The following is a 72,089-nucleotide window of genomic DNA, read 5'->3' as shown; positions in this document are numbered from 1 at the left end:
CTTCCCTTGGGCTTAGAGAGTTAGTGCCGATATATGACGGAGTTTTAGAATTTCTACATATTTACAGAGAACGACATAACAAATATAGACTATTAATGTGATAAACTGGATGTGGGAGAGATCTGGCTGCGATATCTGTCACCACATTTATTGCTGGAACGAATTTAGTTGATCTGATTTGCCAGGTGGATCTACCACTTCTCCCTTACAGATCCAGCTCCGTCTCTCAAGATGTTGGGTACTTGGTTACAGGGGTTGCTCATTATGGATAACCCCTAATAGGATGAGTATCCCCTCCCCCTCCCAATTTATCACCCATTAAAGTCAAGGATCCATCTATGAACTCCCAAAGAAGAGCAGCTCTTTGTACATAGTAACAGAAGGGGATCCTGTTTTGGGGACCCCCCCTCTGTTACCTTCCCTTCCCCCCGGGGTGTCTAAGAAGACAACCCCTTTCCCTGCTAGAACCTCCAAATTACACCAACATTGGCACATTACGTGGGGTGGTCAAGCTCAAGGTCCTCAGGCGCATCATCAGTAATGGCGCTGATCATGGCAGCGCGGCATTCTTTTATGGAATCTTCTTTATGACACTTGTTTATGCCCTCACAATAGTTGTCATGGTTACTACAAGGGCTATTACTGATGCAGGGTCCAAGTATTAACCCTTTCATCATTGGTAATTCACTTTCATTATGGAGGCAAATAACTGCACTTGTTACCAAGCAGGAGTCTTATCATTACGGCTTCCCTTAGGCACCATAAGAAATAAAGATTATAGAACATACGTACAAGTGTTTCAGGAGTGTTTTGCACTTTTTAGATCCATAGATTGGGCTTATAACTAGCACTTTACAAAGCGGAAAATTAAGAGGAAATTACTTGTAAAATAATATTATAGGGAATTGCATTTCAAGCATTTTCCTAATGTGCATTCTGCATACTTGCATAGTTACATAGGTTGAAAAAGTTTTAACTTTAATGTCCTTGGTCTATCTCCAAAGTTATACATTTTCTATTACTAGATTATTTATAACCCACAATGTCATGTTTTGTTAAAAAAGTATCCAGCCCTTCTATAAATGCTGTTATACTATCTGCCATTACTATATCTTGTGGTTGGCATTCCACAGTCTGACTGCTCTAACTGTAAAGAATCCTTTCCTATTAAGTTGCCAGAATCGCTTCACCTCCGCTTGTTATGAATGTTCCTGGTGCTTTGTAAGGTCCTGGAAAGTGATAAGTCATGTGCCAGTACTATGCATTGACCACATATGTATTTATACATATAAATGTATATTTATGAAGGAGATGATAATTACCCTTCATAGAGGTGTTACGATCATTCATAAATTGCTTTCATAGGTTTGATCTCCAGGATTAGGAGAGATTTGGGGTGTAAACGTAATAAACAATGAGTAAAACATCAAAGCAAACGAAAAAGGGTTTGTGACCCAAACTGGTAGGCGAGACCGGCTAGCCCCATATTATACAAGGTCACAACCAGGTTTCGCCTGAGGAGGGCAGCACTAATGAGTCCTCAGGAGCGCATAACCCTGAAATATGCAGCGATTCTACACTACCCATTATAAAAGGGTTTAATATGCTACTTACTACCATGTTTTAATTAAGATACAAGGCATACTTGTAAGGAGAGATGAAAAAGGTGATGGGGGACAACATATAAATATACTGAGGAACTCTATACACTAGTGGCCAAAATTGAGGCAACACCCCCAAGATTTATGAATTTTTAGCATTTTGCCAATACAAATACAAATTTCATGAATGTTTTTGATTTCACAGTAAAGTTTTTAAGTAGAAATAAAATCTCATATAGAAACACAATATTAGCTGGAAATTTGTTCATTTGTCAACAAATTGGACACTATTGTCACTCAGATGACTGTGGGAGAAAAGCCATTGATTTGTCCTATTTTCATATCTAACACTAAATGTTAATACTCAGTTGGATAGCCCTCGGCCTTGATGACTGCCTGGCGTCTACTTGGCATGCTATCTACCAGTTTGTGTAAATCAGATGGTGTGATGATATGAAGCCATGATTTGATGATGGCTGCAATGAGTTCCTGCTTGTGTGAAGCCCGCTGTTTTGACACCGCTCTTTTGAGCCGAGCCCAGAGATTCTCAATAGGATTGAGATCTGGGCTGTTTCCTGGCCAATTCAATAGCTGGACATTTTTGTCCTTGAACCAAGAGAGCCATTTTTTAGCTGTATGGCATGGGGCTCCATCTTAAAATAAACGGTGTCCCTTCACCAAATACATCACGTGCCGAAGGAATGAGTTTAGGCTGAAGGACTTCCTTGATGTACTTTTCAGCATTAACTGTTCCTTCAATTACCTGCAGCCGACCACCTGCATCTCTGGACACGCAGCCCCCTACCATAACACTCAGAGGAGGCTTCATGGTGGGTATTGTACCCTCTGGCAACCAGTCCTCTCCAGGTCGTCGTCGAACGTAGCGGACACCGTCGCTGCCAAAGATGGATATGCGTGTCTCATTGCTCCATATAACATTTCTCCATTGTTCAATGGTCCATTTACAATGTTCTTTGGCCCCTGCAGACGTTTCTGACGCTGTGAGGCATTCAGAAATGGCTTTTTACCTGGTATTCTGGCTCTTAACCCTGCATTTACCAATCGTCGTCGAACCGTCCGATCAGACACTGTCACTCCGGTGTTGACAAGCTCCTTGTTGATGTTAACAGCAGTTTATTTCCTGTTATTTAGGGCGATTCTAACAATTCTTCTATCAGTCTGAGGAGTTGTAGCCTTCTTCCTTTCTCTACCTGGTTTATTCTTTATCGAACCAGTCTCTTGAAACCGCTTACACACTTTGAGAACGGAAACATGTAATTGCTTACCTTCTGATGACAAACTGGCTTTAAAATATAAAAACCGCATTTTAATCGCACAATATCTGTCTTACAACCCACACCCAGGTCACTATAAACCAACATAGAATACATATGGCAGAAGAGGGCGTGTGTACAAGTAAGTAGGTCAGTGAAAACCTCCATTAAATATTGGTGATGGTGAAAAACTGAAAGTGTTGCCTCAATTTTGGCCACTAGTGTATAACACAAAATATAAACAAAAAAGAAAGGAAAGAACATTTCAGCACAAAAAACTTGTCGCTCGGCAGGAAAATCCCGTTGATGCTGCGTTTTTTGAGATTTTTTTTTCCCTTTCTTTAGAAACGCTGCAAAAATACTGAAAGAATAGACATGAAACTGCTTCAAATCTGCAAGGATTCACTTTTCCTGCTTTTCCTGGTACTATCAAACATAGCATTTTTGGGAACTTGGAGCTCTATATTACAAATATGTCCGTCCCTCCAGTTGAAAGAAATTAACATTTTCCTGGAGGGAAGTTTATATTTTACATTATGTCAGTTTTTGTCTATTGATGATAAAGTGCAGTTTGCTGCAATTTTTATTGTGACATATACCCAAATCATTCTCGAAAATATTTCACATTCAACGCGCGTCGGGCGGGCCTGCGTGCTCTCACATGCCAGGCCTGAGTTTCAGTTCCAGTCCGACCCTGTTAATCATCTATGGTTTCCCTTCAGAGTGGAAAATGCTGAAAAATCGGAAGTTCCTGGGATCCATTTTTGAACAGAATATCAGAACCAAATCAAAACCGATGATTCAGGAAATGGACATAATGGGGTAAGTCCCAACTCTAAGGTACAAGTCTATGGCATACAGTCTGTAAAAGATGACAGAGTAGGCTGCTGTTGAGCATCAGCGGCTTCTTCTCTGATGTTCCTCGCTCATCCATGCAGTACATGGTCGGCCATTCAATTGATTGGATGTCTTATAATACCACATTTCCCCTAGGGACACAAAGTATGACGAGCGCCACTCCTCCTGGTGATAGGTTATACCCAACAGATGGGGCAGCGCCACTCCTCGTGGTGATGGGTTACACCCAACAGATGGGGGAGCGCCACTCCTCCTGGTGATAGGTTATACCCAACAGATGGGGCAGTGCCACTCCTCGTGGTGATGGGTTACACCCAACAGATAGGGGAGCTCCACTCCTCGTGGTGATGGGTTACACCCAACAGATGGGGGAGTGCCACTACTCGTGGTGATGGGTTATACCCAACATATGGGGGAGCGCCACTCCTTGAGGTGATAGGTTATACCCAACAGATGGGGGAGCGCCACTCCTCATGGTGATGGGTTATACCCAACAGATGGGGGAGCGCCACTCCTCGTGGTGATGGGTTATACCCAACAGATGGGGGAGCACCACTCCTCGTGGTGATGGGTTATACCCAACAGATGGGGGAAGTTGCAGAATGGCTTGTTATGGTGCAAGAACAATGTGGACATTGTTTTGTTTTTTTGTTTTAACTATTATGCCTTTATGTTCTTTATTTTTTTCCTACAGACCCTCCCAGCTAACTCCAAGCAAGTCCCTCATCTCAGAAGTTGAAAGGTTTGGGTTACTTTGAGGTTTAATGCATGCATTTACTTTTTTTAGAATCCCATCTTACAAAAGATATAGGATATCCAACTTCTTGGACTCCAAGAATAAGGGGGCTGCAGCCTGGAAGTAACCCCGCTGCCCTTTTTAAAGAATATGCTGGTGTGGGTCAGCTACCCGGATTTTCACTGTGCAGGAGAACTGCAGCTAAGCCCATTCACTTTGCTGGATCTATGCTGTCGTTCCGCTGCACAGTGGAGGCCATGATGCCAATGTGCAGGGAATGACTGTGAAAGGGGCTGTTCCTCATTACCAGCATCAGTGCCCCTTTATTATATTAGAGATCGACCCCAACAGATCATAAATTGATGGTGTACCCTTGCAGTATACTGCTTCCTTCCTTTTTTTATCAGTTCACCCGTGAAACCAGATTACATGATTGTGGCGGAACCTCCTGTAGGACACCCAAGTTTTCTGGTGGCTGAAATCTCTTTACCTAAAGTGGTGAGACCCTCAGATGTGGTTTAGGATTGTGACCTTTTTGTATTTCATGTGATTTCCAATAGTCTTCCTAGTCTTCCCTTATTAAAAGTCTGTGCCAACCTCGTGCTACCGATCCTCCTCTGCCAACTTTTATCATCACAGCTTTGATGTGTCCACAGTAGCCAATTGCTGGCAGCTGTGACACATTTGCTGGATGATGATGATATAATTTTTTTTTCATACCATGGTGGGTTGTTTGCAAGCTGTTGGAATTGGAAAGAAGATCTCTGTAAACGACTCTGTCAGCGGAGAACGACTGTTCAAACCAAGCACAGACGCCCAGTGCTTCACGGCGGGACCAGTCATTTATATAAGCCTTCCCCCCTGCTTGTTTCCCCTCCATCTCCACCATCACCTCTTCTTTGACAGTTCTGGCTTCATAGATCCAGAGAGGGGATAGAGGGAAAACAAGCTGGTGGGAAGATGTATATATTATTATTATTATTTAATTATATAGTGCCATTGATTCCATGGTGCTGGTGCATATAAATGATGTTATAATGATGATATAAATGATGAAAGAGGCTTGTTGCAATAGTGTAGAACACGCCGCTCTTTATTTCTTCTATATTAATGCGACATTTGGAGGAATCGCACAGAAAATGCTTTAAATGTATTTATTTTTTAATTTGATTTTTCTCATGTCCATAATTCACATTGCGTTAAATGAGGCATAATGAAGATTAAGAATGTTTCAGCTAACGTAGCCTTCATCAGACAGGATAATGTAGCTTAAGGGGACCCACTTGGTTAAATATAGGGGTCAGTTCTGGTCTTCCCAAAAAGAAGATGAAGTAGTCACCACACGGGAATCTGGTGATTACTTGGTTTGCTTTTGGGGACCCCAGATTTCTTCATATAACCGAGTGGGCCTTCTGCCTAATGAAGGCTACATTATGTGAAATTCTGGTACCATTCATTATGCCTCACTTAAAGGGGTTGCCTGGCACTTTAATATTGATGACCTATCCTAAGGATATTCCATTAGTATTAAAGTGGTGGACAACCCCTTTTAATGCAGTGTGAATCCTAAAAAATATTTGAAGCCTTTTCTGTGAGCAGTTCCTCCACGTGTCAGATTTAATGTATGAGACGTGTGGAGCTACACAGTAACTTCTAGTTGGCCACGTATCAAGATAAAAGTTTAGATTTTTGTGCACTTGTTGGTTACAACTTTCTTTCCCGTACAGAAGCATTCAGCGACATAAGCGTTGTTACCACGCTGGTCTTCTCTTTACAGTCTTCTGCTAGATCTCTTGTGTTGGACTTGGGTGAAGACAGAATAGTCGGACGTCCCGATTTGTATCATCTAGACGTCTTCATTCCTTACAATATCATCCAAGAACAAAGTGGAGCTCAGTTCAACAAGGACAGTAAGGTGAGACAATTAAGCAAAGCTGGACATGTCTTACACCCCATTCTGAAATCTCCTTCTTAAAGAGGTTCTCTGAGAAAATATATAAAATAAAATTTTAAAAAATGTATACATTTATTTAGCAAAAATAAATTCTTTTAATTAGTGGATAATTCTATGTGAATACTTTTATGCCCAAAAATGGCAAAAGTATTCTTGGAGTGATACCTTTATTGGCTAACCAGAAAAAATATATATATATATGCAAGCTTTCAGAGCACAGAGGCTCCTTCTTCAGGCAATATTACAAATGAATTCTTAACATTTGTAATCCTGCCTGAAGAAGGAGCCTGTGTGCTCTGTAAGTTTGCATATATATTTTTTTTTTTCTGGTTAGCCAATAAAGGTATCACTCCAAGAATACTTTTGCCATTTTTGGGCATAAAATTATTTCCATCAAATTTTCTGGCTAACACGGTACCACAATATAAATTTGTACTGTACATCACAATTAGGGGATAATAATTGTGTATGGACATAATGGCCAACGATGTCAGCAGCCATCCATCCTAGATGGGTGAAGGTAAACTGATTGAGACGGACATCTCTGACCTACCTGGCACTCAGAAGACTCATGGGTTCTTTTAGTGATTTTTAATAAAGTAATGTAGTAAATAACAAATAAACAGACGTTTCGGTCACAATAGACCTTCATCGGTGTACTACAAAAGCAAAAAAATATAATAGTGAGTACCACATAGAAATATGCAATTCATATAACATAGGTTTGACAGAATGAGATCAAAATTCAATTGGCCATGGATAATGTACATACAGAAAATACAACATCGGGAAAAAATAATAATATAGTAGAGGATCTGGGGAAAGGGGATGGGAAGGAGAACTAGGTTAGGAGGGAAAGGGAAAAATAAAAAGTGACATACCGGTTTTATTAAAGGCGAGATGCATTTGGGCCGCTGTCTGTAGAAATTTGTAAACTAAGGGAACACATATAAAAAAAAATTTTTTTAAATAAAGAGGTCTAGAACAATGTAAGATGTGTGATGACACTTAGTGTAATCGGTGGCTATGAGGTTAGAAATACCCCGATAGGTGCTGTGGGATGAGGAACAATGAAGAGCACATAATGTGTGAGGGCAGGGGATGAAAAAACGTACCAGTTGCTTGCGGTAGGTACTTAAAGGTAATGGCCTGGTCGGTGCCGTAAGCTGTATAGAAAATGGAGTAAATAATAAAATATCTATGGGATATAGGGGCATTAAGTATAGTAGGAGCCAAAAAAGGAAAACATACCCGTAGAAGAAAATGAATAACCAGAGGCAGTAGCCCGGTAGGAAGTTGTATGCTAAGGGAAAAAATGGCACATTAAATGAAGCCCCAATAAGTATTAAGGATAAGGGGACCAGTGTAGGAAGCGTACCTGTATTGTAAAGGACGCAGGACGCGGTATCCACCGTTTGTCCAGAAGCATGTGGCAGGATAAGGCACCAGGGGTCTTTAAATAGGGGGTAGGAGGGGTGAAAGGTTGTAATAGGAGCCAATCATTGGTGGTAGTGGTGTGGGAACGCGCTTTACTAGATTCTGGGATAGGACCTGAAAACCGGAAGTAGCGTCAAATGACGCTATTCAGGTCCTGTAAGGAAAAAACCGGTCACGTGACCAGAAGTGACGTGTGTATGCGTTCCACACAGTGTTCTATGCGTTCCACTGAGCGAGGGGAGCGCTGTAATACTTGTAACAGCGCTGTAGAGCAGAGGAGACCCACTAATAGATGTGTGGCTGCATTCCACACAGGTTCCACAGAGCGGTGGGAGCGCTGTAATACTTGTGACGGCATAGTAGAACAAGGGAAAGCCAGGATGGGAGTCCAGGAAGGATGGGGATCAGGAGGAGGGATGCCATATTAGGATGGGATCTGGAGAAACAGATAATGATAGCATAAGTTATTAAGGCAGAAAACACGGTGTATATCATAAAAACCACAATAAAGTGTAGTCATATCATCACGACCCCCCAAGTAACAAATAAAAGAAAATAAAAGAGGTTCCAACAAATAATATACCTGTGGTCTTGGTAGTGAATACATGTATATATGCAATCCGTGTTGTGTGGCAAGAATCAGTCGAAGTGGAAGAACTTAATTGGTTAGGAGGCACACACACATAAACACACATATACATTTATTTATATATCCATATACACACATACACACCCATTCCGAGGTGGCTATAGTCGTTTAGGTAAAGGAGCTGAGATCGTATTCCTTATTTAAGCCCCTTGGGGATAACGATTGTAACTCGTGGATCCAAAAAGCCTCTCTATATTTAAGAAGGCGAATACGGTCGCCTCCCCGTCTGGGAGGGGGTACGTGTTCAATCACTTGAAATTTTAGCTGCGCCACTGAATGGCCAGCTGATGCAAAATGTGATGGAACCGGAAGAAGAAGGTTTTTACAACGTATGGTCGATTTGTGTTTTGAGATCCTATCTTTAACACACTGGGTGGTTTCCCCCACGTAAATGAGACCACAAGGACATTTAAGGATGTAAACAACATAGGAAGAGTTGCAGGTAAAGTAGTCCTTAATTTTGTACTGTTTCCCCGAGTGTGGGTGGTAAAAAGTGTCGCCTCGGATGATATTGTTGCATTGGTAGCATTGAAGACATGGGAATGTCCCGTTTTTGGGTGTGGACAGAAATCTTTGTCGAGGTTTAGTGATGGGGGTGCCTACGTCGGAATGGACGAGGCGGTCACGGATGTTAGTGGGTCTCTTGTAGCATGGTAAAAATGGAGCTTTGAACTCTTGAACTGTGGGATAGGCTGTTTGGAGTATGCTCCAATGTTGTCGTATTTTCTTGTGTATTATCGAGACTACAGGATGGTAGGTATGGACAAACGGTATACGGTTATTGGTGGAAAGTCTGGGTCTGTTGGTGGGTTCTAGGGCTCGAGATAATGTATCAGGTGGGTAACCTCTGTTGAGGAACTTCTCTTTCATCTCGGTGATCCTGATGTCCCGTGTGGTAGGATTGCTAACAATTCGTTCAACGCGGTGGAATTGGGACTTGGGCACCGAGGTGAAGATGGATTTGGGGTGGAGGCTGGTATAATGTAAGAGGCCGTTTCTGTCTGTGGGTTTAACATAAAGGTCCGATGAGAGGTGTCCTAGATTATCTTTTAAAATGGTAGTGTCGAGGAAGTTTATGGATTCCCTGCTAGAGGAAATGGTGAACCGTAGGCCCTCCCAGGATGAGTTGAGGGTCTCAAAGAATAGTGATAGGGTTTCTATGGGTCCCGCCCAGATGCAAAAAATGTCATCAATATAGCGTTTCCACATCCTGGAATAGGTTTGGAAGAGTGGGTTCATATATACCACCTCTTCTTCAAACGATGACATGAAGCAGTTTGTCACAGACAGAAACGGCCCCTTACATTATACCAGCCTCCACCCCAAATCCATCTTCACCTCGGTGCCCAAGTCCCAATTCCACCGCGTTGAACGAATTGTTAGCAATCCTACCACACGGGACATCAGGATCACCGAGATGAAAGAGAAGTTCCTCAACAGAGGTTACCCACCTGATACATTATCTCGAGCCCTAGAACCCACCAACAGACCCAGACTTTCCACCAATAACCGTATACCGTTTGTCCATACCTACCATCCTGTAGTCTCGATAATACACAAGAAAATACGACAACATTGGAGCATACTCCAAACAGCCTATCCCACAGTTCAAGAGTTCAAAGCTCCATTTTTACCATGCTACAAGAGACCCACTAACATCCGTGACCGCCTCGTCCATTTCGACGTAGGCACCCCCATCACTAAACCTTGACAAAGATTTCTGTCCACACCCAAAAACGGGACATTTCCATGTCTTCAATGCTACCAATGCAACAATATCATCCGAGGCGACACTTTTTACCACCCACACTCGGGGAAACAGTACAAAATTAAGGACTACTTTACCTGCAACTCTTCCTATGTTGTTTACATCCTTAAATGTCCTTGTGGTCTCATTTACGTGGGGGAAACCACCCAGTGTGTTAAAGATAGGATCTCAAAACACAAATCGACCATACGTTGTAAAAACCTTCTTCTTCCGGTTCCATCACATTTTGCATCAGCTGGCCATTCAGTGGCGCAGCTAAAATTTCAAGTGATTGAACACGTACCCCCTCCCAGACGGGGAGGCGACCGTATTCGCCTTCTTAAATATAGAGAGGCTTTTTGGATCCACGAGTTACAATCGTTATCCCCAAGGGGCTTAAATAAGGAATACGATCTCAGCTCCTTTACCTAAACGACTATAGCCACCTCGGAATGGGTGTGTATGTGTGTATATGGATATATAAATAAATGTATATGTGTGTTTATGTGTGTGTGCCTCCTAACCAATTAAGTTCTTCCACTTCGACTGATTCTTGCCACACAACACGGATTGCATATATACATGTATTCACTACCAAGACCACAGGTATATTATTTGTTGGAACCTCTTTTATTTTCTTTTATTTGTTACTTGGGGGGTCGTGATGATATGACTACACTTTATTGTGGTTTTTATGATATACACCGTGTTTTCTGCCTTAATAACTTATGCTATCATTATCTGTTTCTCCAGATCCCATCCTAATATGGCATCCTCCTCCTGATCCCCATCCTTCCTGGACTCCCATCCTGGCTTTCCCTTGTTCTACTATGCCGTCACAAGTATTACAGCGCTCCCACCGCTCTGTGGAACGCATGGTACCTGTGTGGAACGCAGCCACATATCTATTAGTGGGTCTCCTCTGCTCTACAGCGCTGTTACAAGTATTACAGCGCTCCCACCGCTCTGTGGAACCTGTGTGGAACGCAGCCACACATCTATTAGTGGGTCTCCTCTGCTCTACAGCGCTGTTACAAGTATTACAGCGCTCCCCTCGCTCAGTGGAAAGCATAGAACACTGTGTGGAACGCATACACACGTCACTTCCGGTCACGTGACCGGTTTTTTCCTTACAGGACCTGAATAGCGTCATTTGACGCTACTTCCTGTTTTCAGGTCCTATCCCAGAATCTAGTAAAGCGCGTTCCCACACCACTACCACCAATGATTGGCTCCTATTACAACCTTTCACCCCTCCTACCCCCTATTTAAAGACCCCTGGTGCCTTATCCTGCCACATGCTTCTGGACAAACGGTGGATACCGCGTCCTGCGTCCTTTACAATACAGGTACGCTTCCTACACTGGTCCCCTTATCCTTAATACTTATTGGGGCTTCATTTAATGTGCCATTTTTTCCCTTAGCATACAACTTCCTACCGGGCTACTGCCTCTGGTTATTCATTTTCTTCTACGGGTATGTTTTCCTTTTTTGGCTCCTACTATACTTAATGCCCCTATATCCCATAGATATTTTATTATTTACTCCATTTTCTATACAGCTTACGGCACCGACCAGGCCATTACCTTTAAGTACCTACCGCAAGCAACGGGTACGTTTTTTCATCCCCTGCCCTCACACATTATGTGCTCTTCATTGTTCCTCATCCCACAGCACCTATCGGGGTATTTCTAACCTCATAGCCACCGATTACACTAAGTGTCATCACACATCTTACATTGTTCTAGACCTCTTTATTTTAAAAAAATTTTTTTTTATATGTGTTCCCTTAGTTTACAAATTTCTACAGACAGCGGCCCAAATGCATCACGCCTTTAATAAAACCGGTATGTCACTTTTTATTTTTCCCTTTCCCTCCTAACCTAGTTCTCCTTCCCATCCCCTTTCCCCAGATCCTCTACTATATTATTATTTTTTCCCGATGTTGTATTTTCTGTATGTACATTATCCATGACCAATTGAATTTTGATCTCATTCTGTCAAACCTATGTTATATGAATTGCATATTTCTATGTGGTACTCACTATTATATTTTTTTGCTTTTGTAGTAAACCGATGAAGGTCTATTGTGACCGAAACGTCTGTTTATTTGTTATTTACTACATTACTTTATTAAAAATCACTAAAAGAACCCATGAGTCTTCTGAGTGCCAGGTTATTTTTCTGTATCTATACGGGCTTGTAACCCTACCTGGGCACCACCACCACTCCAGGAGTGCGGTAGTTTCTATTTTTTATATCTCTGACCTACCTGTCGGAATCAAGAACGTGCATCTGTCATTGATTGACTGACTGATCACGTCCATGAGTCAACATGTTGTAAACCTGTCATGATGAGTGAGCAGATAGGATGCTGCCCCTCACCCTGACAGGAACTTATCTATCACAACATATAGTTGCCCAGAGACATCTGAATGCATCGGCTTTCCTTTATGCCATTCATCAAACATGTCGTATATTTTGTGTATAGCGAGTCACAAGCCTCACACTGCTCTGCGTCTTATCATTTGGTTCTATGAGCTGCAGTGAAACGTGACGTATATTCCAGGTGCTGACGATCACAATGCCGGTCCAGCCAGCATAGCGGTGGGCTCCGAAGATCAGCTTTGGAAAATGTTCCTCTTATATAGATCCAGTGGATCCTACTTACATTCGCTGCTGTTTACATTGTATGGTTACAATTCTATTTACACTTCAATATGACTCCAGAATAAATTTTTGTCTTTCTTATACTTGCCATATATTTTTCCCAAGGAAGGGGTTTAGGTATTGTGCTTTTTTTTTTTATTTCTACTGTAATATTTCATAATATCTGTGAATAAGTCTTGAAAATAATTTGCATTGAAAAGGTTGAGATTCTCTGAATCTACAGGGATTTTTAGGAATTAAAAATCTACAGCAGTAAATCTGCAGCAGAATTTAAATTTTGCACCATGTCTGGATTTAGTAGCAGCTGCCCCTTTAAATGGAATATGTCAGCAGGCTTTTGCTATCCCATTTGAGAGCAGCATAATCCGAGGCCCTGATTCCAACGATGTATCACTTACTGGGCTGCTTGGTGTTATTTTGATAAAATTGCAGGTTTTTTTTTCTCATGCAGATCTCTGAATGCTGAGCTCTGTATAATAACCCCACCCACACCTCTGATTGGCAGCTTTCTGTGTACACTGTATTTAAACTGCCAATCAGTGGTGGGGGGCGTGGTTGGACTACCTGGCTGCAGGTTTACTAGTCCTCTAGTGATAATCTTCTGCTAATAAAAGACCAGTAAGGGGTCTTTGTCTCTACATCATGCTTCTCTCAACAACAACCAATATATAGTACATCCGACAAGGGGTCAATGTGTTAAAAAAGACCTTTATTATAACAATTTGGGTACATGGCGGCAAAGAAAAGAGCACACACACATATATATAGTAATACCATATAATAGTGAGGAGGTATAATGTAAATATTTGAATTGCAGAGACACCAGGGCTAAATAGTAGTAGCTCCAATTGTGCTAATGCATACTGATAGTATATCCTAGGTCACATAGTAAAAGGATATAATCCCAAATAATAAAAGCCAATATAGGCATTCCCAAGATAATGACCTTTTGGTATATACATATCAAGGGATGTATTATATCCAAGTAGGTTAATTCCCAAGTAACAATAATGTTGTATTGGATTCATTCATACCTGGTATATATTGTCTGCACGTCTTGCAATAGCTCTGGGCTCGGTGGTCCTACTCCTAGTGTGGCGCTCACCCCATCATGCTGCTCTCAGAATAGCCAAGAAAAACCTGCTGACAGATTCCCTTTACAAATAGCTGAAATGGCTCCTAGATACCAGAGAAGGAAAACGTTATTAAAACGGTTTTGTTTCCTAAATAGGAAAGCAAATTAAACACCACTGGATAATGTGGTGTGTGAAACCGTCCATTGGATTGCTGTTTCGGGTGGGCTCAGGAGCAGAGCCCCCATCCTACACAGCTGACATCTTGCTGTAACAGCAGCAGCCAGAGCGGAGCGTCAATCACTGCTGTTTAACCATTTATATGCTGTCAATCACTGATGGCAAGTTAAATAGCGCATTCACCGGTACGCTATGCAATGTTACTAGAATTTTTTTTTTTACTTTTCCATTTCCTTGAATTACTTGTTGTGATTTGCGGATCCATTGACTGGCCACGTGGAAGGGCTGCAGCCGATCATTCATGTCCGTAGCAGATACACATTTACATGTGTAAATAGGCCCTTATAGAAATCAATCAATAGAACGTATACCTGGATATCCAGGTTTATCCTTTGCATACATTTAAAGAGGTATAAGTCATGGCATATTACTAGGATGTCATTCTTGGGGGTCTGACAGCCTAATTTAGAAAGAAGTGGATGCATTATTTTTTTCACATTCCCAATTTAACAATTTGAGTACAGTTGGATCTATTGTTTTTTTTATTTTTTGCACTGTGGGTGGGTGGTTGGGAGCACAGCTGTGCAGGAAAAAAAAAGCTTACAGGTTCTCAATTCCTTCATTCTTGGGATCGGTGGCGGAACCACAGGTCGGACCATCGCCAATCAAGATATTATATCCCTTCACACTCATCATTGCTCCCAATTAACAATTTGAGTACGTGCATTTTTTTAGGGTATTTTTGCGCAATGGGTGGGAGCACAGCTGTGCAGGAAAAAAAGCTGATAGGTTCCCCATTCCTTCTTTCTCAGAATCAGGGGATGGAACATCGCCTATCACAATATTATATCCTTCACACTAATCGCTGCTCCCAATTATCAATTTGAGTACGGTTATACCTATTGTTTTTTTAGGTTTTTTTTTTGCACTGTGGGTGGTTGGGAGCACAGCTGTGCAGGAAAAAAAAAAGCTGATAGGTTCCCCATTCCTTCATTCTCAGGATCAGTGGTGGAACCAGAGGTTGGATCATCTCCAATCAAAATATTATATTATTCACACTAATCATTGCTCCTAGTTAACAATTTGAGTACGGTTGAACCCATTGTGTTTTTTTAGGGTTTTTGTTTTTTTTGCACTATGGGTGCAAGTTATCGTAATATGTGTCACCGTAAAAAAAAAAAACTAATAGTGTCTCCTGATTGTTCAGACACAAATATATCTGTTGAAAATAGTCTGGTATACACCAGTAAATTATAACTGTGGTTTTGCTGTTCCACGGTAAAAAATCTCTATTATCCTGCTTTTGGCATTTTTTGCCGCAAAGAAAAACAGTAGTAGTGTCTCCTGATTGTTCAGACACAAATATATCTGTTGAAAATAGTCTGGTGTAGGCCCGAGAAATACAAGTGTGGTTTTGCAGTTCCACGGGTCAAATCTCTGTATTATCCTGCTTTTTTGCATTTTTTGCTGTAAAGAAAAACAGTACTGTCTCCTGATTGTTCAGACACAAATATATCTATTTAAAATTTTCTGGTAAACCCCAGTAAACAATAACTGTGGTTTTGCCATTCCACGGTAAAAAATCTCTATTATTCACCTTTTGGTATTTTTTCCGTAAAGAAAAACAGTAATAGTTTCTCCCTGATTGTTCAGATTGTTTAAAAGAGTCGGGTGTAGGCCAGAGAAATAGAACTGTGGTTTTCCTCTTCCACGGTTCTAATCTACTTTATTACCCTTTTTCCATTGATGGTGCGAGTGTAAGCTATTTTACTTACTTTACAATGGGCAAGGCGCGTGGCAAGGGACATGGAAGTGGACGTTCTGGTGATGGTGCATGCAGAGGACGGGGCCGTGGCCAAGGTGAAAATGTGCCACAACCAACAGCCATATCTTCTCGCTCCCACTTCTTGACCGAATTACTAGGGAAGCACAGAACAACACCAGATCAGTGTGAACAGGTTATTAATTGGATAGCAGATAATACTTCCAGTTACCTGGGCACCACCACCTCCGGTCTGTCTTCCACACGGTCAACTCTTAGTAGCCATGAGTCTCGACCGCATACTCCTCCTCACCCTGATGCTCCTCCCTCCCACCATGCCGAGTGTCGTCAGACAGCAACTGATCCCACACTTGGACACTCTGAAGAGCTGTTCACTGGTCCATTTCCAGATTTGTGCCCCTCGCCTGCTCCGCTTGAAGTGGTGGAAGAGGAGATCCCATGTAGAGATGCCCAAATATTTGAACAGCCACGGCCAGAGGAAGTCAACGCTGGCAATTTGTCACAAGAGGTTGACGATGACGAGACACAATTGCCAGGAAGTGAGGAGGAGGATCGTGGTGCGCAAGTGGAAGAGGAGGAGGTGGTGGATGATCTAGTAACTGACCCAATGTGGCAGGAGGACATGCAGAGCGAGGCCAGCAGCAGACAGGGTGAGGGAGGCAGAGTACTCCAACAGGCAGAAAAAAGCAGTGTGGTGGCCGCACACAGAAGGCCGGCAACAGTTCCCCGTAACACCAACACGAGGGACGTTGCCAGTACAACCTGTAGGTCTTCCAGAGTCTGGAATTTTTTTAAAGACTCTGCTGATATCCCCAAAAAGGCCATTTGTACCACCTGCCATGCCAGCATCAGCAGGGGTGACAAAACTACCAGCCTGACCAAGCACATGGCAGCAAAGCACCCGACTTTGTGGGGCGAACCCCAGGGTCCATGACCAGTGTCAGCGGGTGTCACCTGTTGTGTGTGCATGGCAATCCCCTGTCCATACTGCATGCAAAGATGCCCCCTCCTCTCAGTCTTTATGGCAGTCTCTCAAGAGTGCAAAGCAGTCATCAAAGCAAAAGGTGGCTACTTTGAAGAACCTAGAATATAAGACATATTTTCAGTTGTTTCACACTTTTTTGTTAAGTATATAATTCCACATGTGTTAATTCATAGTTTTGATGCCTTCAGTGTGAATGTACAATTTTCATAGTCATGAAAATACAGAAAAATCTTTAAATGAGAAGGTGTGTCCAAACTTTTGGTCTGTACTGTATGTACCATCTTGACAAACTTTGAGGAGTCCACCAAGATGGTGAGTGGCGATGACGCCATCATTAGCGTCAGCATTCCACTTGTCTTTCTTTTGCAATGCTCTCTGCAGAGAATTAAAGAGGAGGCATTGCAGCCAGAGTATGATGAAATGGATCAAGAAGCCGTAGCGGTCGATTACACACAGCCCAGCCTCATCTCATCCCAACGTGCATTGGGGGACAATGAGGGAGAGGAGGAGGAGGAAGAACAGGAGCTTGTATCATGCGCTGTAGACGGTAGTACCTGTACAACTGTCATACTGTCAGTTCAGCGTGGGTGGCCTGAGGACAGGGGGGGGGGAGGAGGAGGAGGAGGAGAGCATGGTCAGTCGTCATCTTGGTGAGGACACGGAAGTCTTGCCCGTTACCAGTCTGGCACGCATGGCTGACTTTATGTTACTCTGCCTTAACCGTGACCCTCGCATTGTCAAAATGTTGGGTGACAGTCATTACTGGTTGGTGACACTTTTAGACCCCCGCTACAAGGAGAACTTTCACTCTCTTATTCCTGAGGTGGAGAGGTCTACGAAAATGGGGCAGTACCAGAAGGCCCTTGCTGCAGAACTGTTAAAAAAAAATTCCCATCTGAACACGCTAGCGGCAGAGGTCACAGTTCGTTGACCAACCAAGGCGTACAAGCGAGAGAGAGGCAACTCCAATCCAGCAGAGGCAGGGGAACACTGTCAACATTCTGGGACAGTTTTCTGAGACCTGCCCAGCTTACAGGCCCTGAGGCGCGGGGTACTCTCACAAGCAGTGGAAAGTTTCAAAAGATGGTGAGGGAGTACCTTGCCGACCGTACCAGCGTCCTCCGTGATTCCTCTGTGCCTTTTAATTATTGGGTATCCAAGCTGGACACTTGGAATGAAATCGCTCTGTACGCCTTGGAGGTCCTGGTCTGCCCTGCCACTAGCGTGTTATTAGAGCGTGTTTTTAGTGCTGCTGGGGTAATTATAACTGATAAGCGCACTCGCCTGTCAACTGACAATGCTGACAAGCTGACCCTTATCAAAATGAACAGTAGCTGGATTGGGCCAGACTTCTCATCACCACCAAATGACAGCAGAGTAACATAAAGTCAAATTCACTGTGTTATTTTGGAAGGTGTATTCACATGCACCGCTTCACACCCACACATGGGTATACGCTTCCTCATTTCGGCTGTTTTATGTTCTTCTCCTTATCCTCAGCCTCCACCACCACTATACCACTAGGGTGACCGTGGTCCGTGTTGCCATTATTGAAAGTTCCTCCGTCCTTATTTTTGTCAGCTTTTGCTTGGAAGGCATAAGCAAAGACTGTGGGAGACCCACTCCCCAATAATGGGAATAATATTTTTAAAATGCTGTACTGTATGGCTCTTGTAAGGGGCATTAAAAGCGTCTTGTTAAGCTACTGCGACCTCCACCACTTTTCCGAGGAGCATTAAAACCGTCTTGTTAATCTACTGGGACTTCCACATCTCTTCCAAGGGGCATTCAAACCGTCTTGTTAAGCTACTGGGACCTCCACCACTTTTCTGAGGGGCATTAAAAGCGTCTTATTAAGCTACTGGTACGTCCACCACTTTTCCGAGGGGCATTAAAAACGTCTTGTTAAGCTAGTGGGACCTCCACGTCTCTTCCAAAGGGCATTCAAACTGTCTTGTTAAGCTACTGGGACCTCCACGTCTCTTCCAAGGGGCATTCAAACCGTCTTGGTAAGCTACTGCGACCTCCACCACTTTTTCGAGGGGCATTAAAAGCGTCTTATTAAGCTACTGGGACCTCCACCACTTTTCCGAGAAGCATTAAAACCGTCTTGTTAAGCTACTGGGACCTCCACGTCTCTTCTGAGAGGCATTAAAAGCGTATTGTTAAGCTACTGGGACCTCCACCACTTTTCCGAGGGGCATTAAAACCGTCTTGTTAAGCTAATGGGACCTCCACCACTTTTCCGAGGGGCATTAAAACCGTCTTTTTAAGCTACTGGTACCTCCACGTCTCTTCCAAGGGGCATTCAAACCATCTTGTTAAGCTACTGGGACCTGCACCACTTTTCCAAGGGGCATTCAAACAGTCTTGTTAAGCTACTACGACCTCCACCACTTTTCCAAGGGGCATTAAAACCGTCTTGTTAAGCTACTGGGACCTCCACTTTTCCAAGGGGCATTAAAAGCATCTTGTTAAGCTACTGGGACCTCCACCACTTTTCCGAGGAGCATTAAAACCATCTTGTTAAGCTACTGTGACCTCCACGTCTCTTCCAAGGGGCATTCAAAGTGTCTTGTTAAGCTACTGGGACCTCCACCACTTTTCGGAGGGGCATTAAAACCATCTTGTTAAGCTACTGTGACCTCCACGTCTCTACCAAGGGGCATTCTAACCGTCTTGTTAAGCTACTGTGACCTCCACGTCTCTTCCAAGGGGCATTCAAACCGTCTTGTTAAGCTACTGGAATCTCCACTTCTCTTCTGAGGGGCATTAAAAGCGACTTGTTAAGCTACTGTGACCTCCACCACTTTTCCGAGGGGCATTAAAACCGTCTTGTTAAGCTACTGGGACCTCCACGTCTCTTCCAAGGGGCATTCAAACTGTCTTGTTAAGCTACTGTGACCTCCACGTCTCTACCAAGGGACATTCAAACCGTCTTGTTAAGCTACTGCGACCTCCGCCACTTTTTCGAGGGGCAGTAAAAGCGTCTTTTTAAGCTACTTGGACCTCCACCACTTTTCCGAGAAGCATTAAAACCGTCTTGTTAAGCTACTGGGACCTCCACTTCTCTTCCAAGGGGCATTCAAACCATCTTGTTAAGCTACTGGGACCTCCACGTCTCTTCTGAGAGGCATTAAAAACATCTTGTTAAGCTACTGTGACCTCCACAACTTTTCCGAGGGGCATTAAAACTGTCTTGTTAAGCTACTGGGACCTCCACGTCTCTTCCAAGGGGCATTCAAACCGTCTTGTTAAGCTACTGGGACCTCCACGTCTCTTCCAAGGGGCATTCAAACCGTCTTGTTAAGCTACTTGGACCTCCACGTCTCTTCCGAGGGGCATTAAAAGCGTCTTGTTAAGCTACTGTGACCTCCACCACTTTTCCGAGGGGCATTAAAACAGTCTTGTTAAGCTACTGGGACCTCCACGTCTCTTCCAAGGGGCATTCAAACCGTCTTGTTAAGCTACAGGGACCTCCACGTCTCTTCCAAGGGGCATTCAAACCGTCTTGTTAAGCTACTGCGACCTCCACCACTTTTCCAAGGGGCATTAAAACCGTCTTGTTAAGCTACTGGGACCTCCACCACTTTTCTGAGGAGCATTAAATCCGTCTTGTTAAGCTACTGGGACCTCCACGTCTCTTCCAAGGGGCATTCAAACCGTCTTGTTAAGCTACTGCGACCTCCACCACTTTTCCAAGGGGCATTAAAACCGTCTTGTTAAGCTACTGGGACCTCCACCACTTTTCTGAGGAGCATTAAAACCGTCTTGTTAAGCTACTGAGACCTCCACGTCTCTTCTGAGGGGCATTAATAGCGTTTTGTTAAGCTACTGTGACCTCCACCACTTTTCCAAGGGGCATTTAAACCGGCCAGTTAAGCTACTGGGACCTCCACGTCTCTTCCAAGGGGCATTCAAACAGTCTTGTTAAGCTACTGGGACCTCCACTACGTTTCTGAGGGGCATTAAAACCATCTTGTTAAGCTACTGGGACCTCCACCACTTTTCTGAGGAGCATTAAAACCGTCATGTTAAGCTGCTGGAACCTCCACGTCTCTTCTGAGGGGCATTACTAAGCGTCTTGTTAAGCTACTGTGACCTCCACGTCTCTTCCAAGGGGCATTCAAACCGTCTTGTTAAGCTGCTGGGACCTCCACGTCTCTTCTGAGGGGCATTAATAGCGTCTTGTTAAGCTACTGCGACCTCCACCACTTTTCCAAGGGGCATTAAAACCGTCTTGTTAAGCTACTGGGATCTCCACGTTTCTTCTGAGGGGCATTAAAAGCGTCTTCTTAAGCTACTGTGACCTCCACCACTTTTCCGAGGGGTATTAAAACCGTCTTGTTAAGCTACTGGGACCTCCACCACTTTTCCAAGGGGTATTAAAACCGTCTTGTTAAGCTACTGGGACCTCCACATCTCTTTTGAGGGGCATTAATAGCGTCTTGTTAAACCACTCTGAACTCCACTGCTCTTCCAAGGGGCATTGATATGTTGTTTTTAATTAACTCTAACCTCCACGACTCTTCGAACGGGCATTGCAGTTCCTCTTAATTTTTGGCAGCTTTTTCTTGGAAGGCATAAGCAAATACTATGGGAGACCCACTCCCCAATAATGGGAATAATGTTTGTAATATGCTGTACTGCATGGCTCTTGTAAGGGGCATTGCAAGCTCCTTCGTCCTAATTTTTGGCAGCTTTTGCTTGGAAGGCATAAGCAAAGACTATGGGAGACTCACTCCCCAATAATGGGAATAATGTTTGGAATATGCTGTACTGCATGGCTCTTGTAAGGGGCATTGCAAGTTCCTCCGTCCCAATTTTTGGCAGCTTTTGCTTGGAAGGCATAAGCAATGACTATGGGATACACACTCCCCAATAATGGGAATAATGTTTGTACTATGCTGTACTGTATGGCTCTTGGAAGGGGCATTAAAAGCCCCTCTTCCGAGGGGCATTCAAACCGTCTGGTTAAGCTACTGGGACCTCCACGTCTTTTCCGAGGGGCATTAAAACCATCTTGTTAAGCTACTGTGACCTCCATGTCTCTTCAAAGGGACATTAAAACAGTCTTCTTAAGCCACTCTGAACTCCACAGCTCTTCCTAGGGGCATTGAAATGTTGTTTTTAATTACCTCTAACCTCCACAACTCTTCCAACGGACATTGCATTTCCTCCTAATTTTAGTCAGCTTTTGCTTTTCAATGCAAAGGCGAATACTAAGGGAGACCCACTCCCCAATAGTGGGTAGAAGGTTTTTAGTACGCTGTAATCCACGTCTGTTTCAAGGGGCATTGCAGTTCCTCATAATTTTTGGAAAGCCTTCCATTCACTGTTTAGGCCAACAGTGTACAGGAGACCCAGTTGCTATAAATGGAAAAAACTGTTTAGTTAAGGCCCTCTGACCTCCATGTCATTTCCAAGGTACATTGGAGTGCCTCGAAATTTTTGGTAGGCATTGCACTCACTGTATGCCCTATAACTGTGTAGCCAAACCGCTCCTTTTGTTACAGAAACATATCCTACAAGACATATGTGGTTGACTGGCCTGATATTGATGTGAATGGTCCCTGTTCCTCCTGCTCTCCTTTGCCACCACCTCATCCATCATTCATCACCTGAAGCTTTGTTTTAACGGGAGTCATAGAACTGGGATAGTAGCAGGAAAACATCCAGCAATCCTCGGAGGAGGTAGGATATGCGCCAAAACGCTGACCACCTCAGGCCTTGCCGCTACTACATACATGCGCTTGCATTCCAACAAAACAAAGCAGATGCTAACTTGTATCATCATCATGGTCCTCACCTTGGCACTCTCAACTCCCCTGATGGAGAAGCCAGGGCCCACCGGAGGAGTCTGGTTCTCTGGTGGGCTCGTCCAATGCTGCCCTAAAGCAGGCCAGGCTAAGAAAAGTGTGTGGGTGGATGTTCCAAGGAGAAATAGGGGCGGCTGGGGACCGTTTATGGACACCCGGCTGCCCCCAGGCGGCTGGCGACCGAGTATGGACACCCGGCCGCCCCCTGGCGGTTGGGGACCGAGTGTGGACACCCCGCCGCCGGGCGGCTGGGGACTGAGTATGGATACCAGGCCGCCAACGCTGCCATGACATGGTGGCCAGATTCCGCCTCCACATGCCTAAAAGGCCCAATTTCAAGTGCAAGCAAGCAGTATGGTATTGCAGCCTGGGGGTGGGTGGGTGGTTGGCTGCATATTTGCGCTTGCATTGCAAGGAATGGGGGAGGTACAATTGAACCCTGCCCTGGGACAAGAACTTGCACGGGGATAGTTGCAAGTCTGCATCTTCTGATGCTGCAAGGATGACTTCTGATGGGCACACTTTTAGGCAGTGACCGGGGAGTCAGAGATGCTTCCAGGGGTCTTCCCCATGCTGTCCCCATGTCTTTTCAGCACTGTATGCATGTGTCACACAGCACATGGCCAGATAAGGTTGTAAAATGTTAAAATGACATTTCCCGGTGAATGCATTTGTCACGGTTGAAGCAATACAAAAGTGCAAAAACACATTAAAAATGCTACTTGTGAACATAGCCCAAGGTGTGGAGGAGTATTTTTTTTTTTTTTGTTATTTATTTTTCCTTATACACAAGTCTTTACCCTGGAAAGGAACTTCCTTAACATATTTCACAGGAAAGCAGTTTCAGTTTAGTTTTTGAACGTTTTATTGTGAGCCCTTAAAAGTGGCTTAATACCTCTGACCACGTTGTTGACAGAAGTGACCTGGGGGTCAGAAATGCTTCCTGGGGCGATCCCCATGCTGTCCCCATGTCATTTGAGCACTGTCACTATCGTTTTGGGCACTTGTTAGGCTTTTAAAAGACAGCCGGGGATGCCGCCGCGAAAATGCTCGGGTCTCCCATAGACTAACATTGGGCTCGTGGCTCAGGTCGAGCAACCAAGTATCATGGCGAGCTCGGCCCGAGCTTTGAGCATCCGAGCATTTTAGTGCTCGCTCTTCACTACTAAATACCCTTCATTATTTATTATTTTTGCACTTTGCGATTTACCCATTTACTTCTTGTTACTTGGGTATTTTGCTTGCCTTTGGTTTTTCTTTGTCTAGTGTCCTTGTGTGAACATGCATTTACATTTTGCATGCACATCAATTTATGTTTCAGTTCAGACTTCTAGGTTTTTTCTTTGTAGTTCAGTGTGCTTTAGTACATATTAGGGTGTGGCCACCCTTTGTCTGAGCTGAAATGTTTATTCTGCCTCAGGTCTATGCTTCTACTAGGGGGTTAGTCTCTCTGCCCTTATCCATATGTACGTCACTTGACAAATGGTAAGGTTTTAATATTAGAGTTAGGACTGTCCCATAAGGGTTGCTATGACGTGGCGGGATAGCTTTTACATTATTTTGATCAAAATTATGTTAACTAAATACCCTTCATTATTTATTATTTTTGCACTGTGCGATTTACTCATTTACTTCTAGTTACTTGGGTATTTTGCTTGTCTTTGGTTTTTCTTTGTCTAGTGGCCTTGTGTGAACATGCATTAACATTTTGCATGCACATCAATTTATGTTTCAGTTCAGACTTCTAGGTTTTTTCTTTATATGCTATATATGCTGTATGTGCGGGAAGGGAGCTTGTCTGTACACTGCTTGCTATGTGTGGGGGAGGGAAGCTGTCGGACAAAGAGGGGTCCTGCAAACATCCAACTAATGGCCCCCCATATATATTACAGGAAGGTAGGTCAAACCCAAGGATTTTTGCTGGAGCAGCCGACCATGTGCTGTGTATGGGGCCATCTCCCCCACACATATAACCACATTCATGTATATGGGGGAGTCGGGATGTGTTGTGTGGACAAGCGTCCGGTCTAAAGCTAACTAGTGTATGGGCACCTGAGACTAAGGCAAGTTATCTCCAGAAAGTCATTCTCCAGCCTGCTGCAAAAATACCGGATAGAGAAAGGCTTTTATCACCTAAGCCAGATCTCACTGGAGGGGAAGCAAGAAGAAAAAAGGAGAAATGTAAAATAAGACACAAGTTCAGACAGTTGTCATCCAAAACTTTATCTGGTATTGACCAAGAAAATTACAATCAGTAAAAGTATAATCCACATTTAGGAAAAACACAGATGAGCTGCGGGACCATCGCTTCTTCTTCTGGGAATTTTTGGCGGACAGGTTGCTCTGCTGTCGGAGGCCTTTCTTGTTCTTGGACTTCTCCTTCATGTGGATTCTGAAGACTAGGAGGCTCCTGAGGGTCCATCTCTCCTGCCGGCAGCTCAGAGTGACTTGGAGATATGTTTCCTTCAGTCCAGGAAAGCAAGAGAGGAAAAAGATGAATGTGATGTAATAACAAGACAAACCTAAAAAAAAACATGTATAAAAAATCATGTAACTGCAAACTGCACAAAAATGACCCCAATAACGTAAGTGCTGTAGCATTAAAGAACCTGCAAAACGAGTGGTGTGAAAAGACCTGGGACTTGTCAGAAATATGTAATGTTTTGTCTAAAATGACAAAAAAAAAGAAAAGATTCAAGGGATCATCAGCATTTTATAACAGGTAAAAATATACAAATTTGTGACAAGTGACCGGTATTAAGTTTTGTGGATGATAACCAGACGTTTATTTCTAATGAAGAGTTTAATGAACGTCTTGTATTTGGCCAATTGGAACCTTCCCGGAAATGTCTGCGCCGGTGATAAAATCTACTTACTAATAGAGCTCCCGACTGGACACAAAGAACTGCAGCTCATGGAGGAATGAAGCTTCTTTCCTTCTCAGCCAAGAACTTCTTATATCAGTCCCGTACGGCCTCTATCATGTGCTGATATCTAGCAGAAAGAGAAAAAATCAATTATAAACTAAATAAAATTTATTAAAGAAAAAAAAACCTCCTGCGAACATGAAGCATTTGTAGCAAAGCACAGCCATTATTTACAGAGCACAATTGTTTTACTTTATTCTATATTAGTGGCCGCTCTGTGCAAAAACTTGTGGGAAATTACTGCAGCACTAATATTGTCCGTCCAGAGAGCACCCAAGTATTCCCCAATTTCTGACTCCACCGCCCGATTGCCCCCACAAGCACAATGCTGCACCGCTGTCACCTGCCTGGTACAGGCTCCTTTATAGGGTCCTTTCAGCTGTTGTTCACCAAGATGTGAAGTAATCCGAGTACAGGGTTTCCCATGTCTGAGTGCAGGGGTGGAGAGCAGAGAGGATCAGACAGGGACAGGCCCATACACAGACTGCTGGTATATAGAGGACAAATCTCACTGAACAGCAGCCACAAGAAGCTTCTGGATGGGGGCAGTGGGGGTGAGACAGCACTTCAGCAACGTGTTTGGGAGAGAAGTAAGAAAATAAGCAAATGAAGAATATTTATAAAGTTCACAAGTCTGCAATGTGAGGAGGATAATTACATGAAGAAAACCCTCTAGGTGCAGCGTCCGCAACCGGAAAACCGCCCCAAGGTCCATCTGTGTCATCAGCGCCCCCTGCTGGACCCCTAATCAGTTGTACTGCAGACTCTGATGATTGATAGTGACACTAGGTCAGCTCTTTCCCAATGGCGGCACTAGCTGACCATCCTGTGGATAGGACAGGTGCCGGATTATTCAGTCCTTTCCCTCTTCCCCAACGTGAAGCAAACATCCCTCTGACCAGACAAACATCCCCCTGACCAGACAAACATCCCCCTGACCAGGCAACATCCCCCTGACCAGGCAAACATCCCCCTGACCAGGCAAACATCCCTCTGACCAGGCAAACATCCCTCTGACCAGACAAACATCCCCATGACCAGGCAAACATCCCTCTGACCAGGCAAACATACAACCCCTTTTTTTCTTTCCCATTTTACTTGCTTTATTAATTTCACCTCCAACATTACTGACAACTCCAAGTTCAATAGTTTGATAGTCTCATCTCCTGCCTTTGTATGTGGAGGAGGCAATAAACAGCCGTATACATCCTAAACCTGTCACAAGGACTTTCTCTGCAACTCCCTACTCTCAGCTGTCCCCCTGTAACAATCCACCTTTTTCTCTTTCTCGCTCATACATTTCAGACACTTTATTAACATGTTAATCATATTTCCAAACTTACTGCATTCCACTTCATCTGATCATACATCACCGTTTAAAAGAATCACAATCACTTACTTGTCTGCTGCGGTAATTCTTGGATTGTTTTCTTGCTGTTGCTTGGTCTTATTTTGCTGTTTGCTGTCCTTAAACCACCATCTGCCGCACAGTGTCCACATCTTGTTCCACCGGGTCGCTCTTTTGATCCCTGCAACAACAGACACTATGCGAGTATGACTTCACATGTGACATTTCCAAGTCCCTTGACCATTGTGGTGCCAATGGAGTACCCCTTTTCTCGTTATCATGCCACCGAAGCACACCATTTCCCGCTAGCATGCCACCGTAGCACACCTTTTCCCATTAGTATGCCACCGGGCACACCTATTCCCGTTAGCATGCCATCGGAGCACACCTATTCCCGTTAGCATGCCACCGGAGCACACCTTTACCATTAGCATGTGACTGCAGCACACCTTTACCGTTAGAATGCCACTGGAGCACACCTTTACCATTAGCATGCCACCGGAGCACACCTTTTCCCGTTGGCTTGCCACCGGAGCACGCCACTTTCCCGCTGGCTTGCCACCGAAGCACGCCACAGTCCCGTTGGCTTGCCACCGGAGCACGCCACAGTCCCGTTGGCTTGCCACCGGAGCACGCCACTTTCCCGTTGGCTTGCCACCGGAGCACGCCACTTTCCCGTTGGCTTGCCACCGGAGCACGCCACTTTCCCGTTGGCTTGCCACCGGAGCACGCCACAGTCCCGTTGGCTTGCCACCGGAGCACGCCACTTTCCCGTTGGCTTGCCACCGGAGCACGCCACTTTCCCGTTGGCTTGCCACCGGAGCACGCCACTGTCCCGTTGGCTTGCCACCGGAGCACGCCACTGTCCCGTTGGCTTGCCATCGGAGCACGCCACTGTCCCGTTGGCTTGCCACCGGAGCACGCCACTGTCCCGTTGGCTTGCCACCGGAGCACGCCACTTTCCCGTTGGCTTGCCACCGTAGCACGCCACTTTCCCGTTGGCTTGCCACCGGAGCACGCCACTTTCCCGTTGGCTTGCCACCGGAGCACGACACAGTCCCGTTGGCTTGCCACCGGAGCACGACACAGTCCCGTTGGCTTGCCACCGGAGCACGCCACTTTCCCGTTGGCTTGCCACCGGAGCACGCCACTTTCCCGTTGGCTTGCCACCGGAGCACGCCACTTTCCCGTTGGCTTGCCACCGGAGCACGCCACTTTCCCGTTGGCTTGCCTCCGGAGCACGCCACTTTAACGTTGGCTTGCCACCGGAGCACGCCACAGTCCCGTTGGCTTGCCACCGGAGCACGCCACTTTCCCGTTGGCTTGCCACCGGAGCACGCCACTTTACCGTTGGCTTGCCACCGGAGCACGCCACTTTCCCGTTGGCTTGCCAACGAAGCACGCCACTTTCCCGTTGGCTTGCCACCGGAGCACGCCACTTTCCCGTTGGCTTGCCACCGGAGCACGCCACTTTCCCGTTGGCTTGCCACCGGAGCACGCCACTTTCCCGTTGGCTTGCCACCGGAGCACGCCACTTTCCCGTTGGCTTGCCACTGGAGCACGCCACTTTCCCGTTAACTTGCCACCGGAGCACGCCACTTTCCCGTTGGCTTGCCACCGGAGCACGCCACTGTCCCGTTGGCTTGCCACCGGAGCACGCCACAGTCCCGTTGGCTTGCCACCGGAGCACGCCACAGTCCCGTTGGCTTGCCACCGGAGCACGCCACAGTCCCGTTGGCTTGCCACCGGAGCACGCCACTTTCCCTTTGGCTTGCCACCGGAGCACGCCACTTTTCCCGTTGGCTTGCCACCGGAGCACGCCACTTTCCCGTTGGCTTGCCACCGGAGCACGCCACTTTCCCGTTGGCTTGCCACCGGAGCACGCCACTTTCCCGTTGGCTTGCCACCGGAGCACGCCACAGTCCCGTTGGCTTGCCACCGGAGCACGCCACAGTCCCGCTGGCTTGCCACCGGAGCACGCCACTTTCCCGTTGGCTTGCCACCGGAGCTCGCCACTTTCCCGTTGGCTTGCCACCGGAGCACGCCATTGTCCCGTTGGCTTGCCACTGGAGCACGCCACTGTCCCGTTGGCTTGCCACCGGAGCACGCCACAGTCCCGTTGGCTTGCCACCGGAGCACGCCACTTTCCCTTTGGCTTGCCACCGGAGCACGCCAATTTTCCCGTTGGCTTGCCACCGGAGCACGCCACTTTCCCGTTGGCTTGCCACCGGAGCACGCCACTTTCCCGTTGGCTTGCCACCGGAGCACGCCACAGTCCCGTTGGCTTGCCACCGGAGCACGCCACAGTCCCGTTGGCTTGCCACCGGAGCACGCCACAGTCCCGTTGGCTTGCCACCGGAGCACGCCACTTTCCCGTTGGCTTGCCACTGGAGCACGCCACTTTCCCGTTGGCTTGCCACCGGAGCACGCCACTGTCCCGTTGGCTTGCCACCGGAGCACGCCACTGTCCCGTTGGCTTGCCACCGGAGCACGCCACTGTCCCGTTGGCTTGCCACCGGAGCACGCCACTTTCCCGTTGGCTTGCCACCGGAGCACGCCACTTTCCCGTTGGCTTGCCACCGGAGCACGCCACAATCCCGTTGGCTTGCCACCGGAGCACGCCACTTTCCCGTTGGCTTGCCACCGGAGCACGCCACTTTCCCGTTGGCTTGCCACCGGAGCACGCCACAGTCCCGTTGGCTTGCCACCGGAGCACGCCACAGTCCCGTTGGCTTGCCACCGGAGCACGCCACTTTCCCGTTGGCTTGCCACCGGAGCACGCCACTTTCCCGTTGGCTTGCCACCGGAGCACGCCACTTTCCCGTTGGCTTGCCACCGGAGAACGCCACTTTCCCGTTGGCTTGCCACCGGAGCACGCCACTTTCCCGTTGGCTTGCCACCGGAGCACGCCACTTTCCCGTTGGCTTGCCACCGGATCACGCCACAGTCCCGTTGGCTTGCCACCGGAGCACGCCACTTTCCCGTTGGCTTGCCACCGGAGCACGCCACTTTCCCGTTGGCTTGCCACCGGAGCACGCCACTTTCCCGTTGGCTTGCCACCGGAGCACGCCACTTTCCCGTTGGCTTGCCTCCGGAGCACGCCACTTTCCCGTTGGCTTGCCACCGGAGCACGCCACTTTCCCGTTGGCTTGCCACCGGAGCACGCCACTTTCCCGTTGGCTTGCCACCGGAGCACGCCACTTTACCGTTGGCTTGCCAACGAAGCACGCCACTTTCCCGTTGGCTTGTCAACGAAGCACGCCACTTTCCCGTTGGCTTGCCACCGGAGCACGCCACTTTCCCGTTGGCTTGCCACCGGAGCACGCCACTTTCCCGTTGGCTTGCCACCGGAGCACGCCACTTTCCCGTTGGCTTGCCACCGGAGCACGCCACTTTCCCGTTGGCTTGCCACCGGAGCACGCCACTTTCCCGTTGGCTTGCCACCGGAGCACGCCACTTTCCCGTTAACTTGCCACCGGAGCACGCCACTTTCCCGTTGGCTTGCCACCGGAGCACGCCACTGTCCCGTTGGCTTGCCACCGGAGCACGCCACAGTCCCGTTGGCTTGCCACCGAAGCACACCACAGTCCCGTTGGCTTGCCACCGGAGCACGCCACAGTCCCGTTGGCTTGCCACCGGAGCACGCCACAGTCCCGTTGGCTTGCCACCGGAGCACGCCACAGTCCCGTTGGCTTGCCACCGGAGCACGCCACTTTCCCTTTGGCTTGCCACCGGAGCACGCCACTTTTCCCGTTGGCTTGCCACCGGAGCACGCCACTTTCCCGTTGGCTTGCCACCGGAGCACGCCACTTTCCCGTTGGCTTGCCACCGGAGCACGCCACTTTCCCGTTGGCTTGCCACCGGAGCACGCCACTTTCCCGTTGGCTTGCCACCGGAGCACGCCACAGTCCCGTTGGCTTGCCACCGGAGCACGCCACAGTCCCGTTGGCTTGCCACCGGAGCACGCCACAGTCCCGTTGGCTTGCCACCGGAGCACGCCACTTTCCCGTTGGCTTGCCACCGGAGCACGCCACTTTCCCGTTGGCTTGCCACCGGAGCACGCCACTGTCCCGTTGGCTTGCCACCGGAGCACGCCACTGTCCCGTTGGCTTGCCACCGGAGCACGCCACTGTCCCGTTGGCTTGCCACCGGAGCACGCCACTGTCCCGTTGGCTTGCCACCGGAGCACGCCACTGTCCCGTTGGCTTGCCACCGGAGCACGCCACTTTCCCGTTGGCTTGCTACCGGAGCACGCCACTTTCCCGTTGGCTTGCCACCGGAGCACGCCACTTTCCCGTTGGCTTGCCACCGGAGCACGCCACAATCCCGTTGGCTTGCCACCGGAGCACGCCACTTTCCCGTTGGCTTGCCACCGGAGCACGCCACTTTCCCGTTGGCTTGCCACCGGAGCACGCCACTTTCCCATTGGCTTGCCACCGGAGCACGCCACAGTCCCGTTGGCTTGCCACCGGAGCACGCCACAATCCCGTTGGCTTGCCACCGGAGCACGCCACTTTCCCGTTGGCTTGCCACCGGAGCACGCCACTTTCCCGTTGGCTTGCCACCGGAGCACGCCACTTTCCCGTTGGCTTGCCACCGGAGCACGCCACTTTCCCGTTGGCTTGCCACCGGAGCACGCCACTTTCCCGTTGGCTTGCCACCGGAGCACGCCACTTTCCCGTTGGCTTGCCACCGGAGCACGCCACTTTCCCGTTGGCTTGCCACCGGATCACGCCACAGTCCCGTTGGCTTGCCACCGGAGCACGCCACCTTCCCGTTGGCTTGCCACCGGAGCACGCCACTTTCCCGTTGGCTTGCCACCGGAGCACGCCACTTTCCCGTTGGCTTGCCACCGGAGCACGCCACTTTCCCGTTGGCTTGCCACCGGAGCACGCCACTTTCCCGTTGGCTTGCCACCGGAGCACGCCACTTTCCCGTTGGCTTGCCACCGGAGCACGCCACTTTCCCGTTGGCTTGCCACCGGAGCACGCCACTTTCCCGCTGGCTTGCCACCGGAGCACGCCACTTTCCCGTTGGCTTGCCACCGGAGCACGCCACTTTCCCGTTGGTTTGCCACCGGAGCATGCCACTTTACCGTTGGCTTGCCACCGGAGCACGCCACTTTCCCGTTGGCTTGCCACCGGAGCACGCCACTTTCCCGTTGGCTTGCCACCGGAGCACGCCACTTTCCCGTTGGCTTGCCACCGGAGCACGCCACTTTCCCGTTGGCTTGCCACCGGAGCAAGCCACTTTCCCGCTGGCTTGCCACCAGAGCACGCCACTGTCCCGCTGGCTTGCCACCGGAGCACGCCACTTTCCCGCTGGCTTGCCACTGGAGCACGCCACTTTCCCGCTGGCTTGCCACCGGAGCACGCCACTTTCCCGCTGGCTTGCCACCGGAGCACGCCACTGTCCCGCTGGCTTGCCACCGGAAGCACGCCACTTTCCCGCTGGCTTGCCAAGGGAAGCACGCCATCATCCATTTAATAAAATGGGCCACACTTAGCTTTTTCTTTTATATAATGGGTCCATATAGTTTTTCATTGAATATATTGGGCCCTACATAACCTTACATTTAATATATATAATCGTCTTATCATGTCTGTCTGTCCTTCTGTCCAGGAAGTCCTGCGTCGCTGATTGGTCCGACCGTGGTCAATCAGCGACGTGGGATTTCAGAAAAAGATGGCGGCCATTAGCAGCTCATCTGCCGCACGGAGGTCAGCGGCGATGTAGCCGGGAGATGACCGGCGCTAGCAGCAGAAGTACCCCGACCAGCGGCGCCGCTGACCTCCATGCGGCTACCGTCGGGAGATCAGCGGTTAGGGCCGCTGATCTTCCGACGGAAAGTGTGAAGGGAGGACCGGGGAGCGGCGCCACCGGTCGGGATACTTCTGCTGCGAGCAGCCGGTCATTTCCCGGCTGCTCGCAGTGGAAGTACCCACACAGGCAGCGCCGCTCCCCTGTCCTCACTAATACGATTCGGCGGCCACGACCAATCAGCGATATTGGCTCCAAATTTAAACACCGCTCTGCATAGAGGTCAGTGGCGATGCAGCCGGTCATCTCCCGGCTGCTCGCAGCAGAAGTACCCCGACCTGCGGCGCCGCTGACCTTCATGCGGCTACCTTCGCGAGATCAGCGGCTACGGCCGCTGATCTCCCGACGGCAAGTGTGAAGGGAGGACCGGGGAGCGGCGCCGCCGGTTGGGATACTTCTGCTGCGAGCAGCCGGTCATCTCCCGGCTGCTCACAGTGGAAGTACCCGCTCCCCGGTTCTCACTAATACGATTCGCTGATTGGTCGCGGCCGCCAGCCGTGACCAATCACCGGTTTTAGCGCCAAATTTAAACATGCTCTCCGGTCCTCACTAACATGGATCGCATACATATTCTAGAATACCCGATGAGTTAGAATCGGGCCACCATCTAGTTTAATATAATGGGCCACAAATTGCCTTCTAGTTATTACAAGAGGTCCTGCATAGTCTTCCATTTATTTAAATAGGCCCCATATAACCTTTCAGCATCTGAAACAACGGATACTGAAAGCCTGTGCTAGCATTTCTTCTGCGGTGTTGCTATCAGTGTGTCAAGAGTGGGAGAAGAGGGTTGCATTGACAATCCAACACAATGGGCAGCACTTTAAACACAATTTATAAGTGGTCATAAACTTGTAAAAACTTCATGAAAGAATAAAGTTATGTTAAAACCAAGCACACCATTGTATTTTCTTATGAAATTCTCAATGAGTTTGATGTGTCACATCACCCTCTTCCCATTGAAAAAAATAAAGTTAGATCCAAAATGGCCGACTTCAAAATGGCCGCCATAGTCACCACCCATCTGGAAAAGTTTCCCCCTCCCATATACTAATGTGCCATAAACAGGAAGTTGACATCACCAACCATTCCATTTAATTTAGGTGTATCCATATAAATAGCCCACCCTGTATTATTACCATTTTTATTATTGCTGTACATACTGTAGCTTTTCATTTAATTTATTGGGCCCCATATAGGCTTCCATTTAATATAATGGTCCCCACATTGCCTTCCATTTATTATAATGGAGCCAAGATACATCTCTATTTAATATAATGGACAAAACACAGGCTTCCATTTAATATAATTGGCGCTACATAGCCCTTTATTTGATAAATGTGCCTCACATAGCCCTCCATATAATATTATGGGCCCCGCAACGCTTTCCATTTAATTTAATAGGCCTCACATAGCCCTCAATTTAATACAGAGGGCCCCACAAAACCTTCCAGATAACATAGTGGGCCCCAATATAGCTTTCTTTTTAATGTATTGGTCCCCACATAGTCCTCTATTTAATATAATGGGCCTCACATAGCCTTCCATTAAATATCATGGGCCCCATATAGAATTTATCATATACGTAGATGTCCCTTTAAGATAACGGGCCCCACATAGCTTTCCCTTTAATATAATGGGCCCCACATAGATTTTATTATTATATAATGGGCCCCACATAGCTTTCCCTTTAATATAATGGGCCCCACATAGCTTTCCCTTTAATATAATGGGCCCCACATAGCTTTCTCTTTAATATAATGGGCCCCACATAGCTTTCCCTTTAATATAATGGGCCCCACATAGCTTTCTCTTTAATATAATGGGCCCCACATAGCTTTCCCTTTAATATAATGGGCCCCACATAGCTTTCTCTTTAATATAATGGGCCCCACATAGCTTTCTCTTTAATATAATGGGCCCCACATAGCTTTCTCTTTAATATAATGGGCCCCACATAGCTTTCTCTTTAATATAATGGGCCCCACATAGCTTTCTCTTTAATATAATGGGCCCCACATAGCTTTCTCTTTAATATAATGGGCCCCACATAGCTTTCTCTTTAATATAATGGGCCCCACATAGCTTTCCCTTTAATATAACGGGCCCCACATAGCTTTCTCTTTAATATAATGGGCCCCACATAGCTTTCCCTTTAATATAATGGGCCCCACATAGCTTTCTCTTTAATATAATTGGCCCCACATAGCTTTCCCTTTAATATAATGGGCACCACATAGATTTATTATAATATAATGGGCCCCACATAGATTTATTATAATATTATGGACCCCACATAGATTTATTATAATATAATGGGCCCCACATATCCGTCCCTTTAATATTATGGACCCCACATAGATTTATTATAATATAATGGGCCCCACATAGATTTATTATAATATAATGGGCCCCACCTAACCCTCCAGTTTATACACTGCAGTCGCTCTCTTTCTTCTCTTCTTTACCTAGTCCAGTCTTTCGTGACGACTTCCCGCCATGATTCGTCTTTGCAGTTTGCTGTCCAGGTTTCGGCTGCTCCGCACTTTTCAGCAGATCACCGCACTCCTGAAAAACAAAAATGTTACAAATATAAGCGACTTAAATAAATAATGCCGCCCACTGTGCCACCAAATGCAAATATGTGCTACACTGTGCCCATGAGTATATCATTCACCGCAATGAATCCTGCTCCACTGAGAATATAAATCAGTCACTAGCTTGTGCCCCCGTTATAAATAGTGTTGAGCGAGCACTAAAATGCTCGGGTGCTCGAAGCTCGGCCCGAGCTCGCCGTGATACTCGAGTGCTCGACCCAAGCAACGAGCCCATGTTAGTCTATGGGAGACCCGAGCATTTTTGCGGAGGCACCCCCGGCAGTCTGTAGAAAGCCTAAAAAGTGCCCAAAATGATAGTGACAGTGCTCAGATGACATGGGGACAGCATGGGGATCGCCCCAGGAAGCATTTCTGACCCCCCAGGTCACTGTTGTCAACAACGTGGTCAGAGGTATTAAGCCACTTTTACAGGCTCATAAGAAAATGTTCAAAAACGAAAGTGAAACTTTTTTCCTGTGAAATATGTTAAGGAATTTCTTTTCCAGGGTAAAGACTTGTGTATAAGGTAAAATAAATAACCAAAAACAAAAATACTCCTCCACACCTTGGGCTATGTTCACAAGTAGCATTTTTTATGCGTTTTTGCACTTTTGTATTGCTTTCAACTGTGACAAATGCATTCACCGGGAAATGTCATTTTAACATTTTACAACCTTATCTGGCCATGTGCTGTGTGACACATGCATATAGTGCTGAAAAGACATGGGAACAGCATGGGGAAGACCCCTGGAAGGATCTCTGACTCCCAGGTCACTGCCTAAAAGTGTGCCCATCAGAAGTGATCCTTGCCGCATCAGAAGATGCAGACTTGCAACTATCCCCGTGCAAGTCCTTGTCCCAGGGCAGTGTTCAATTATACCTCCCCCATTCCTTGCAATGCAAGCGCAAATATGCAGCCAACCACCCACCCACCCTCAGGCTGCAATACCATACTGCTAGCTTGCACTTGAAATTGGGCCTTTTAGTTTTGAGGAGGCCGAAGCTGACCACTACCTCATGGCTGCTTCGGCAGCGAGGTATCCATACTCAGTCCCCAGCCGCCCGGCGGCCGGGTGTCCACACCTGGTCCCCAGCCGCCTGGGGGCGGCGGGGTGTCCATAGACGGTCCCCAGCCACCCCGATTTCTCCGCGGAACATCCCCACACACTTTTCTTAGACTGGCCTGCTTTAGGGCAGCATTGGACAAGCCCACTAGAGAAACCGACTCCATTAGGGGAGGTGAGAATGCCAAGGTGAGGAGCATGATGATGATAGAAGTTAGCATCTGCTTTGTTTTGTTGGAATGCAAGCATAAGTGTGCAACCTGCCACCAACCCACCCCGAGGCTGCAATACCATACTGCTAGCATGCGTGCACTTGAAATTGGGCCTTTTAGGCATGTGGAGGCCAGAGCTGGCCACTACCTCATGGGTGCTTCGGCAGCGAGGTATCGATACTCAGTCCCCAGCCGCCCGGCGGCCGGGTGTCCATGCTCGGTCCCCAGCCGCCAGGGGGCGGCCGGGTGTCCACACTCGGTCCCCAGCCGCCCCGCGGCCAGGTGTCCATAAACGGTTCCAAGCCGCCCGATTTCTCCGCGGAACATCCCCACACACTTTTCTTAGACTGGCCTGCTTTAGGGCAGCATTGGACGAGCCCACCAAAGAACCCGACTTCTCCGGTGGGCCCTGGCTTCTTTATCAGGGGAGTTGAGAGTGCCAAGGTGAGGAGCATGATGAGGATGATAGAAGTTAGCATCTGCTTTGTTTTCAAGGAATGCAAGCGCATGTATGTAGTAGCGGCTAGGCCTGAGGTGGTCAGCGTTTTGGCGCATATCCTACCTCCTCCGAGGATTGCTGGATGTTTTCCTGCTACTATCCAAGTTCTATGACTCTCGTTAAAACAAAGCTTCAAGTGATAAATGATGGATGAGGTAGTGGCAAAGGAGAAAGAGCAGGAGGAACAGGGACCATTCACATCAATATCAGGCCAGTCAACCACATATGTCTTGTAGGATATGTTTCTGTAACAAAAGGAGCGGTTTGGCTACACAGTTATAGGGCATACAGTGAGTGCAATGCCTACCAAAACTTTTGAGGCACTCCAATGCCCCTTGGAAATGACATGGAGGTCAGAGGGCCTTAACTAAACCTTTTTTTCCATTTATGGCAACTGGGTCTCCTGTGCACTGTTGGCCTAAGCAGTGAATGGAAGGCTTTCCAAAAATTATAAGGAACTGCAATGCCCCTGGAAACAGATGTGGATTACAGCGTACTAAAAACCTTCTACCCATTATTGGGGAGTGTGTCTCCCTTAGTTTTCACCTTTGCATTGAAAAGCAAAAGCTGACTAAAATTAGGAGGAAATGCAATGCCCGTTGGAAGAGTCATGGAGATTAGAGGTAAGGTAATTAAAAACAACATTTCAATGCCCCTTGGAAGAGCTGTGGAGTTCAGAGTGGCTTAAGAAGACGCTTTTAATGCCCCTTTGAAGAGACGTGGAGGTCACAGTAGCTTAACAAGAGGGTCTTAATGCCCCTTACAAGAGCCATACAGTACAGCATCTTAAAAACATTATTCCCATTATTGGGGAGTGGGTCTCCCATAGTATTTGCTTATGCCTTCCAAGCAAATGCTTCCAAAAATTATGAGGAAATGCAATGCCCGTTCGAAGAGTCGTGGAGGTCCCAGTAGCTTAACAAGACGCTTTTAATGCCCCTCAGAAGAGACGTGGAGGTCAGAGTGGCATAACAAGACGGTTTTAATGCCCCTTACAAGACACGTGGAGGTCAGAGTGGTATAACAAGACGATTTTAATGCCCCTCAGAAGAGACGTGGAGGTCAGAATGGTATAACAAGACGGTTTTAATGCCCCTTACAAGAGACGTGGAGGTCAGAGTGGTATAACAAGATGGTTTTAATGCCCCTCAGAAGAGACGTGGAGGTCAGAGTGGTATAACAAGACGGTTTTAATGCCCCTCTGAAGAGACGTGGGGGTCAGAGTGGTATAACAAGACGGTTTTAATGCCCCTTACAAGACACGTGGAGGTCAGAGTGGTATAACAAGACGGTTTTAATGCCCCTTACAAGACACGTGGAGGTCAGAGTGGTATAACAAGACTCTTTTAATGCCCCTTACAAGAGACGCTCATTATTCTGGCATTTGGCAAATATTAAAAATGATGGTAATCCTAATTGACCTAAAATGGGAAAGGTTTATTCTGATTTCATGTCAGATATTGAGAAAAACCTGCAGATGTGTCTATTTATACAGTGTATGGAAACTTCTGATTTCACCTGTGTATATATATATATGTGTGGATATTATATACACGGCGAAGCTCACACAACACAACACCCACAGCAGAGGAACTGGCTGCACACACACCTGCTCCTGTCAGTGCTGTGAGCGCCCCTCATATCGCTGCTGGCTCTGCCCCTCATATCGCTGCTGGCTCCGCCCCTCATATCGCTGCTGGCTCTGCCCCTCATATCGCTGCTGGCTCTGCCCCTCATATCGCTGCTGGCTCCGCCCCTCATATCGCTGCTGGCTCCGCCCCTCACATCGCTGTTGGCTCCGCCCCTCGTGTCGCTGTTGGCTCAGCTCCTCATATCGCTGCTGGCTCTGCCCCTCACATCGCTGCTGGGTCCGCATCTCATATCACTGCTGGCTCCGCCCCTCATGTCGCTGCAGGCTCCGCCCCTCACATCGCTGCTGGCTCCGCATCTCATATCACTGCTGGCTCCGCCCCTCATGTCGCTGCAGGCTCCGCCCCTCATATCGCTGCTGGCTCCGCCTCTCACATCGCTGCTGGCTCCGCCCCTCATATCGCTGCTGGCTCCGCCCCTCATATCGCTGCTGGCTCCGCCCCTCATGTCGCTGCTGGCTCCGCCCCTCATGTCGCTGCTGGCTCCGCCCCTCATATCGCTGCTGGCTCTGCCCCTCACATCGCTGCTGGCTCCGCCCATCAGCCGCTCACAGTCCTCAGCAATATGGAGACATCCGCACTGATCAGAATCCTCGGGGGCGTGGCCTGTCACTGTAGTCACACAAGGGTTGTCATGGAGATCTCAAGGGAAGGCAGGTGGGCGGGGCTTAGAGCAGGAAGTAGAAGCCGTGCAGTGTGATTGGCTCTTTACCTTCTGCCAGTAATGGAGCAGATATATGGCTCCTATATAATGGAGGGGGCTCAGGAGGGGTTCCCCACCCAAAAGGTCAGGGGATAAATAATACTGGACATGAGCGAGGGCAGGAGGACATTATTCTATATTGGAAGAAATCTGATTTCTTCTTTCCTCACAGTTTTTCCTGTGCAAGGCCACATGTATTGTGCGATAATCTGTGAATATGGGGGGATCTGCTCCTCACATCCACATCAATCCCCCCACGTCTGAGCTCTCCCTTACAGGGGTCTTCTGCTCTGCACATTGATGCCGTATCCATGGAGATGACATCATGGCCGGTACATGCGGATCTCCCCGATGGGACCCTCATGTATCTGGAGGACGAGGCACTGCTGCTCCTCGTGGAGAGGGGGCACAATTCCTGTACACATGATACAGGGGCTTCTGCCATCTCTGGGCTGAGAATAATGCTGGCAGCGCGCAGTCTACATGATGTGAGGATTACAAGTCTGCAGTCACAGAGAGTCACACAGATGACTGCAGCCTTCAGCTTCACACCGGACAATCCCTTTAAATACATGTATATTGCTCTAAAAATACTTTTTACTATTTTGCTTCATGTAACATTTGCTCTGTTCGGCCTTTACCAGCTTTTTGTTTCCCAGCAGCACATTGATGGCTGCAGAATGAGTTAACTTGAGATTCAGTCAGTGAGCTCCTTATGATGTGGAGTTTCCAGCTCTTTTATTTCTGCGATGATTTATGACTGCATCAGAGATCAGCCCAACTTTCATGCTGGTCTGTGAACATAATCAGCACAGAGAAGGTCAGAATGAGCTCACTGATAAATTCTCAGTGAGCTCATTCTGCAACTAGCAATGCAAAGGAAATAAAAAAGCCAAATTGTTTATGAAACGTTATTGAAAAAATATTTGTATGTATATATTTAGCCCAAAATGTCTGAGTGTCCATATCCTTAGTACCAGCACAGCTGAGGATTTGGTATAATCAGGGGCGTACATAGGACGCAGAAATTCTAATTGGGCCCCCCCCCAGCAATAAAAATGTAAATAATTGTCGGGGTCGCAGAAGATCAGATCTCACAACCTTCCAGCCTTTACATAGTAATTTTCCTCCTGCTGAAGTCCTAGATCCCTTTTTCATTGCCCATAAAGTGTGGTGCCAACAAAAGTGCCCCCCAAACACGGTATGATACCCCCATGGTGAATTCCTCCATATGCGCAGTACAATGACCCTACTGTACCCGACCTCAACTCCCAGGGTAAAGTATGATGACACCAACACAGTATGATCCCCCAACTGCACCACACCTCTCCATACTCCATAGAGTACAATGCACTCAGTATAAGACTCTCGCCATGGTTCTCCACACAGTATAAGGCACTCGCCATGGTCCTCCACGCAGTATAATGCACTCCCTCGTGGTCCTCCACGCAGTATAATGCACTCCCACGTGGTCCTCCACACAGTACAATGCACTCCCCGTGGTCCTCCACACAGTATAATGCACTCCCCCATGGTCCTCCACACAGTACCATGCACTCCCCCATGGTCCTCCACACAGTACAATGCACTCCCCCATGGTCCTCCACACTGTACAATGTACTCCCCCATGGTCCTCCACACAGTATAAAGCCCCCGTCTCACATAGCGATATCGCTAGCGAGATCGCTGCTGTGTCACGGTTTTGGTGACTCACCAGCGACCTCACCAGCGATGTCGCTATGTGTGACACTTTGCAGCGATCAGGCCCCTGCTGTGAGGTTGCTGATCGCTGCAAAGTGTCCTGGACCATTTTTTGGTCGTTGGCCTCCCGCTGGCCAGCACACATCGCTGTGTGTGACCAGCGGGACCAACGATCTGGCTGGTAACCATGGTAAACATCGGGTTACTAGGGGCACGCGCGCACTTAGTAACCCGCTGTTTACCATGGATACCACTCTGCTACGGTGCGCGGAGGCTACCGTTCACCTTAGCAGAGTGGTATCCATGATAAACAGCGGGTTACTAGGGGCACACGCGCACTTAGTAACCCGATGTTTACCATAGTTACCAGCCTGCTCCTGCTTAAGCAGCAGGCTGGTAACAGGAGCAGGACATCGTGGAACGATTCTTTCCACGATATCGCTGCTCCCCTGATCGCTGGTGAGCCTGCCTGTTTGACAGCTCCCCAGCGATGTATTAGCGATGCAGCAACGATCCCTGACAGGTCGTATCGTTGTCGGGATCGCTGCTGCATCGCTTAGTGTGACGGGGCCTTAAGACACTCGCCATGGTTCTCCACTCAGTATAATGCATTCCCCCATGGTCCTGTACGCAGTATAATGCAGCCCCCCATAGGGTAAAATGCAGCCCCCCCACCCGTAGGGTAAAATGCAGCCCCAGTCCTCCAGTATTATCAGTACACAATGATTTAAAAAATAAATACATACTTACCGCTCCTCGTTCCCCGCTGCTTCAGTCTCTGCAGCTGATCACCTCAGCAGCTGCCAGCTCCACTGTCTGACACAGCGTGGCGCGTCATCATGCTGCTGCGTCAGACGCAGAGGAGGAATGATGGGAGAGGGAGTGTCACATGATGCTCCCTCCTCCAGGTTTTCGTGGGCCCCGGGCGAAAGAGTCTCAGTGGCCCCTTTAACACATCCAACCATTCATGATGCACAGATACAGCAGAGAAATTATAGATATAGATATAGTACAATGCCAAACATTTCACTGACTTCTTACATTTCATGAGTGATATCTATTGTAAATTCTACAATAGCTCAGAAACCAGTGAATCCTCACAGCGCACAGTGCAGACCGGACAGTATAGTCCTCCATACAGTGTTATTGCACCACATAGTCCTCCATACAGTATTATGAGCCCTATATAATGCTCCATACAAAATACTGGATCCCATATAATTCACCATAGAGAATACTGCCTGGTCCCCATGTAATGCCATATGCAGGCTGGACCCCATACAGAGGCCCCACAAGCCCGCTGCATCCTCCCCGGGGCCCCCACAAGCCGGCTGCATCCCCCCAGGGCCCCCCTCAAGCCTGCATCACTCCCCCCAGAGCCCCCACATGCCTGCAGCATCCCCCCCATAGACCCCACAAGCCTGCAGCATCCCCCCCAGAGCACCCACAAGCCCACAGCATCCCCTCCAGGGCCCCACAAGCCCGCAGAATCCCCCCCAGGGCCCCACAAGCCCGCAGCATCCCCTTAGGGCCCCCACAAGCCCGCAGCATCCCCCCGGGGCCCACACAAGCCCTGGACCGTACCTGCATCACCACCAGTAAAGGTATTGAAGTTTACCCTTGTGTGTGTGCCTGTACTTCCTCTGGGACCGTCCTGCCGACTCCCTCCTGCTTCCACCATCTTTCTACACCTCTACACTGCCCTGAGGCCTGCTCTACCTGTGGGGAGCCGTCCCATCATAGCTGCCCCTAACATCAGCCTCAGTGGACTGTCGCAGCGCTGGTAACCTCTTACCAGAATCCACAGGTGGCGTCACGACAATTTCCCCTATAAGCATCCCCCCCCCCTTTGAGTGACCGCCCTGGGCCACGGACTGGGCCAGCCACCGTGATATCCCCCGGCAACCAGAGGCCCGGCTGCCGAGTGCCCCACGGCCCTGGGGGCGAGTCACTATGCACAGTGGTTCATGAATTAATATTCACAGTGACCCTCCATCCTGTGATTAAAAGGGTCCATACATTTGACACCTCCGTCTGACTCCCACAGTCTCCTCCGCACAGATCGATATTAAGATGGCCACCGCAATGGCATGGGGAGTGCAGCGGTGAGTCCAGAGCGCAGCTCCTCGCTCTAAAATGCCCATCAGAAAGAAGAGGTCAGACATTTATTTTCTATGAGCGCTCTATTATCCTATTTATCAAACATCAGCACTACAAGAATCCGTCCTGAGCCGTGCTGGGATCTTTGAACGTGGGCCCCCGGGAGGATCGGGCCCCTCATGGTGGAGCAGATCACACTCATTATAATCCATCACTGATAGAAGATACATAAACAACAACACAGGATGATTGTAAAACAGTGAGGTAATATTTTATTGAGCCACCAAACACACAATAAACATATCGAACAGTCCCAGCAAATACCTAATATGGTGCAAATTAGAGTCTCACCCTTCCGCTGACTCGCTGGGATTAAAGCAGCTGCCAATCCGAGGGGCTTCTGGGGCTGACTACCCCCACCAATGGCACCCCCACCAAAGAGCACCCACAAAGAGGAGGTAACAACAAGCTTAGAAAGCTGACAGTCCATTGAGGTACGTGGCCAGGAGACCAGAAAGTTCCGACCTGGCTTCTCCGAACATATCCATGGAACTAGGTGACCGGAAGGTCCCGACTTGGCTTTTTCCGAGCATATTCACGAGTTCCAGGTGGCCAGAGTGTCCCAACCTGGCTACTCCAAACATCTCCATGGGACCAAGTGACTGGTGGGTCCCAACCTGGTTTTCCCAGATGTATCCATGGGTTCTATAGTAGTCAATGGAGCAGATCTGTATTCCTCCAGCCAGGGCTGTGGTCCCTTAAGCTGGCATCCTGTAGAAACCAAATCTGTGTCCCTCTTAATGGATTCATGGTGTTCTGTAGAGCTGTCCCATAGAGTGTTCCTGACAGTGGTTTTGTAAAAAGACTCCTTTATGTAGTTCACAACTGTCCTTCTTCAAGACTTCATCCACAGGTCAAGAGAAAGGGGTGGTGTTACTAATTCTCATTACTGGAGCATCCACAGTTCATCCCCCAATGTTGACTTGCAAACATTGCAAACATTGAAGGATAAACTATAAATTCCGAAACAATGCAAGTCAACAAATTGCATGGAATTATAAAATGGTAATCAACATATTTAGCAAACATCCATTGTTCAAAGAGCCTGCGTCCCTGTATTGCAAAGATAACAGTACAATAAACCAGAAGAGTTGATATAAGAGGTAAATAACCATTTATCAATTAACAAATATCACCTCAACCTACAAGATGAGTCAACATTCAGACTCATGACAAAAGATCATGTGCGTTGACCAACCGAAGAAAGAAACACATAAATTCAATAGTTAATAATTCAGGCAATAGTCTATCATTCTGGGCCTATGGAATTTACATCTGGATAATTACGATTAAATGCTGTGTCGTCACAGGCCCCTTTAGTTTTAGGGACTGGCAGGGGTCCTTTACAGTTGCTCTCCCACTAGTTCATCCTTCTTTCCTTTACTCCGTTTCAATAAAATATTTGGAAATATACAAAGTAAAAACTCAAATATAATTTTTTTTCTTACATTAAAACTTGATTTTATTAAAATAAACCCCCAAAAAACAAGAACAAAAAAACTAAACCTGATTAACATCGCAGAGAACAACAATCCAAACTGTACAATGATCACATGATTTATCCGGCACGAAAAACAGCATAAGAATAAAATAGTAATAATTAATGGCAAAATTGTAGCTTTTGTTCATTTTGTCTCTATACTGCACGATAAACGCTGGAAAGAAAAAATATAAGAACCATTCCTGGGGTTTTGCCATTGAATGCTGGAAAAAATAACAAAACATCAGCAGAATTGTTTTTTTATTAATCTCACGCAAAAGAAAAATGGAATAAAAATTATAAAAACGTTGTCTGTTCCCCAAAATGTTACCAGTGAATCCTATAGCTGCTCCGCATGGACCCAAACTGGTAAACTAAAAACTCCTGCATGCCCCGTGTGTATGTGTGTATGTATATATATATATATATACATACACATATATATATACTCCTCTGTACTATATACACGGCAGAGCTCACACACCACAACACGCTCCGCTGCGGCGCCACAAAAAGAGCGGACCTGGCTGCACACACACCTGCTCCTGTCACCTGTATACACAGTTGAAACCAGAAATTTACATACACTATATAAATGTTAGAACCCTCCTGTTTGTTTTTTCCATCTTGTGTTTCGCGGTCACGTGACCATCTGCCTTTATATTCCAGCTCCGCCCTTTTGGCTGTGTTGGACTTCAGTGTTGTTTGACTGCTTTGCTAGCCAGGTGCTTCTGTGCCTTTCTCTGTCAGTTCGCTTGGTCCTTCTGGGACCTCTAGTACCTTTTTGTCAGTTTATCTTTTTGTGTTCTGTAACAACTTCTCTGTTTAGGAGATGTCCCATTTTTGTTCCAGTCCTTAGTTCTTTTAGGGACCCCTCTCCTTTATGCTATAGGTCTTCGTTCAGACTAGCCGAGGACTAAGGCGGGTCTGTTCGCTAGGAACAGGCAGCCCGCTACATCGTAGGGATTCAGCTTAGCCTTACTGTAGGGATAGCTTTCTCCTTTCTTTCCTTAGTACTTGTTGCAGATCATAACAATAAAAAGACACATCTGCATGTTTTTCTCAATATCTGATATGAAATCAGAATAAACCTTCCCGTTTTAGGTCAATTAGGATTACCATCATTTTTAAGATTTGCCAAATGCCAGAATAATAAGAGAGAGAGAGAATGTTTTAAAGCATTTTTATTACTTACTGCAAAGTCATAAGTTTACATACACTAATATTGCTATACCTTTAACAAATTCTGGACTGCTCATATGATGATGTCATGTGTTTGGAAACTTCTGATAGCTTTTTTGGCAACATCTCAGTTAATTAGAGACACACCTGTGGATGTATTTTAATGCACACCTGAAACACACTGCTTCTTTGTGTAGCATCATGGTGAAGTCTAAAGAAATCAACCAAGATATCAGGATGAGAATTGTGGACTTGCACAAGTCTGGTTCATCCTTGGGTACAATTTCAAGATACCTGAAGGTGTCTCGTTAATCTGTACAAACAATTATATGCAAGTACAAACAAGATGGGACTGTCCAGCCATCATACCGCTCAGGAAGGAGACGAGTTCTGTGTCCCAGACATGAACGTGCTTTGGTCCGATATGTGCATATCAAGGACAAAAGCAAAAGATCTTGTGAAGATGATAGGGAAAGCTGATAAGATTGTGTCTATATCCACAGTGAAATGAGTACTGTATCAATATAGGCTGAAAGGCCACTGTGCCAGGAAGAAGCCATTACTCCAAAAGAAAGATAAAAAAGCCAGATTAATGTTTGCAAATGCACACAGGAACAAAGACCTTAATTGTTGGAGACATGTCCCGTGGTCTGATGAAACTAAAATTTTACTTTTTGGGCATAGTGACCATCGTTACTTTTGGAAGAAAAAAGGAGAAGCTTGGAAGCCTAAGAACACCATCCCAACTGTGAAACACGGGGGAGGCAGCATCATGTGGGGTTGATTTCCTGTAGGAGGGACTGGCGATAGCGCCCCTCACAGGCATCACGTGAGCCTCCGGCTGCAGCCGGCTCTTTCTTCCGCTGATGTCACGTCAAATGAGGGGTGACATTAGTGTCGCGGACCCCGCGGTGGATGCTGGGCTGTGGGCGGGGGTTACCCCGCGCGTCCCACCCAGCATCCTCCGCGCCCCACTCCCAATGAATGAGGAGAGGGAAAGAGGGAAACTTTTGACTTAGCAGTAAGTAATAAAAATGTCCTAAAACATTCTCTCTCTCTCATTATTCTGGCATTTGGCAAATATTAAAAATGATGGTAATCCTAATTGACCTAAAATGGGAAAGGTTTATTCTGATTTCATGTCAGATATTGAGAAAAACCTGCAGATGTGTCTATTTATACAGTGTATGGAAACTTCTGATTTCACCTGTGTGTATATATATATATATATGTGTGTATAATATATACACGGCGAAGCTCACACACCACAACACCCACAGCAGAGGAACTGGCTGCACACACACCTGCTCCTGTCAGTGCTGTGAGCGCCCCTCATATCGCTGCTGGCTCCGCCCCTCATATCGCTGCTGGCTCCGCCCCTCATATCGCTGCTGGCTCCGCCCCTCATATGGCTGCTGGCTCCGCCCCTCATGTCACTGCTGGCTCCGCCCCTCATATCGCTGCTGGCTCCGCCTCTCATATCGCTGCTGGCTCCGCCCCTCATGTCGCTGCTGGCTCCGCTCCTCACATCGCTGCTGGCTCCGCCCCTCGTGTCGCTGTTGGCTCAGCCCCTCATATCGCTGCTAGCTCCGCCCCTCATATCGCTGCTGGCTCCGCCCCTCACATCGCTGCTGGCTCCGCCTCTCATATCACTGCTGGCTCCGCCCCTCATGTCGCTGCTGGCTCCGCCCCTCATATCGCTGCTGGCTACGCCACTCACATCGCTGCTGGCTCCGCCCATCATATCGCTGCTGGCTCCGCCCCTCACATCGCTGCTGGCTCCGCCCCTCATATCGCTGCTGGCTCCGCCCCTCACATCGCTGCTGGCTCCGCCCCTCATATCGCTGCTGGCTCCGCCCCTCATGTCGCTGCTGGCTCCGCCCCTCCCATCGCTGCTGGCTCCGCCCCTCACATCGCTGCTGGCTCCGCCCATCAGCCGCTCACAGTCCTCAGCAATATGGAGACATCCGCACTGATCAGAATCCTTGGGGGCGTGGCCTGTCACTGTAGTCACACAAGGGTTGTCATGGAGATCTCAAGGGAAGGCAGGTGGGCGGGGCTTAGAGCAGGAAGTAGAAGCCGTGCAGTGTGATTGGCTCCTTACCTTCTGCCAGTAATGGAGCAGATATATGGCTCCTATATAATGGAGGGGGCTCAGGAGGGGTTCCCCACCCAAAAGGTCAGGGGATAAATAATACTGGACATGAGCGAGGGCAGGAGGACATTATTCTATATTGTAAGAAATCTGATTTCTTCTTTCCTCACAGTTTTTCCTGTGCAAGGCCACATGTATTGTGCGATAATCTGTGAATATGGGGGGATCTGCTCCTCACATCCACATCAATCCCCCCACGTCTGAGCTCTCCCTTACAGGGGTCTTCTGCTCTGCACATTGATGCCGTATCCATGGAGATGACATCATGGCCGGCACATGCGGATCTCCCCGATGGGACCCTCATGTATCTGGAGGACGAGGCACTGCTGCTCCTCGGGGAGAGGGGGCACAATTCCTGTACACATGATACAGGGGCTTCTGCCATCTCTGGGCTGAGAATAATGCTGGCAGCGCGCAGTCTACATGATGTGAGGATTACAAGTCTGCAGTCACAGAGAGTCACACAGATGACTGCAGGCCTTCAGCTTCACACCGGACAATCCCTTTAAATACATGTATATTGCTCTAAAAAGACTTTTTACTATTTTGCTTCTTGTAACATTTGCTCTGTTTGGCCTTTACCAGCTTTTTGTTTCCCAGCAGCACATTGATGGCTGCAGAATGAGTTAACTTGAGATTCAGTCAGTGAGCTCCTTATGATGTGGAGTTTCCAGCGCTTTTATTTCTGCGATGATTTATGACTGCATCAGAGATCAGCCCAACTTTCATGCTGGTCTGTGAACATAATCAGCACAGAGAAGGTCAGAATGAGCTCACTGATAAATTCTCAGTGAGCTCAATCTGCAACTAGCAATGCAAAGGAAATAAAAAAGCCAAATTGTTTATGAAACGTTATTGAAAAAATATTTGTATGTATATATTTAGCCCAAAATGTCTGAGTGTCCAAATCCTTAGTACCAGCACAGCTGAGGATTTGGTACAATCAGGGGCGTACATAGGAATCATGGGGTCCCAGAGCAGAAGTTCTAATTGGCCCCCCCCCAACAAAACAATGTAAAAATGTAAATAATTGTCGGGGTCACAGAAGAGCAGATCTCACAACCTTCCAACCTTTACATAGTAATTTTCCTCCTGCTGAAGTCCTAGATCCCTTTTTCATTGCCCATAAAGTGTGGTGCCAACAAAAGTGCCCCCCAAACACGGTATGATACCCCCATGGTGAATTCCTCCATATGCACAGTATAATGACCCTACTGTACCCCACCTCAACTCCCAGGGTAAAGTATGATGACAACAACACAGCATGATCTCCCAACTGCACCACACCTCTCCACACTTCATAGAGTATAATGCACTCGCCATGGTCCTCCACACAGTATAAGACTCTCGCCATGGTCCTACACACAGTATAAGGCACTCGCCATGGTTCTCCACGCAGTATAATGCACTCCCCATGGTTCTCCACGCAGAATAATGCACTCCCTCGTGGTCCTCTACGCAGTATAATGCACTCCCACGTGGTCCTCCACACAGTACAATGCACTCCTCGTGGTCCTCCACACAGTATAATGCACTCCCCCATGGTCCTCCACACAGTACAATGCACTCCCCCATGGTCCTCCACACAGTACAATGCACTCCCCCATGGTCCTCCACACAGTATAAGACACTCGCCATGGTTCTCCACTCAGTATAATGCATTCCCCCATGGTCCTGTACGCAGTATAATGCAGCCCCCCATAGGGTAAAATGCAGCCCCCCCCACCCGTAGGGTAAAATGCAGCCCCCGTCCTCCAGTATTATCAGTACACACTGATTTATAAATAAATACATACTTACCGCTCCTCGTTCCCCGCTGCTTCAGTCCCTGCAGCTGATCACCTCAGCAGCTGCCAGCTCCACTGTCTGACACAGCGTGGCGCGTCATCATGCTGCTGCGTCAGACGCAGAGGAGGAATGATGGGAGAGGGAGTGTCACATGATGCTCCCTCCTCCAGGTTTTCGTGGGCCCCGGGCGAAAGAGTCTCAGTGGCCCCTTTAACACATCCAACCATTCATGATGCACAGATACAGCAGAGAAATTATAGATATAGATATAGTACAATGCCAAACATTTCACTGACTTCTTACATTTCATGAGTGATATCTATTGTAAATTCTACAATAGCTCAGAAACCGGTGAATCCTGACAGCGCACAGTGCAGACCGGACAGTATAGTCCTCCATACAGTGTTATGGCACCACTAAGTCCTCCATACAATATTATGGGCACCACATAGTCCTCCATACAGTATTATGAGCCCCATATAATGATCCATACAAAATACTGGACCCCATATAATTCACCATAGAGAATACTGCCTGGTCCCCATGTAATGCCATATGCAGGCTGGACCCCATACAGAGGCCCCACAAGCCCGCTGCATCCCCCCCGGGGCCCCCACAAGCCTGCTGCATCCCCCTGGAGCCCCCACAAGCCTGCAGCACCCCCCCCCAGAGCTCCCACAAGCCTGCAGCATCCCCCCAGAGCTCCCACAAGCCCGCAGCATCCCCCCCAGAGCCCCCACAAGCCCGCAGCATCCCCCCAGAGCACCCACAAGCCCGTAGCATCCCCCCCCCCCAGAGCACCCACAAGCCCACAGCATCCCTCCCAGTGTCCCACAAGCCCGCAGCATCCCCCCCAGGGTCCCACAAGCCCGCTGCATCCCCCCCAGAGCACCCACAAGCCCGCAGTATCACACCAAGGGCCCCCACAAGCCCACAGCATCCCCCCCAGGGCCCCACAAGCCAACAGCATCCCCCCAGGGCCCCCACAAGCCCACAGCATCCCCCCCAGGGCCCCACAAGCCCGCACCATCCCCCTCAGAGCACCCACAAACCCACAGCATCCCCCCCAGGGCCCCACAAGCCCACAGCATCCCCCCCAGGGCCTCACAAGCCCACAGCATTCCGCCCCCAGAGCCCCCACAAGCCCGCAGCATCCCCCCACCCCAGGGCCCCCACAAGCTCGCAGCACCCCCCCCCCAGAGCCCCCACAAGACCGCAGAATCCCCCTTAGGGCCCCCACAAGCCCAGCAGCATCCCCCCCAGAGCCCTTATAAGCCCGCAGCATTCCCTTAGGGCCCCCACAAGCACGCATTATCCCTGCATTATTCCCCAGAGCCCCCTAAGATCTCCACAAGCATTAATTAACCCCACCAGACTGCCCTCCAGCATTAACCCCCCAAATCCCTCACTCGCAAGTATCAAGCCCCCTCACCCCAAAAACAACAAGAAGAAAAGACATCAGACCAGCAATTAATAGAACAATCTCCTGTTTCTCAGCTTAGGATACTGACCTCCTCCTGCAGCTTCACCGGCAGCTCTGTCTCTGCATGAGACTCTGGTGTCTGGTGCTGAACTAGAACACGCCCCCGGAAATGACATCACACCTGGAAGGATCCCATACATTCTAGCGTCTAGGACATGGGAAGAGGTAAGTATTGTGCCGGCCGGGGCCCTGAGCAGGCGGGGGGGCCCATAGTACGCTGGGATGCCCGACGGCGAGTAAGCCCCCCGCCTGCTCAGGGCCCCGCCTCTTGCCTGGGTGCAGGAGGGGGACCCGATGCGGGGGTACACAGTGCAGGCGACTGCTATGGGGCCCCCCCAGCTCACGGGCCCCATAGCAGTCGCGTGGCCTGCCGCCATTGGCGGGACGCCACTGGGTACAATGGTGTCTGGCCTGGACAATCCTCTGTAAGGGAAACCAAGTCCAAACTGATAGATTTTCCCTGCACTGATACATTGTAGCAAACGGTCAGGACAGGAGGGGGATCGTCTAGACTGAATACCATTGTAATAAATGCTCCGCTGCTGTCAGGATTAGATTTTTTTCAGGTTCTGGACATTAACAAGAATGATTTTATTCTCAGACAACAAGCAGAGATCTTACAAATGGCAGAAAAGTGGAATAATCCTTCATTGCAGAGAGGAGAACTTTCCTCCTGTATCCGGCGGTTCGTCCTGTGGCTGAGAACAGTCTTTGCGGAGCGATTCCTCCCTATGAGGGGAACGTCGGCGCGGTGGAGCTGCTGTATCAGCCACGGAGGGGAATGAAGAGCAAGAAAGATTTATCCCTCATCCTGGAGGATCCGGAACTGAAGACTGCGGAGATCAAAGCTGAAGGTGAAGCCACATGTGATCTGTATACATCGGCAGAGGGGTCGTCACATGAGGAAATCCCCCCATATATATGGAGATGGCGATCTGTGGGGGCCGGACACAGAATGGGTGTGTGGTGTAACCAAAGAGAACACTAAGTCAGCACAGGAGCTGTGTACACAAAACGGAAGCATTCTGCAAAGTTACTTTATTCTCTTTATCCCCTTCCCGACATCCGCAGAATTTAAGTGTCGCAATTCCAATGAGTTGTGGATTTTTGATTCAAGTTGCCCAACGGGACCAAAAAATAATGTGATAGAAAAGGATTAAAATTGAAATTTATATATATAAAAAAATCCTTTGAAATTTCCTACCTCCATTTGTCAATACAAAGCAAGACTAAAAGATTATATATATTTATTTATTTAGTATTGACACACTGACAAAAAGTCCGATCTATCACATCATAAATATATTAACCCCTACAGCAAATGCCCAACAGCAAAGATAATCTAAACACCCAATTTTTTTTTCTTTTTGGGTAATTTTACCTCCCAAAAAATGCATCAAAAAGAGATGAAAAGTTTGTAGACAGCAGAGAATGGCATCAATAACCCCCGCAGGTCGGCGAGCAGAAAGCGAACCTCGCACAGATTCATCAGCAGAAACATGGAACAAATGCAGGGTCTCACAAAATGGTGACACAATACCGGGTTATTTATTACTGTTTGGTGACACCATAATACGGCAATTCTGGCTTCTTAATTTATTTTTCCGCTATTTAACGTGCGGTTTAAATAATTTGGGCTTTGATAGGTCGGACTTTTACAGACACGACAATATAAAATGTTTCTTTTTTAATTTCTTTTTTTTTTACCTTGGAAAATAGGGGTGATTTAACATTTTTGTTTATTTTTTTTCCTTTGTAAAACTTTTTTCTTTTTTTTCCATTTTTACTTTATTTTTTTATGTCCCCTTAGGGCACTTGAACCTGCAATCTCTTGACTGCTTATTCTATATACAGTAATCCTCTAGTAATGCAGTATACAGTTTATAAGATTAAGTCCAGACTGTGGATGAACTTCACAGGAGTATCAAGATGGCAGCCATGCAGGCCTTCACCATTCCCCTGACTGCCATTGTCATCCATTTCCTGGCGATAGCGCAATATAAATGCCGCTGTTGGCTCAGGTGGCCACAGTCTACTCAAGTCGCTGCTGTCGGCTCATGTCACCGCTGTTCTGGGCTGGCTGGCAAATTGCACACAGTAGCAACCCATCCTTATTGAGTTTTATCTGTGGCTGATTCATAAAGTGAGTAAAGGTTACAAAGCTTTAAAAAGATAAAGCCGGTGTTATGATGTAATAGTTGAGGTCAAATGCCGACTAGATTCTCATCCACTTCTATCAGTGGGCTACTCAGAGAGGTGTCTGAGACTCTAGCCAGCATGTGACCAGGCTCGGACTGGCCTGCTGGGGAATTCCCCGGTGGGCCCCACTGCAGGGCCAGAACTGACAAGAGAAGGAAGGCTCCTCCCACTCCTACCCTACCACAGCTATGCACTTGTCTATATACCGTATGCTGTGTGTGTGTGGGGGGGACTTGTCTGTATACCGTGTGTGGTAGGTGGGGGACTTGTCTATATACTGTATGCTGTGTGTGTGTGGGGGGGACTTGTCTGTATACCGTGTGTGGGAGGTGGGGGACTTGTCTATATACTGTATGCTGTGTGGGGGACTTGTCTATATACCGTATGCTGTGTGTGGGGGACTTGTCTATATACTGTATGCTGTGTGGGGGACTTGTCTATATACTGTATGCTGTGTGTGGGGGACTTGTCTATATACCGTATGCTGTGTATGGGGGACTTGTCTATATACTGTATGCTGTGTGTGTGTGGGGGGGACTTGTCTGTATACCATGTGTGGGAGGTGGGGGACTTGTCTATATACCGTATGCTGTGTATGGGGGACTTGTCTATATACCGTATGCTGTGTGTGGGGGACTTGTCTATATACTGTATGCTGTGGGGGGGACTTGTCTATATACCGTATGCTGTGTGTGGGGGACTTGTCTATATACCGTATGCTGTGTGTGGGGGACTTGTCTATATACCGTATGCTGTGTATGGGGGACATGTCTATATACCGTATGCTGTGTGTGGGGGACTTGTCTATATACCGTATGCTGTGTGTGGGGGACTTGTCTATATACCTTATGCTGTGTGTGGGGGACTTGTCTATATACCGTATGCTGTGTGTGGGGGACTCGTCTATATACCGTATGCTGTGTGTGGGGGACTTGTCTATATACCGTATGCTGTGTATGGGGGACTTGTCTATATACCGTATGCTGTGTGGGGGGGACTTGTCTATATACCGTATGCTGTGTGTGGGGGACTTGTCTATATACTGTATGCTGTGTGTGGGGGACTTGTCTATATACCGTATGCTGTGTGTGGGGGACTTGTCTATATACCGTATGCTGTGTGTGGGGGACTTGTCTATATACCGTATGCTGTGTGTGGGGGACTTGTCTATATACCGTATGCTGTGTGTGGGGGACTTGTCTATATACCGTGTGTTGTGTGTGGGGGACTTGTCTATATACCGTATGCTGTGTGGGGGGGACTTGTCTATATACTGTATGCTGTGTGTGGGGGACTTGTCTATATACTGTATGCTGTGTGTCGGGGACTTGTCTATATACCGTATACTGTGTGTGGTGGACTTGTCTATATACTGTATGCTGTGTAGGGGACTTGTCTATATACCGTATGCTGTGTGGGGGACTTGTCTATATACTGTATGCTGTGTGTGGGGGACTTGTCTATATACTGTGTGTGGGGGACTTGTCTATATACCGTATGCTGTGTGGGGGGGACTTGTCTATTTACTGTATGGTGTGTATGGGGGACTTGTCTATATACCGTATGCTGTGTGTGTGTGGGATTTGTCTATATACCGTATACTGTGTGTGGGGGACTTGTCTATATACTGTATGCTGTGTAGGGGACTTGTCTATATACCGTATGCTGTGTGTGGGGGACTTGTCTATATACCGTATGCTGTGTGTGGGGGACTTGTCTATATACCGTATGCTGTGTGGGGGGGGACTTGTCTATATACTGTATGCTGTGTAGGGGGACTTGTCTATATACCGTATGCTGTGTGTGGGGGACTTGTCTATATACCGTATGCTGTGTGTGGGGACTTGTCTATATACCGTATGCTGTGTGGGGGGGACTTGTCTATATACTGTATGCTGTGTGGGGGGACTTGTCTATATACCGTATGCTGTGTATGGGGGGACTTGTCTATATACCGTATGCTGTGTGTGGGGGACTTGTCTATATACTGTATGCTGTGTGTGGGGGACTTGTCTATATACTGTATGCTGTGTGTGGGGGACTTGTCTATATACCGTATGCTGTGTGTGGGGGACTTGTCTATATACCGTATGCTGTGTGGGGGGACTTGTCTATATACCTGTATGCTCTGTGTGTGGTTGGACTTGTCTATATACTGTATGCTGTGGTGGGGGACTTGTCTATATACCGTATGCTGTGTGTGGGGGACTTGTCTATATACCGTATGCTGTGTGTGGGGGACTTGTCTATATACCGTATGCTGTGTGTGGGGGGACTTGTCTATATACTGTATGCTGTGTGTGGGGGACTTGTCTATATACTGTATGCTGTGTGTGGGGGACTTGTCTATATACTGTATGCTGTGTGTGGGGGACTTGTCTATATACCGTATGCTGTGAGGGGGGACTTGTCTATATACCGTATGCTGTGTGTGTGGGACTTGTCTATATACCTGTATGCTGTGTGTGGGGGACTTGTCTATATACCGTATGCTGTGTATGGGGGATTTGTCTATATACTGTATGCTGTGTATGGGGACTTGTCTATTATACTGTATGCTGTGTGTGGGGGACTTGTCTATATACCGTATGCTGTGTGTGGGACTTGTCTATATACCGTATGCTGTGAGGGGGGGACTTGTCTATATACTGTATGCTGTGTGGTGGGGGAGGGGGTGCTGGACTTGGTTCTCTTTGCTATATGTGGGGGAGGGAGACCTGGCTAAATATGCTATACATGGAGGAGGGGGACTTGTCTATATACTGTATGCTGTGTGTGGGGGACTTGTCTATATACCATATGCTGTGTGGGGGGGACTTGTCTATATACCGTATGCTGTGAGGGGGGGACTTGTCTATATACCGTATGTGTGTGTGGGGGACTTGTCTATATACCGTATGCTGTGTGTGGGGGATTTGTCTATATACTGTATGCTGTGTATGGGGGACTTGTCTATATACTGTATGCTGTGTGTGGGGGACTTGTCTATATACCGTATGCTGTGTGTGGGGGGGACTTGTCTATATACTGTATGCTGTGTGGGGGACTTGTCTATATACTGTATGCTGTGTGTGCGGGACTTGTCTATATACCGTATGCTGTGTGGGGGACTTGTCTATATACTGTATGCTGTGTGTGGGGGACTTGTCTATATACTGTATGCTGTGTGTGGGGGACTTGTCTATATACCGTATGCTGTGTGTGGGGGGGACTTGTCTATATACTGTATGCTGTGTGGGGGACTTGTCTATATACTGTATGCTGTGTGTGCGGGACTTGTCTATATACCGTATGCTGTGTGGGGGACTTGTCTATATACTGTATGCTGTGTGTGGGGGACTTGTCTATATACTGTATGCTGTGTGTGGGGGACTTGTCTATATACCGTATGCTGTGTGTGGGGGGGACTTGTCTATATACTGTATGCTGTGTGGGGGGGACTTGTCTATATACCGTATGCTGTGTGTGGGGGACTTGTCTATATACTGTATGCTGTGTGTGGGGGACTTGTCTATATACCGTATGCTGTGTGTGGGGGGGACTTGTCTATATACTGTATGCTGTGTGGGGGACTTGTCTATATACTGTATGCTGTGTGTGCGGGACTTGTCTATATACCGTATGCTGTGTGGGGGACTTGTCTATATACTGTATGTTGTGTGTGGGGGACTTGTCTATATACTGTATGCTGTGTGTGGGGGACTTGTCTATATACCGTATGCTGTGTGTGGGGGGGACTTGTCTATATACTGTATGCTGTGTGGGGGACTTGTCTATATACTGTATGCTGTGTGTGCGGGACTTGTCTATATACCGTATGCTGTGTGGGGGACTTGTCTATATACTGTATGCTGTGTGTGGGGGACTTGTCTATATACTGTATGCTGTGTGTGGGGGACTTGTCTATATACTATATGCTGTGTGGGAGGGACTTGTCTATATACCGTATGCTGTGTGGGGGGGACTTGTCTATATACCGTATGCTGTGTGTGGGGGACTTGTCTATATACCGTATGCTGTGTGGGGGGGACTTGTCTATATACCGTATGCTGTGTGTGTGGGACTTGTCTATATACCGTATGCTGTGTGTGGGGGACTTGTCTATATACCGTATGCTGTGTGGGGGGGACTTGTCTATATACTGTATGCTGTGTGTGGGGGACTTGTCTTTATACTGTATGCTGTGTGGGGGGACTTGTCTATATACTGTATGCTGTGTGGGGGGACTTGTCTATATACTGTATGCTGTGTGGGGGGGACTTGTCTATATACCGTATGCTGTGTGTGGGGGACTTGTCTATATACCGTATGCTGTGTGTGGGGGACTTGTCTATATACCGTATGCTGTGTATGGGGGACATGTCTATATACCGTATGCTGTGTGTGGGGGACTTGTCTATATACCGTATGCTGTGTGTGGGGGACTTGTCTATATACCTTATGCTGTGTGTGGGGGACTTGTCTATATACCGTATGCTGTGTGTGGGGGACTCGTCTATATACCGTATGCTGTGTGTGGGGGACTTGTCTATATACCGTATGCTGTGTATGGGGGACTTGTCTATATACCGTATGCTGTGTGGGGGGGACTTGTCTATATACCGTATGCTGTGTGTGGGGGACTTGTCTATATACTGTATGCTGTGTGTGGGGGACTTGTCTATATACCGTATGCTGTGTGTGGGGGACTTGTCTATATACCGTATGCTGTGTGTGGGGGACTTGTCTATATACCGTATGCTGTGTGTGGGGGACTTGTCTATATACCGTATGCTGTGTGTGGGGGACTTGTCTATATACCGTGTGTTGTGTGTGGGGGACTTGTCTATATACCGTATGCTGTGTGGGGGGGACTTGTCTATATACTGTATGCTGTGTGTGGGGGACTTGTCTATATACTGTATGCTGTGTGTCGGGGACTTGTCTATATACCGTATACTGTGTGTGGTGGACTTGTCTATATACTGTATGCTGTGTAGGGGACTTGTCTATATACCGTATGCTGTGTGGGGGACTTGTCTATATACTGTATGCTGTGTGTGGGGGACTTGTCTATATACTGTGTGTGGGGGACTTGTCTATATACCGTATGCTGTGTGGGGGGGACTTGTCTATTTACTGTATGGTGTGTATGGGGGACTTGTCTATATACCGTATGCTGTGTGTGTGTGGGATTTGTCTATATACCGTATACTGTGTGTGGGGGACTTGTCTATATACTGTATGCTGTGTAGGGGACTTGTCTATATACCGTATGCTGTGTGTGGGGGACTTGTCTATATACCGTATGCTGTGTGTGGGGGACTTGTCTATATACCGTATGCTGTGTGGGGGGGGACTTGTCTATATACTGTATGCTGTGTAGGGGACTTGTCTATATACCGTATGCTGTGTGGGGGGGACTTGTCTATATACCGTATGCTGTGTGGGGGGGACTTGTCTATATACCGTATGCTGTGTGTGGGGGACTTGTCTATATACCGTATGCTGTGTGTGGGGGACTTGTCTATATACCGTATGCTGTGTGGGGGGGGACTTGTCTATATACTGTATGCTGTGTGGGGGGGACTTGTCTATATACCGTATGCTGTGTATGGGGGACTTGTCTATATACCGTATGCTGTGTGTGGGGGACTTGTCTATATACTGTATGCTGTGTGTGGGGGACTTGTCTATATACTGTATGCTGTGTGTGGGGGACTTGTCTATATACCGTATGCTGTGTGTGGGGGACTTGTCTATATACCGTATGCTGTGTGGGGGGGGACTTGTCTATATACCGTATGCTGTGTGTGGGGGACTTGTCTATATACTGTATGCTGTGTGTGGGGGACTTGTCTATATACTGTATGCTGTGTGTGGGGGACTTGTCTATATACCGTATGCTGTGTGAGGGGACTTGTCTATATACCGTATGCTGTGTGAGGGGGACTTGTCTATATACCGTATGCTGTGTGGTGGGGGAGGGGGTGCTGGACTTGGTTCTCTTTGCTATATGTGGGGGAGGGAGACCTGGCTAAATATGCTATACATGGAGGAGGGGGACTTGTCTATATACTGTATGCTGTGTGTGGGGGACTTGTCTATATACCATATGCTGTGTGGGGGGGACTTGTCTATATACCGTATGCTGTGTGTGGGGGATTTGTCTATATACCGTATGCTGTGTATGGGGGACTTGTCTATATACTGTATGCTGTGTGTGGGGGACTTGTCTATATACCGTATGCTGTGTGTGGGGGGGACTTGTCTATATACTGTATGCTGTGTGGGGGACTTGTCTATATACTGTATGCTGTGTGTGGGGGACTTGTCTATATACCGTATGCTGTGTGGGGGACTTGTCTATATACTGTATGCTGTGTGTGGGGGACTTGTCTATATACTGTATGCTGTGTGTGGGGGACTTGTCTATATACCGTATGCTGTGTGTGGGGGACTTGTCTATATACCGTATGCTGTGTTGGGGGCGACTTGTCTATATACTGTATGCTGTGTGGGAGGGACTTGTCTATATACCGTATGCTGTGTGGGGGGGACTTGTCTATATACCGTATGCTGTGTGTTGGGGACTTGTCTATATACCTTTATGCTGTGTGGGGGGGACTTGTCTATATACCGTATGCTGTGTGTGGGGGGACTTGTCTATATACCGTATGCTGTGTGGGGGGGACTTGTCTATATACCGTATGCTGTGTGTGGGGGACTTGTCTATATACCGTATGCTGTGTGGGGGGGACTTGTCTATATACCGTATGCTGTGTGGGAGGGACTTGTCTATATACCGTATGCTGTGTGGGGTACTTGTCTATATACCGTATGCTGTGTGGGGTACTTGTCTATATACTGTATGCTGTGTGTGTGGGACTTGTCTATATACCGTATGCTGTGTGTGGGGGACTTGTCTATATACCGTATGCTGTGTGTGGGGGACTTGTCTATATACTGTATGCTGTGTGTGCTGGACTTGTCTATATACCGTATGCTGTGTGTGGGGGACTTGTCTATATACCGTATGCTGTGTGGGAGGGACTTGTCTATATACCGTATGCTGTGTGTGTGGGACATGTCTATATACTGTATGCTGTGTGGGGGACTTGTCTATATACCGTATGCTGTGTGGGGGGGACTTGTCTATATACTGTATGCTGTGTGTGGGCCACTTGTCTATATACTGTGTGCTGTGTGTGGGGGACTTGTCTATATACTGTATGCTGTGTATGGGGGACTTGTCTATATACCGTATGCTGTGTGGGGGGGACTTGTCTATATACCGTATGCTGTGTGTGGGGGACTTGTCTATATACCGTATGCTGTGTGTGGGGGATTTGTCTATATACTGTATGCTGTGTATGGGGGACTTGTCTATATACAGTATGCTGTGTGTGGGGGACTTGTCTATATACCGTATGCTGTGTGTGGGGGGGACTTGTCTATATACTGTATGGGGGACTTGTCTATATACTGTATGCTGTGTGTGGGGGACTTGTCTATATACCGTATGCTGTGTGTGGGCTTGTCTATATACTGTATGCTGTGTGTGCTGGACTTGTCTATATACCGTATGCTGTGTGTGGGGGACTTGTGTATATACCGTATGCTGTGTGGGAGGGATTTGTCTATATACCGTATGCTGTGTGTGGGGGACTTGTCTATATACTGTATGCTGTGTGGGGGACTTGTCTATATACCGTATGCTGTGTGGGGGGGACTTGTCTATATACTGTATGCTGTGTGTGGGGGACTTGTCTATATACTGTATGCTGTGTGTGGGGGACTTGTCTATATACCGTATGCTGTGTGTGGGGGACTTGTCTATATACCGTATGCTGTGTGGGGGGGACTTGTCTATATACCGTATGCTGTGTGTGGGGGACTTGTCTTTATACCGTATGCTGTGTGTGGGGGATTTGTCTATATACTGTATGCTGTGTATGGGGGACTTGTCTATATACTGTATGCTGTGTGTGGGGGACTTGTCTATATACCGTATGCTGTGTGTGGGGGGGACTTGTCTATATACTGTATGGGGGACTTGTCTATATACTGTATGCTGTGTGTGGGGGACTTGTCTATATACCGTATGCTGTGTGGGGGACTTGTCTATATACTGTATGCTGTGTGTGGGGGACTTGTCTATATACTGTATGCTGTGTATGGGGGACTTGTCTATATACCGTATGCTGTGTGGGGGGGACTTGTCTATATACCGTATGCTGTGTGTGGGGGACTTGTCTATATACCGTATGCTGTGTGTGGGGGATTTGTCTATATACTGTATGCTGTGTGTGGGGGACTTGTCTATATACCGTATGCTGTGTGTGGGGGGGACTTGTCTATATACTGTATGCTGTGTGGGGGACTTGTCTATATACTGTATGCTGTGTGTGCGGGACTTGTCTATATACCGTATGCTGTGTGGGGGACTTGTCTATATACTGTATGTTGTGTGTGGGGGACTTGTCTATATACTGTATGCTGTGTGTGGGGGACTTGTCTATATACCGTATGCTGTGTGTGGGGGGGACTTGTCTATATACTGTATGCTGTGTGGGGGACTTGTCTATATACTGTATGCTGTGTGTGCGGGACTTGTCTATATACCGTATGCTGTGTGGGGGACTTGTCTATATACTGTATGCTGTGTGTGGGGGACTTGTCTATATACTGTATGCTGTGTGTGGGGGACTTGTCTATATACTGTATGCTGTGTGGGAGGGACTTGTCTATATACCGTATGCTGTGTGGGGGGGACTTGTCTATATACCGTATGCTGTGTGTGGGGGACTTGTCTATATACCGTATGCTGTGTGGGGGGGACTTGTCTATATACCGTATGCTGTGTGTGTGGGACTTGTCTATATACCGTATGCTGTGTGTGGGGGACTTGTCTATATACCGTATGCTGTGTGGGGGGGACTTGTCTATATACTGTATGCTGTGTGTGGGGGACTTGTCTTTATACTGTATGCTGTGTGGGGGGACTTGTCTATATACTGTATGCTGTGTGGGGGGACTTGTCTATATACTGTATGCTGTGTGGGGGGGACTTGTCTATATACCGTATGCTGTGTGTGGGGGACTTGTCTATATACCGTATGCTGTGTGTGGGGGACTTGTCTATATACCGTATGCTGTGTATGGGGGACATGTCTATATACCGTATGCTGTGTGTGGGGGACTTGTCTATATACCGTATGCTGTGTGTGGGGGACTTGTCTATATACCTTATGCTGTGTGTGGGGGACTCGTCTATATACCGTATGCTGTGTGTGGGGGACTCGTCTATATACCGTATGCTGTGTGTGGGGGACTTGTCTATATACCGTATGCTGTGTATGGGGGACTTGTCTATATACCGTATGCTGTGTGGGGGGGACTTGTCTATATACCGTATGCTGTGTGTGGGGGACTTGTCTATATACTGTATGCTGTGTGTGGGGGACTTGTCTATATACCGTATGCTGTGTGTGGGGGACTTGTCTATATACCGTATGCTGTGTGTGGGGGACTTGTCTATATACCGTATGCTGTGTGTGGGGGACTTGTCTATATACCGTATGCTGTGTGTGGGGGACTTGTCTATATACCGTGTGTTGTGTGTGGGGGACTTGTCTATATACCGTATGCTGTGTGGGGGGGACTTGTCTATATACTGTATGCTGTGTGTGGGGGACTTGTCTATATACTGTATGCTGTGTGTCGGGGACTTGTCTATATACCGTATACTGTGTGTGGTGGACTTGTCTATATACTGTATGCTGTGTAGGGGACTTGTCTATATACCGTATGCTGTGTGGGGGAGTTGTCTATATACTGTATGCTGTGTGTGGGGGACTTGTCTATATACTGTGTGTGGGGGACTTGTCTATATACCGTATGCTGTGTGGGGGGGACTTGTCTATTTACTGTATGGTGTGTATGGGGGACTTGTCTATATACCGTATGCTGTGTGTGTGTGGGATTTGTCTATATACCGTATACTGTGTGTGGGGGACTTGTCTATATACTGTATGCTGTGTAGGGGACTTGTCTATATACCGTATGCTGTGTGTGGGGGACTTGTCTATATACCGTATGCTGTGTGTGGGGGACTTGTCTATATACCGTATGCTGTGTGGGGGGGGACTTGTCTATATACTGTATGCTGTGTAGGGGACTTGTCTATATACCGTATGCTGTGTGTGGGGGACTTGTCTATATACCGTATGCTGTGTGTGGGGGACTTGTCTATATACCGTATGCTGTGTGTGGGGGACTTGTCTATATACCGTATGCTGTGTGGGGGGGGACTTGTCTATATACTGTATGCTGTGTGGGGGGGACTTGTCTATATACCGTATGCTGTGTATGGGGGACTTGTCTATATACCGTATGCTGTGTGTGGGGGACTTGTCTATATACTGTATGCTGTGTGTGGGGGACTTGTCTATATACTGTATGCTGTGTGTGGGGGACTTGTCTATATACCGTATGCTGTGTGTGGGGGACTTGTCTATATACCGTATGCTGTGTGGGGGGGGACTTGTCTATATACCGTATGCTGTGTGTGGGGGACTTGTCTATATACTGTATGCTGTGTGTGGGGGACTTGTCTATATACTGTATGCTGTGTGTGGGGGACTTGTCTATATACCGTATGCTGTGTGAGGGGACTTGTCTATATACCGTATGCTGTGTGAGGGGGACTTGTCTATATACCGTATGCTGTGTGGTGGGGGAGGGGGTGCTGGACTTGGTTCTCTTTGCTATATGTGGGGGAGGGAGACCTGGCTAAATATGCTATACATGGAGGAGGGGGACTTGTCTATATACTGTATGCTGTGTGTGGGGGACTTGTCTATATACCATATGCTGTGTGGGGGGGACTTGTCTATATACCGTATGCTGTGTGTGGGGGATTTGTCTATATACCGTATGCTGTGTATGGGGGACTTGTCTATATACTGTATGCTGTGTGTGGGGGACTTGTCTATATACCGTATGCTGTGTGTGGGGGGGACTTGTCTATATACTGTATGCTGTGTGGGGGACTTGTCTATATACTGTATGCTGTGTGTGGGGGACTTGTCTATATACCGTATGCTGTGTGGGGGACTTGTCTATATACTGTATGCTGTGTGTGGGGGACTTGTCTATATACTGTATGCTGTGTGTGGGGGACTTGTCTATATACCGTATGCTGTGTGTGGGGGACTTGTCTATATACCGTATGCTGTGTTGGGGGCGACTTGTCTATATACTGTATGCTGTGTGGGAGGGACTTGTCTATATACCGTATGCTGTGTGGGGGGGACTTGTCTATATACCGTATGCTGTGTGTTGGGGACTTGTCTATATACCTTTATGCTGTGTGGGGGGGACTTGTCTATATACCGTATGCTGTGTGTGGGGGGACTTGTCTATATACCGTATGCTGTGTGGGGGGGACTTGTCTATATACCGTATGCTGTGTGTGGGGGACTTGTCTATATACCGTATGCTGTGTGGGGGGGACTTGTCTATATACCGTATGCTGTGTGGGAGGGACTTGTCTATATACCGTATGCTGTGTGGGGTACTTGTCTATATACCGTATGCTGTGTGGGGTACTTGTCTATATACTGTATGCTGTGTGTGTGGGACTTGTCTATATACCGTATGCTGTGTGTGGGGGACTTGTCTATATACCGTATGCTGTGTGTGGGGGACTTGTCTATATACTGTATGCTGTGTGTGCTGGACTTGTCTATATACCGTATGCTGTGTGTGGGGGACTTGTCTATATACCGTATGCTGTGTGGGAGGGACTTGTCTATATACCGTATGCTGTGTGTGTGGGACATGTCTATATACTGTATGCTGTGTGGGGGACTTGTCTATATACCGTATGCTGTGTGGGGGGGACTTGTCTATATACTGTATGCTGTGTGTGGGCCACTTGTCTATATACTGTGTGCTGTGTGTGGGGGACTTGTCTATATACTGTATGCTGTGTATGGGGGACTTGTCTATATACCGTATGCTGTGTGGGGGGGACTTGTCTATATAACGTATGCTGTGTGTGGGGGACTTGTCTATATACCGTATGCTGTGTGTGGGGGATTTGTCTATATACTGTATGCTGTGTATGGGGGACTTGTCTATATACAGTATGCTGTGTGTGGGGGACTTGTCTATATACCGTATGCTGTGTGTGGGGGGGACTTGTCTATATACTGTATGGGGGACTTGTCTATATACTGTATGCTGTGTGTGGGGGACTTGTCTATATACCGTATGCTGTGTGTGGGCTTGTCTATATACTGTATGCTGTGTGTGCTGGACTTGTCTATATACCGTATGCTGTGTGTGGGGGACTTGTGTATATACCGTATGCTGTGTGGGAGGGATTTGTCTATATACCGTATGCTGTGTGTGGGGGACTTGTCTATATACTGTATGCTGTGTGGGGGACTTGTCTATATACCGTATGCTGTGTGGGGGGGACTTGTCTATATACTGTATGCTGTGTGTGGGGGACTTGTCTATATACTGTATGCTGTGTGTGGGGGACTTGTCTATATACCGTATGCTGTGTGGGGGGGACTTGTCTATATACCGTATGCTGTGTGTGGGGGACTTGTCTATATACCGTATGCTGTGTGTGGGGGATTTGTCTATATACTGTATGCTGTGTATGGGGGACTTGTCTATATACTGTATGCTGTGTGTGGGGGACTTGTCTATATACCGTATGCTGTGTGTGGGGGGGACTTGTCTATATACTGTATGGGGGACTTGTCTATATACTGTATGCTGTGTGTGGGGGACTTGTCTATATACCGTATGCTGTGTGGGGGACTTGTCTATATACTGTATGCTGTGTGTGGGGGACTTGTCTATATACTGTATGCTGTGTATGGGGGACTTGTCTATATACCGTATGCTGTGTGGGGGGGACTTGTCTATATACCGTATGCTGTGTGTGGGGGACTTGTCTATATACCGTATGCTGTGTGTGGGGGATTTGTCTATATACTGTATGCTGTGTATGGGGGACTTGTCTATATACTGTATGCTGTGTGTGGTGGACTTGTCTATATACCGTATGCTGTGTGTGGGGGGGACTTGTCTATATACTGTATGGGGGACTTGTCTATATACTGTATGCTGTGTGTGGGGGACTTGTCTATATACCGTATGCTGTGTGGGGGCTTGTCTATATACTGTATGCTGTGTGTGCTGGACTTGTCTATATACCGTATGCTGTGTGTGGGGGACTTGTCTATATACCGTATGCTGTGTGGGAGGGACTTGTCTATATACCGTATGCTGTGTGTGGGGGACTTGTCTATATACTGTATGCTGTGTGGGGGACTTGTCTATATACCGTATGCTGTGTGGGGGGGACTTGTCTATATACTGTATGCTGTGTGTGGGGGACTTGTCTATATACTGTATGCTGTGTGTGGGGGACTTGTCTATATACCGTATGCTGTGTGTGGGGGACTTGTCTATATACCGTATGCTGTGTGGGGGGGACTTGTCTATATACCGTATGCTGTGTGTGGGGGACTTGTCTATATACCGTATGCTGTGTGTGGGGGATTTGTCTATATACTGTATGCTGTGTATGGGGGACTTGTCTATATACTGTATGCTGTGTGTGGGGGACTTGTCTATATACCGTATGCTGTGTGTGGGGGGGACTTGTCTATATACTGTATGGGGGACTTGTCTATATACTGTATGCTGTGTGTGGGGGACTTGTCTATATACCGTATGCTGTGTGGGGGACTTGTCTATATACTGTATGCTGTGTGTGGGGGACTTGTCTATATACTGTATGCTGTGTGTGGGGGACTTGACTATATACCGTATGCTGTGTGTGGAGGACTTGTCTATATACCGTATGCTGTTGGGGGGGATTTGTCTATATACTGTATGCTGTGTGGGAGGGACTTGTCTATATACTGTATGCTGTGTGGGGGACTTGTCTATATACCGTATGCTGTGTGGGAGGGACTTGTCTATATACTGTATGCTGTGTGGGAGGGACTTGTCTATATACCGTATGCTGTTGGGGGGGACTTGTCTATACACCGTATGCTGTGTGTGGGGGACTTGTCTATATACCGTATGCTGTGTGTGGGGGACTTGTCTATATACCTTTATGCTGTGTGTGGGGGACTTGTCTATATACCGTATGCTGTGTGTGGGGAACTTGTCTATATACCGTATGCTGTGTGGGGGGGACTTGTCTATATACTGTATGCTGTGTATAGGGGACTTGTCTATATACTGTATGCTGTGTGTGGGGGACTTGTCTATATACTGTATGCTGTGTGTGGGGGACTTGTCTATATACTGTATGCTGTGTATAGGGGACTTGTCTATATACTGTATGCTGTGTGGGGGGGGACTTGTCTATATAACGTATGCTGTGTGTGGGGGACTTGTCTATATACCGTATGCTGTGTGTGGGGGACTTGTCTATATACCGTATGCTGTGTGTGGAGGACTTGTCTATATACTGTATGCTGTGTGTGGGGGACTTGTCTATATACTGTATACTGTGTATGGGGGACTTGTCTATATACTGTATGCTGTGTATGGGGGACTTGTTTATATACCGTATGCTGTGTGTGGGGGACTTGTCTATATACCGTATGCTGTGTGTGGGGGACTTGTCTATATACCGTATGCTGTGTGTGGGGGACTTGTCTATATACTGTATGCTGTGTATGGGGGACTTGTCTATATACTGTATGCTGTGTGTGGGGGACTTGTTTATATACCGCATGCTGTGTGGGGGACTTGTCTATATACCGTATGCTGTGTGTGGGGGACTTGTCTATATACCGTATGCTGTGTGGGGGGGGACTTGTCTATATACCGTATGCTGTGTGGGGGGGGGACTTGTCTATATACCGTATGCTGTGTGGGGGACTTGTCTATATACTGTATGCTGTGTGTGGGGGACTTGTCTATATACTGTATGCTGTGTGTGGGGGACTTGTCTATATACCGTATGCTGTGTGTGGAGGACTTGTCTATATACCGTATGCTGTGTTGGGGGGGATTTGTCTATATACTGTATGCTGTGTGGGAGGGACTTGTCTATATACTGTATGCTGTGTGGGGGACTTGTCTATATACCGTATGCTGTGTGGGAGGGACTTGTCTATATACTGTATGCTGTGTGGGAGGGACTTGTCTATATACCGTATGCTGTTGGGGGGGACTTGTCTATACACCGTATGCTGTGTGTGGGGGACTTGTCTATATACCGTATGCTGTGTGTGGGGGACTTGTCTATATACCTTTATGCTGTGTGTGGGGGACTTGTCTATATACCGTATGCTGTGTGTGGGGGACTTGTCTATATACCGTATGCTGTGTGGGGGGGACTTGTCTATATACTGTATGCTGTGTATAGGGGACTTGTCTATATACTGTATGCTGTGTGTGGGGGACTTGTCTATATACTGTATGCTGTGTGTGGGGGACTTGTCTATATACTGTATGCTGTGTATAGGGGACTTGTCTATATACTGTATGCTGTGTGGGGGGGGACTTGTCTATATAACGTATGCTGTGTGTGGGGGACTTGTCTATATACCGTATGCTGTGTGTGGGGGACTTGTCTATATACCGTATGCTGTGTGTGGAGGACTTGTCTATATACTGTATGCTGTGTGTGGGGGACTTGTCTATATACTGTATACTGTGTATGGGGGACTTGTCTATATACTGTATGCTGTGTATGGGGGACTTGTTTATATACCGTATGCTGTGTGTGGGGGACTTGTCTATATACCATATGCTGTGTGTGGGGGACTTGTCTATATACCGTATGCTGTGTGTGGGGGACTTGTCTATATACTGTATGCTGTGTATGGGGGACTTGTCTATATACTGTATGCTGTGTGTGGGGGACTTGTTTATATACCGCATGCTGTGTGGGGGACTTGTCTATATACCGTATGCTGTGTGTGGGGGACTTGTCTATATACCGTATGCTGTGTGGGGGGGGACTTGTCTATATACCGTATGCTGTGTGGGGGGGGGACTTGTCTATATACCGTATGCTGTGTGTGGGGGACTTGTCTATATACCGTATGCTGTGTGTGGGGGACTTGTCTATATACCGTATGCTGTTTGTGGGGGACTTGTCTATATACTGTATGCTGTGTGTGGGGGACTTGTCTATATACCGTATGCTGTGTGTGGGGGACTTGTCTATATACTGTATGCTGTGTGTGGGAGACTTGTCTATATACTGTATGCTGTGTGTGGGGGACTTGTCTATATACCGCATGCTGTGTGGGGGACTTGTCTATATACCGTATGCTGTGTGTGGGGGACTTGTCTATATACTGTATGCTGTGTGTAGGAGACTTGTCTATATACCGTATGCTGTGTGGGGGACTTGTCTATATGCCGTATGCTGTGTGGGGGGGGACTTGTCTATATGCCTTATGCTGTGTGGGGGACTTGTCTATATACCGTATGCTGTGTGGGGGGGGGACTTGTCTATATGCCTTATGCTGTGTGGGGTACTTGTCTATATACTGTATGCTGTGTGGGGGACTTGTCTATATACCGTATGCTGTGTGTGGGGGACTTGTCTATATACGGTATGCTGTGTGTGGGGGACTTGTCTATATACCGTATGCTGTGTGGGGGGGGACTTGTCTATATACCGTATGCTGTGTGTGGGGGACTTGTCTATATACTGTATGCTGTGTGTGGGGGACTTGTCTATATACTGTATGCTGTGTGTGGGGGACTTGTCTATATACCGTATGCTGTGTGGGGGGACTTGTCTATATACCGTATGCTGTGTGAGGGGGACTTGTCTATATACCGTATGCTGTGTGGTGGGGGAGGGGGTGCTGGACTTGGTTCTCTTTGCTATATGTGGGGGAGGGAGACCTGGCTAAATATGCTATACATGGAGGAGGGGGACTTGTCTATATACTGTATGCTGTGTGTGGGGGACTTGTCTATATACCATATGCTGTGTGGGGGGGACTTGTCTATATACCGTATGCTGTGAGGGGGGGACTTGTCTATATACCGTATGTGTGTGTGGGGGACTTGTCTATATACCGTATGCTGTGTGTGGGGGATTTGTCTATATACTGTATGCTGTGTATGGGGGACTTGTCTATATACTGTATGCTGTGTGTGGGGGACTTGTCTATATACCGTATGCTGTGTGTGGGGGGGACTTGTCTATATACTGTATGCTGTGTGGGGGACTTGTCTATATACTGTATGCTGTGTGTGCGGGACTTGTCTATATACCGTATGCTGTGTGGGGGACTTGTCTATATACTGTATGCTGTGTGTGGGGGACTTGTCTATATACTGTATGCTGTGTGTGGGGGACTTGTCTATATACCGTATGCTGTGTGTGGGGGGGACTTGTCTATATACTGTATGCTGTGTGGGGGACTTGTCTATATACTGTATGCTGTGTGTGCGGGACTTGTCTATATACCGTATGCTGTGTGGGGGACTTGTCTATATACTGTATGCTGTGTGTGGGGGACTTGTCTATATACTGTATGCTGTGTGTGGGGGACTTGTCTATATACTGTATGCTGTGTGTGGGGGACTTGTCTATATACCGTATGCTGTGTGGGGGGGACTTGTCTATATACTGTATGCTGTGTGTGCGGGACTTGTCTATATACCGTATGCTGTGTGGGGGGGGACTTGTCTATATACCGTATGCTGTGTGTGGGGGACTTGTCTATATACTGTATGCTGTGTGTGGGGGACTTGTCTATATACTGTATGCTGTGTGTGGGGGACTTGTCTATATACTGTATGCTGTGTGTGGGGGACTTGTCTATATACCGTATGCTGTGAGGGGGGGACTTGTCTATATACCGTATGTGTGTGTGGGGGACTTGTCTATATACCGTATGCTGTGTGTGGGGGATTTGTCTATATACTCTATGCTGTGTATGGGGGACTTGTCTATATACTGTATGCTGTGTGTGGGGGACTTGTCTATATACCGTATGCTGTGTGTGGGGGGGACTTGTCTATATACTGTATGCTGTGTGGGGGACTTGTCTATATACTGTATGCTGTGTGTGCGGGACTTGTCTATATACCGTATGCTGTGTGGGGGACTTGTCTATATACTGTATGCTGTGTGTGGGGGACTTGTCTATATACTGTATGCTGTGTGTGGGGGACTTGTCTATATACCGTATGCTGTGTGTGGGGGACTTGTCTATATACCGTATGCTGTGTTGGGGGGGACTTGTCTATATACTGTATGCTGTGTGGGAGGGACTTGTCTATATACCGTATGCTGTGTGGGGGGGACTTGTCTATATACCGTATGCTGTGTGTGGGGGACTTGTCTATAT

The sequence above is a fragment of the Phyllobates terribilis genome, unplaced genomic scaffold (assembly GCF_046119375.1).
Source record: "Phyllobates terribilis strain yellow unplaced genomic scaffold, ASM4611937v1 Scaffold_393__1_contigs__length_1774422, whole genome shotgun sequence".
Classification (NCBI taxonomy): Eukaryota; Metazoa; Chordata; class Amphibia; order Anura; family Dendrobatidae; genus Phyllobates; species Phyllobates terribilis.
This window is presented reverse-complemented; position numbering follows the sequence as displayed.